Raw genomic sequence first — 72,089 nt, forward strand, 5'->3', positions numbered from 1 at the left:
GGTGATCTCCTGAGAATAAAAGACTCCATTACAAATAATTTTGGTAATATCTAGTTTGCAAGATCCCATGAAGTCAACATAGTAATCCATTATTTATGACCCCAATCATGAGTAATTCATGGCCTGAGTGTGATTATTCAACACTGACCATCCATGTAATGTTCTGTATGGTACCTCCTAGATGTAAAGTTTAACTTCTGATGTTCCCATTGAAATTTATGATGTCATGGTACCTAACAGGATTATTAAGGAATCCCCACCTTTGAAAACCCAGTAACACAAAAAGACTTTTCAACTCCCTGGGATTTCTTTTGCCTGTAAAACAGGATCTTATGTCCTCTCACAAAAGAATTGTTAGAAGGGATTGAAAGTGTATTAAATCTTTGAGACCCACAGCTAAGCCAAATCCTTTATCTTTAATAAAACAATGTTTGGCTTAGGAATGTCACTGAGGGTGATAAATGCATTAAGGTAATACATTTATTCATGGCGTGCCTTTACACAGTGCTATCTGGTTTTACAGATTTAATTTATAGATTTAATTAGGAAATATAGTTTTCCAACTGTAGGTAGTGATGGCATATTGTTAAGGGCCTGTCACACTAAGCGATATCGCTAGCAATATCACTATAACGCCACTGGTTTTTGTGACGTAGCAGCGATATCGCTATGTCTGATACATACCTCGGACCGGCTCCCCCACTGATTATCGCTGATCGCGCGAGAACGTCCTGGACCGTTTCTCGTCGTCAGCTTCCTGCTGGGCTTCCTGTGGCGCCAACGAGCGACACATGGACGCGGGCGGGAGGACGTCAGGATTGCCTCGTCTGACAGGTAAGTAGCGACCCCCGACCCCTGCTATGTCACTGGTGAGATCTGCTATGTCACTTAGCGATGCACCAGCGATCCTGACCGTGTCATATCGCTGGTCGGGATCGCGTGTGCATCGCTAAGTGTGACAGTACCTTTAGTATATACCATCTCTTACAGATCATTAGCGCTCCCAGGGTAGTGACCAGATAATCCTTAGAAATAAAAGACTGCAGTGATCATGGCTACTTCACTGGTCAGTACAATCTTCCCTGCCACCCCATGAGCGGCAAACTACTATATCACTAAATAAATTTGTATGGAGCCTGCTCAGTGTGTGGTATAAACTGAAAGAAATGAACTGGAGTATAAATTGTTATACATGCAACATGTAGGAGCATGTTCATGCCATTAAACAGAGAAAACCTAAGATAGAAACAAAATGAACATATACTCTTTACAGCACAGTATATGTTCATTTGGTTTCTAGCTTGATACTTGATTCCGAGCTTTCCTTTGCCCCCCACATTCGATCACTGGCTCGCTCTTGTCATCTGCACCTCAAAAACATTTCTAGAATTCGACCTTTTCTTACTTTTGACTCTGCAAAAACTCTTACTGTTTCTCTTATTCATTCTCGTCTCGACTATTGTAACTCTCTTCTAATCGGTCTCCCTCTTACCAAACTCTCCCCTCTCCAATCTGTCTTGAATGCTGCAGCCAGGATCATATTCCTCACCAATCGTTACACCGATGCCTCTACCTTGTGCCAGTCATTACACTGGCTACCCATCCACTCCAGAATTCAGTATAAACTTATTACCCTCACTCACAAAGCCCTCCATGGCTCAGCACCACCCTACATCTCCTCCCTTGTTTCAGTATACCACCCTACCCGCGCCCTCCGTTCTGCTGATGACCTGAGGTTAGTATCCTCAATAGTCAGAACCTCCCACTCCCGTCTCCAAGACTTTACACGTGCGGCGCCAATTCTTTGGAATGCACTTCCCAGGTCAATACGATTAGTCCCCAATCCCCACAATTTTAAGCGTGTCCTGAAAACGCATTTATTCAGACTGGCCTATCGCCTCAACACATTAACCTAACCTATCCCTGTGTGGCAGAGCCAAAAGTTTTACCATAACCAGGTTCCCAGCATCATGTTCCCACATGCTTTATGCATCTATTAGCCCTCTGTGTCTGTACTGTTACACACTTAACATTATGGCTGGTCCATACAATCAGAGCAACTGTTACCACCCACCTTTCGTGTCTCCCTCTTTCCTCATAGACTGTAAGCTTGCGAGCAGGGCCCACACTCCTCTTGTTATTTGTTATAATCTACTGTATGTGATTATTGTTATGCTGTAATGTCTATTGTCTGTACAAATCCCCTCTGAAATGTAAAGTGCTGCGGAATATGTCGGCGCTATAAAAATAAAATTTATTATTATTATTATAGCTTAGGTTTTACCTGTTTAGTGACCAGGGGAACTTAATTCTACATGTCGCATGTACACCAACTTATACTACAGTTCATTTCTTTTGGTTTCGCTTTCGTTTTTTGCACTCCGCGCCCTGGTCTTGCTCAGTACTTATTCACGTAGAGGTAATTTTTGACATATGGTAAGGTTTTAACACTGGAGGTTAGGACCATCCCATCTTAGATTTTGTTAGTGTGCGGCAAGGAGCTCTACTGTGCAGTAAATATGACAAAGTGATTGCTGTCCTTCATTCCCTGGATTTGCAAGAGTCCCGATGTAACATAGTATACTAGTATGTCCAGACTATACCTGAGGTTAAAGCGGCCTAGCTTGATTATGCTCCGGGTATATTATAGCCTAGACCAATTTATACTCTAGATCTAAGACTTATATCTTCTCATATAACTTACCTGACATACGTGTACCCCCAATAATATGCATAAATATTCTTATGTATATTACTCAACGCTGCTGATATCAAGAGGATATTATCAGGCATAAGGGGGTATGAAATGGCCCAAGCAAGTTTATACCTCAGAGTATAAATTGGCCTAGGTCATAATATACTCTGGGTATAATCAGGCCTAGACCACTTTAATCTCCTCTTTGGTCAGACCTCATCTGAAATACTGTGTCCAGTTTTGGGCGCCACATTTTAAAAAACACATCAACAAACTAAAGCAAGTTCAGAAAAGAGCGACCAGAATGGTGACCGGTCTGCAAACCCTGTCTTACTGTATGAGGAAAGGTTGCAGGATTTGGGAATGTTTAGCTTGCAAAAGAGAAGACTGAGAGGAGACTTAATAGCTGTCTACAAATATCTCAAGGGCTGCCACATTGTAGAAGGATCATCTTTATTCTCATTTGGAAAGACTAGAAGCAATGGGATGAAACTAAATGGGAGGAGACACAGATTAGATATTAGAAAAAAAATTTTGACAGTTAGAGTGATCAATGAGTGGAACAGGCTGCCACGAGAGGTGGTGAGTTTTCCTTCAATAGAAGTCTTCAAACATAGGCTGGAAAGACATCTGTCTGGGATGATTTAGTGAATTCTGCTTTTAGCAGGGGGTTGGACCAGATGGCCAAGGAAGTCCCTTCCAACTCTACAATTCTATGAAAAGTATAGTCTGGACTAAAGGTACTGTCACACTAAGCGATATCGCTAGCAATATCGCTATAACTTGTGATGTTATAGCAATATTGATAGTGACATCGCTGTGTCTGATACTTACCTACGACCCGCTCCCCCGCTGGTTATCGCTGATCGTGCGAGAACGCCCAGGACTGTTTCTCGTCATCAGCTTCCTGCGGCGCTTCCTGTGGAGAGACGAGCGACGAGCGTGGAGCCAGGGGGGAGGACGCAGGATCGCCTAGTGTGACAGGTAAGTAGCAACCCCCGTCCCCAGCGATGTCGCTGGTGAGATCTGCCTGTGTGGCAGCTCACTAGCGTCCACTTAGCGATGTACCAGCGATCCTGACCGCGTCATTTCGCTGGTCGGGATTGCTGGTACATCGCTAAGTGTGACAGTACCTTAAGGGTATACTATGGCCTGTTACACCAGTCATAGCAGTGAATATCAAATATACTTGAGCACATCAGTAAATAAAGATTTGTGTGTTTTAATTTCTAGAATCCGTCCCTTCCTCAGCCCTCAATCTACTAAAACTCTTGTACATGCCCTCATCATCTCCCGCCTTGACTACTGCAACACTCTCCTCTGTGGCCTCCCTGCTAACTCTCTTGTACCACTCCAGTCTGTCCTCAACTCTGCTGCCTGACTAATCCATCTCTCTCCTCGCTACTCCCCTGTCTCTCCCCTCTGCAAATCCCTCCACTGGCTTCCAATTCCCCAACGAATCCAGTTCAAACTACTAACACTGACCAACAAAGCCATCCACAACCTGTCCCCTCCCTATATCTCTGAACTAATCTCCCAATATCTTCCCTCACGTAATCTTCGATCCTACCAAGATCTCCTACTCTCCTCCACACTTATTCGTTCCCAACACAACCGCCTCCAAGATTTCTCCCGAATATCCCTTCCTCTGGAATTCCATGCCTCAACACGTCCGGTTATCTACCACCCTCGTATCCTTCAAACGGAACCTGAAAACCCATCTTTTCAGGAAAGCCTACATCCTGCAATAACCATTCTGCCGCCTCACCACTGCCCGAGCTGCCGCTTCATCACCACCAGAGCTGCTGCACACCCGACCTTCTGTCTCTTCTGCACTATCCCGTAGAATCTAAGGGCCCCATAACACATAGCAATCTCGCTAGCGAGATCGCTGCTGAGTCACAACTTTTGTGACACAACAGCGATCTCACCAGCGAGATCGCTGTGTGTGACAGCGATCAGCGACCGGCCCCCCTGCCGGTATCGCTGATCGCTGCAAGAAACCTCTGGACATTTTTTTCATCACTGATCTCCCGCTGGCCAGCACGCATCGCAGCGTGTGACAGGCGGGAGACCAGCGATCAGCTGTAAAATAATAAAAAAAATAAAAAATATTGTTATTCTCACCTTCCGGCGTCCCGCGCAGCATGCCCGCCTCTCTCCACGCTCCCGGTCCCAGTAATCCTTTGCAAGAATGACCGCGAGACTCTGCGATCCCGCGAGAACGGACGTTATCGCGGTAATTCTCCCAAAGGATTACTGGGACCGGAGCGTGGAGAGAGGCGGGAATGCTGCGCGGGATGTCGGAAGGTGAGAATAACAATATTTTTTATTTTAATTCTATTTTTGACATGAATATGGCATCAGCGCTAACGAACACAGCGATGCCACACGCGCGGCGTTGCTGTGCTTATCGCTGGTGAAGCTCTCTGTTGACAGCTCACCAGCGATCACATAGTGATTTACCAGCGATCCTGACACCTTGATATCGTTATCGGGATCGCTGGTAAGTCACTATGTGTGACTCCAGCTTAAGTCCGCAAGGACAGGATCCTCTCTCCTTTGCACCAGTCTGACATTGTAAATTTGCTTACTGTTAACGATATCTATAACTTTGTATGTAACCACCTTCTCATGTACAGCACCATGAAATTAATGGTGCTATATAAATAAATAATAATAATAATAATTAATCTGTGGGCTTTGGGCACAAGTTAGAAGTTGGTGAAAGCAAGATTAACTTTAGGCTAAGTTGGACAGTGCTGTTTAATAGTTACTCAATATTCATCTGTCCTGGATCCAGTGCCAGGCGCAATGTCTTTTTCCTTCCTACTGGCCTTCTCTGCTCCTCAACATGTCAGGTTACCAAATTAAGAGCAACTCTGTTGTAATAATCTTACATTTCTTGACCCTGTTCATGCGGTGGAATGCCACTTGAGTATTCAGGTAGTTCACGATCATGCATTTACTGTGGACTGCTAAATTGCTGAGCCAATGATACCAGCTCAAAATTGGACAAACATTACTGTCCCACTGCCAGCTCTGAATCAGACTCTGTAGCAAACTCGGTTCTGCTATAATGCGAAGTGAACTCAGCTCTAGCTCAGTTCTGAGTCTCCTCTGCTCCTTTGTGGATTACAACTCTGTTATATCTGTTGGTATAATCTTAACTCTTCTTCACCTCAGATTCCGTTTTCACCTCTTGTTGCCGCTCTACCACAACAAATTCCTTTGTTCCTTCTGGAGCTCCCTGCTGCCCCAACATCATCAGTCTGTGCAGCTTCACAACTGCTGATCCATTGCAAAAGCCTTGAGAATCCACTTACCAGATGAGACAAAACCTTAAAGTGGTTGTCCGGTCCAAACTGTCAAGTCTGTAGTTACTTTGTGTGATGGCAGACTTATGAGTCCTCCCAGTGCGCCGCACTGTGCATTGTGAGGATTTGCTGGATTCTGAGCCAGGACTGAAGGGTATTTAGAGTACAGACCAAAAGTTTGGACACACCTTCTCATTCAAAGAGTTTTCTTTATTTTCATGACTATGAAAATTTAGATTCACTCTGAAGGCATCAAAACTATGAATTAACACATGTGGAATTATATAATTAACAAAAAAGTGTGAAACAACTGAAAATACTGTATGTCTTATATTCTAGGTTCTTCAAAGTAGCCACCCTTTGCTTTGATTACTGCTTTGCACACTCTTGGCTTTCTCTTGATGAGCTTCAAGAGGTAGTCACCGGAAATGGTTTTCACTTCACAGGTGTGCCCTGTCAGGTTTATTAAGTGGGATTTCTTGCCTTATAAATGGGGTTGGGACCATTACTTGTGTTGTGCAGAAGTCTGGTGAATACACAGCTGATAGTCCTACTGAATAGACTGTTAGAATTTGTATTATGGCAAGAAAAAAGCAGCTAAGCAAAGATAAATGAGTGGCCATCATTACTTTAAGAAATGAAGGTCAGTCAGTCCGAAAAATTGGGAAAACTTTGACAGTGTCCCCAAGTGCAGTGGCAAAAACCATCAAGCACTACAAAGAAACTGGCTCACATGAGGACCGCCCCAGGAAAGGAAGACCAAGAGTCACCTCTGCTGCGGAGGATAAGTTCATCCGAGTCACCAGCCTCAGAAATCACAGGTTAACAGCAGCTCAGATTAGAGACCAGGTCAATGCCACACAGAGTTCTAGCAGCAGACACATCTCTACAACAACTGTTAAGAGGAGACCTTGTGCAGCAGACCTTCATGGTTAAATAGCTGCTAGGAAACCACTGCTAAGGACAGGCAACAAGCAGAAGACACTTGTTTGGGCTAAAGAACACAAGGAATGGACATTAGACCAGTGGAAGTCTGTGCTTTGGTCCGATGAGTCCAAATTTGAGATCTTTGGTTCCAACCACCGTGTCTTTGTGTGACGCAGAAAAAGTGAACGGATGGACTCTACATGCCTGGTTCCCACCGTGAAGCATGGAGGAGGAGGTGTGATGGTGTGGGGGTGCTTTGCTGGTGACACTGTTGGGGATTTATTCAAATTTGAAGGCATACTGAACCAGCATGGCTACCACAGCATCTTGCAGCTGTAACAACCCTGCTGGCATCACTGCATGGCCTCCCTTCCCCCGCACACCAACTTACTCACTGCTCCGGGTCATGCTGTGAATTCTGTTTGCTGCCAGTCCTATGCTCTGTCCTCTGTGTCTCTGTTCTCTTGCATGCTTCCTGGCTATGTGTGTATAGGGGGGCGGTGCCAGAACTCTTTGGTTCTTATGCAGTCAGGGTGCACCTGTTCAATCTGAACATGAACAATTACCTAGAGCCCTTGACTATTTAGATCCGCCCCACCCACTGAACATTGCCTGTGCAATGTCTAAAACTCAGTTATTGTTTTGCTGCTGAGGAAGCCAAGCCTTGTTCTGTGTATCTTGTATCTCCTCTGCCCTCCAGGAGGCTGTACATCCTGGTCTCTGTGTCTTGGTCCTAGCTTTGTGTTTACTTGTCCTTCCGCCTGCCAGGAGGCAGAATATCCTGGTCCTTGAGTCTTTGTCCCTGTACCTTGTCTTGTACTGTCTCCTTGTCTGTGGCTTCCTTCCCTGCTGTGTCTTTCCTTGTGTCCTCCCTGTCTGAGCCTGCAGCTCTGTCTGTGCTTCTGCAGTCTTGCAGCTCTGTCTGTGCCTCTGCAGCCTTGCAGCTCTGTCTGTGCCTCTGCAGCCTTGCAGCTCTGTCTGTGCCTCTGCAGCCTTGCAGCTCTGTCTGTGCCTCTGCAGCCTTGCAGCTCTGTCTTCTCTGCTGCTGCAGAACTTCTTGCTGCAGCTTCTCTCCACAGACCTTGTGGTTCAGCTTTGCTCCCCTCCTGCTGGCGCTGCAGAACCTCTTTCTGCAGCTTCTCTCCGCACTCCTGCGGCTCCGTCTACTCCGCACTCCTGCTGCTCCACCTACTCTGCAGTCCTGCGGCTCCGCCTACTCTGCACTCCTGTGGCTACGCCTACTCCGCCTGTATCCATACCTGCACCTCCTGTGTGAACAGATCCAAAACCTATTCCTTCATATTCCACTCCTTCCTGCCTATATTCGTACCTGCACCCGCTGTGTGAACAGGTCCAAACCTGTTCCTTCATATTCCACTCCTTCCTGCATCAGTACCCGTTCCTGCTGTGTGAACAGGTCCCTACCTGTTCTACATACACCACGCCTGCCTGTCCTGTGTCTCCAAGCCGTGCCCACCTGTCCTGTGTCTCCAAGCCGTGCCCACCTGTCCTGTGTCTCCAAGCCGCGCCCGTCTCTCCTATGTCTCCAAGTCGTGCCCGCCTGTCCTGTGTCTCCAAGCCGTGCCCACCTGCCCTGTCTCCAAGCCGTGCCTGCTTGCCCTGTGTCTCAGCCTACCTGTCACTTGCACCTGACCAGGTGTCCTGTCCCTGAGTGGGATCAGCAGCCTCAGCCAGACGCCACCCTGGATTGGCAGCTACCTGCCGCACAAGCCTGACCTCACCAGCAGAGGCTCCAGTGAAGACTGAGGTACCTGTTGTAGTCAAGCCCCTTCCAGGGTAGTCTGGTCTGTGGCACAGTGGGGCCACCACCCCCCAGCTCGCGCCCATCAGACAAGGCGTCAGCATGACAGCAGCGGCATGCTATTCCATCCGGTTTGCGTTTAGTTTGACCATCGTTTATTTTTCAACAGGACAATGACCCCAAACACACCTCCAGGCTGTGTAAGGGCTATTTAACCATGAAGGAGAGTGATGGGGTGCTACGCCAGATGACCTGGCCTCCACAGTCACCAGTCCTGAACCCAATCGAGATGGTTTGGGGTGAGCTAGACCGCAGAGTGAAGGCAAAAGGGCCAACAAGTGCTAAGCATCTCTGGGAACTCCTTCAAGACTGTTGGAAGACAATTTCCGGTGACTACCTCTTGAAGCTCATCAATAGAATGCCAAGAATGTGCAAATCAGTAATCAAAGAAAAAGGTGGCTACTTTGAAGAACCTAGAATATGACATATTTTCAGTTGTTTCACACTTTTTTGTTAATTATATAATTCCACATGTGTTAATTCCTAGTTTTAATGCCTTCAGAGTGAAACTACAATTTTCATAGCCATGAAAATAAAGAAAACTCTTTGAATGAGAAGGTGTGTCCAAACTTTTGGTCTGTACTGTATGCGTTATACATAATCACAGCCAGAACCCGTCTAGTGGGCGTGGCCTCACTCCATACACTTGTATGGAGCTATGCAGCACCCTGACTAGTGACGTGGCTGTCCAGTGAGCATGGCTGACTAGAGATCTCGGCCTCACTCCATAGAAATCTATGGAGTGAGGTCACGCCCACTGGACAGTCTCTGGCTACGAGTATGTACAACTTATCCATACCCTCCTGTCCCGGCTCAGAAATCGGTGAATCCCCGCTGTGAACAGTGTGTGCCCTGGGGAGATTCATAAGTCTGCACTCATACAGAGTGATTGCAGACTTATCGATTAGGACTGGACAACCCCTTTAATACAGTATGTTAGTAGATGTTCACCTTGGCAAGCTAGTGGATGCATAGATATAAACACATGTTCAGAACTCAGCTTCTAACCCTTCCAGGGATTGGGGCCTTATTATTGAACAAAACTGTGCCTTACTCCCTATTTGCATGATACAAATGACAGCCTTTTCATTGTTTGGCGAGTCCTGTAGACATACTGTAATTATAATCTGAAGTTGCTACTAGGGCTACCAGGCAGAAACAGGCAGCAGGGTCGAGATCCGAAAGTCATATTCTTTGTCTGTACCAGTAGGAAAAAGGAGAGCATCAAGGAAAACTAGGGAGAAAGGATCAACAGCTGCAGGAGCATCTTCCATGGAGGTTGCTGTATGCTCTTATCCATCGGTTAGCTTTCAGTTTGGGTTTTGTTGTTTTTTGCACAGTCACTTTCTGATGTGTTGAATGACAGGTTTGAAACTGGAGATTTAACTAGATCACATTACTTATTTGTGTTAGAATACCCAAACTACAGCAGGTCTCTTAGTAATGTTATTTTATGTAAGCAGAGAAGCTGAAATAGAACATACAGACCACACAAAGGCACAATCGTTGGGTTGTCATAGTCTTTTGGCTCGAAAATAAGATCTACAGTGGGAAAAAAAGTATTTAGTCAGCCACCAATTGTGCAAGTTCTCCTCGTTAAAACGATGATAGAGACCCGTAACTTACATCATAGGTAGACCACAACTATGTGAGTCAAAATGAGAAAACAAATCCAGAAAATTAACTTGTCTGATTTGGCAAGATTTATTTTTCAAATTATGGTGGAAAATAAGTATTGGTCATTAACAAATGTTCATCTCAATATTTTGCTATATATCTTTTGTTGGCAATGACAGAGGTCAAATGTTTTCTGTAAGACATCACAAGGTTGGCAGGCACACACTGTTGGTGGTATGTTGGCACATTCCTCCATGCAGATCTCCTCTAGAGCAGTGATGTTTTGGGACTTTCAAATCCCTCCAAAGGTTTTCTACGAGGTTGAGATCTGGAGACTGGCTAGGCCACTCCAGGACCTCCGTATGCTTCTTACGAAGCCACTCCTTTGTTGCCCTGTCAGTGTGCTTGGGATCATAATCATGCTGAAACATCCATCCACGCTTCATCTTCAATGCCCTTGCTGATGGAGGGAGGTTTGCACTCAAAATCTCACGATACATGGCCCCATTCATTCTTTCATGTACATGGATCAGTCGTCCTGGTCCCTTTGCAAAGAAACAGCCCCAAAGCATGATGTTGCCACCCCCATTGTTCACAGTAGGCATGGTGTTCTTTGGATGCAACTCTGCATTCTGTCTCCTCCAAAAATGACGAGTTTTGTTTCTACTAAACAGTTCTACTTTGGTTTAATCAAACCATATGACATTTTCCCAATACTCTCCTGAATAATCCTGATGTTCTCTAGCAAACTTCAGATGGGCCCGGACATGTACTGGCTTAAGCAGGGGGACACATCTGGCACTGCAGGATATGAGTTCCTTGCGGCGTAGTGTTTTACTAATGGTAGTCTTTGCTATGGTGGTCCCAGCTCTATGCAGGTCATTCACTCTGTCCCCCCCTTTGTGTTGTTCTGGGAATTTTACTCTCATTCTTGTGATCATTTTACGGGGTGAGATCTTGTGGGAAGCCCCAGATCAAGGGAGATTATCAGTGGTCTTGTATGTCTTCTATTTTCTTATTATTGCTCCCACAGTTGATTTCATCACACCAAGCTGCTTGCCTATTGCAGATTCATTCTTCCCAGCCTGGGGCAGGGCTGCAAGTTTGTTTCTGGTGACCTTCGACAGCTCTTTGGTCTTCACCATAGTGGAGTTTGGAGTGTGACTGTTTGAGGTTGTGGACAGGTGTCTTTTATACTGATAACAAGTTCAAACAGGTGCCATTATTACAGCAGGTAATGAGTGGAGGACAGAGGAGCCTCTTAAAGAAGTTGCAGGTCTGGGAGAGCCATAAATCTTGCAAGTTTTTAGGTGACCAAATAATTATTTCCCACCATAATTTTAAAACTAAATCTTGCCAAATCAGACAAGGTGATTTTCTGCATTTGTTTTCTCATTTTGACTCTCATAGTTATGGTCTACCTATAATGTCAATTACAGGCCTCTCTTATCTTTTTAAGTGGGAGAATTTGCACAATTGGTAGCTGACTAAATACTTTTCTTCCCCACTGTAAATATACTGGAATATAAAAGATATGCAAATTTAAATGTAGAAATTTTAGAATACCTAAAGTCAAGCATTTACATAGGACAAAAGGGACTTTGGAGCAAAAATCAATCCCTGTGTATGCCACCACCCACCAATCTTACAATTGAACGATTGAAAAAATCACTGATAAAAATAAAATTTTTGTACCTTTAAAGGAGAAAAAGTGATATTATGACTAAGTTGGAGCACAGCATGAGGAAAGCTGGCTCCCGAGAAGTTGTTTTGTGGAATGCAGAAGGGTAGAGTGATTGTCATGTTATACAGTACTTTAGTTTATGTGTTCTTGGCACAGAATCCTGACAAGAGGTAAGTGAAGTACCAAGCACCAAAAGCGGACAAGAGGACCTGTCTACAAAGGTAAAGCTGAACCAGTCAAAGTGCAATGTTGGACTCCTGGACTACACCTTATGCATCAGAAGTTGAGTGTTGGTCACTAGAGTTAATCTAATTAATGGAAAATTGAATTTTCTTGTAATTTCACAAAGAAATGCAGATTTGCCAGAACTTACATTTTTTTCAATTCGGTTAGCTATCCTGGCCGCCATTTCCGCGATATGCATTATGCTATACTGCTAGCGCAGATGCTCCTTCTGTGCTAGCGGTGACGGAGCCTCAGACGCTGCAGTCCACGTCTGAGGCTCCGTCACTGAATGGCAGCACATCGCGAACGTGTGCCGCTTTACAGCATGCGTCGCGATGCGCCCGACAATGGCGCTGAATGGCAGCTTTAGCGGACTGCGTTACACCGCGTTATACCGCAGTGTAACGCAGTCCGTCTAATGGACTGCTATAACGTAATGTGAACCCAGCCTTAAAAAACAAACAAACATTATATTTATTTCTTCCTTCACCTGCCCTGACACCAAAGCTTCCCAATCAGTCCTCCACTGGCTTGCATCCAGCCTCCGGCTCTGGTCTTCTCTTCCATCTTCATTCTTCATTTTACAGTTCCTAGGCCTGTAAAATCAAATCGAATTAACCAAATTTCATCAGTTTTGCTCCTTTCTATTAGTTGCAGCACCCCTGAGTCAGTCAGACTCGTGCTAAGCGTCAAGAAGGCAGAAGTTCCACAGAGCTGAGAGAATAGCCACAGAGCTATTGGACATGTGTCTGCAAGGAAGCTCGGCATCATTCAGTAGGCACCAGGGGTATTGACGCCCAGATTGAAGTGTAAGACCACTGAACCCTGCAGTTCCCAAAGCCAGTAAGTACAGTAAGTGCACTGAGTACATGCCCAGACAAACACTTTAATACATTCTGTCTATCACCCTATTATCTGATTTACTATTATATATGCAAGCTTGAATTTTTCATCAAAACGCACCTCAAACTTGAACTTTGGGAAATAAACTAGTCTCTGGCAATCCACTTTGAATGAAACTTTGCAATATGTGCACTTATTTAACACCAACGAGCCTAAGGGCCCCGTCACACATAGCGATCTCGCTAGTGAGATCGCTGCTGAGTCACAAGTTTTGTGACGTAACAGTGATCTCACCAGCGAGATCGTTGTGCGTGACAGCGATCAGCGACCGGTCCCCCTGCCGGTATCGCTGATCGCTGTAGGAAGGCCCTGGACATTTTTTTGGTTGCTGGTCTCCCGCTGGCCAGCACGCATCGCTGCGTGTGACAGGAGGGAGACCAGCGATCAGCTGATAACTAAGGTAAACGCAGGGTTTCTAAGCACTGCGCTGTGCTTAGAAACCCTCTGTGTACATTAGTTACCAGTGCGCTGATGCAGGGAGCTGGTAACTAAGGTACACATCGGGTTTCTAAGTGACACACGTCCCTTAGAAACCTGATATGTACCTCAGTTACCAGCTCGCCGGGTGCTCGGCGTTACTGGTGCTGATCGCTGGTGAAGCTGTCTGTTTGGCAGCTTACCAGCGATCATGTAACGACTCACCAGCGATCCTGACACGTTGATATCGTTGTTGGGATCGCTGGTGAGTCGCTATGTGTGACGGGGCCTTAAGACTTTAACTTTTCATCATAAGATTTAAAACTCCTTTCTAACTTGAGATTAGTTCAGTCTTTGATCCCTGGCCAACAGATAAGTAAACACTGTGTGGGATACAGCCTATATAAGATTGCTATTACAGTGCACCAAGAAGAAAGTTGCCAAGTTAAAATCTATTACGCTTAGATTTTAAACATTTTTTTCTACTATTTCTAATCCTGAGCCAAAACAAACAATAATTGATGCCATATGTGAGTGTAATGCTTTTATATTGATCTTAAAAAACTTATGAGGGATTTAATTACTGGACAAGGGAAACAAAACCCATTTTGGTTTATAAAATTGATGCAGTCATTGCCAATATGACGATTTCCTTGTGTAATCTTGTTTATGGAAATAAACGTATGTTTATACAGTATGTGGCTATTTGTATTCATAGATTTTTGTGATAAGGCTGAGGATATATTGCGAATTTTACCATGAGGCACAGCATGGGTAAGGATTGTAGTATTACAATGAATGTGAATGCGGTTGCATTTGCAGCCCATTAAGTGGCCTCTGGGCATGTCACTAGAAATCAGAACCTGATGAATTTCTAGTGAATTGATACAGTCTCCCTCATTATGGTGCAATTTACTGCAGCATTGTGATCAGGGCTGCCACTAGGAATTTAGGGGCCCCATACTGGCAAAATTTTCGGGGCCCCCTTGAAACTCCGCCCAGGCTCCACCCAGCCCCGCCTCCACCCCTCAAACTGTCCACAGTCCCACCGCTCTCTCTTGGAAAAACTCCACTTCTCACCTATCACACATTAACAGTTCCCATCACCAGATCACACATACAGCCGGCAGCTTTTGCTTTGGACAAAAGATTTTTTTAAGCCGCCACCATAACAGGGTAGACACTTTTGGCAAGGCTCTACTCTACTGTAACCTATTAAATATTTGTTAAAATATGCAATACAATTTAGGTATATTTTTATTTATTTTTCAATTTTTAAAATGACCAATAATATCACATACAAGGAACAAATACCGCTACACCATGTCCAGACCACATATTACCACCACATAGTGACCTATAATATCACATACAAGGAACAAATACCTCCACACCATGACCAGACCACATATTACTACCATAGTGACCGAATAATATCACATACAAGGAAAAAATACCACCGCACCATGACCAGACCACATATTACCACCACAAAGTGACCAACTAATAGCACATACAAGGGACAAATACCACCCCACCATGCCCAGACCACATATTACCACCACATGGTGACTGAATACTACAATACTGATCATTAATAAAAAAAATAATACTATCACCATAAGTGGCATTATGCACAGGAGATCTGTATTTAGTATGCAGTGTCTATGTACAGGTAATATATTGATCAATGACATTATACACAGGAGCTCTGTATTTAATGTACAGGTAACACAGTGATCACTGGTGACATTATACACAGAACCGCTGTATATAGTATACAATGTATAGTGTCAGTGTACAGGTAACACACTAACTCACCAGTGACGTCTCTAGGTGAAGTCCTTCATCCTTGCTTTTCATTCATCCAGCACAGATCGCCATCACGTCTTCCAGCCAGGGCTTGTCTCTGCAGGATATAACACAGTTATCTAGAGCTCCGCTTGCAGAACACATTACTTATTTTTCCCAACTTCTACACCACATGAAGAAAAGAAGGTGACATAGTGTCGCTCTGCACAGTAACAGGACCACCCTCCCATTTAAAACAGTATCCTCCAAAAATTAAATACATCACTGCAGTAATAATATCCCTTAATTAGCCCCTATGGTAATAATATCCCCATCCTGACCTCCGTGTGTCTCATTCCAGGCTTTAGCCATATGTTTTCCCATCCTGCCCTCATGAGTATCCATTCTTCCCCATATGATCTCCATCGTATCCATCCTTCCCCATGATCTTGTGCGATCTGTCAGCAACCCTGCCCCATCTGTCTCCAATCATGCCCCATATGTCCATTCTGCCCAGTGTCTCGCATTCTGCCCCCATGTCCAGCATTCTGCCCCCATGTCCAGCCTTCTGCCCCGGTCTCCAGCATTCTGCCCCAGTGCAGCATTCTGCCCCATGTTCAGTATTCTGCCCCAGTTCAGCATTCTGCCCCAGTTCAGCATTCTGCCCCATGTTCAGCATTCTGCCCCATGTTCAGCATTCTGCCCTAGTCCAGCATTCTGCCCCTGGGTCCCCCGGATCGCTGCTGTCAAAAAAATAACAACAATTTCTCCTTTCCTGGTCGCACTCCAGCGGCGGACGAAGCTCCGCCCCTCCTTTAGCCAGCGACTGACACTGACGTCAGACGCCGGTGAGGTGCGCGCTGCGGCTGATGTAAGCTGCCAGCCTCCGATTGGCTGCCAGTTGTTAACTATTGACATGCGGGACGCCGGGCCTGCATGTCAATAGCGTTTAGCTGCCGCCCGCAATGCTGAGGTCATAGCTCTATGTCTATAAGATCATTGACTTTTCCTCAAGCATGACTACCATTATAGGCAGGGTGACCAGCTTGACCTTACGTTATTCTATTTAGTCATAGTAACTACTTTTGTGCCTTGTAAATAAAAAATAAAGATCATAAAATTAATTATGAATAAATTGCAAACTTTATGGCACTTGATCCTGTGATCAGCGTCTCTTCTGTTGAGCTACAACAGATTCACATTTTTTGGGGTGTTTTAGTTCTTTTATCTTTGTTTCTTTAGGTTCTGGATAACAGGTGTTTTTCATTTACTCTGTTTTTCTGTCCTATCACCTTTCGGGCGAGCTGCCGTCGAGTAGGGGCTCCATTACTTTATCTTAGGGTACCAACTTCCGTGGTCAAGCAGGGTAAGACCAGGGTCATAGAAGGACTTTTCCTAGTCTGAACAGGGACTTATCAGATTGAACTATATTTATGTTACCAGGGGTGGATTAAGGGTAGCCAGGGCCCGGGGCAGTTCAGACTCTGTGGGCCCCCCTCGTCACGTGACGGGGGTCACGAATCGTAGAGCCACACTCTACATAGAGAATAATGGGGCCTCCAGCACCGACCTCCACCCGCAGAGCCACACTCCACATAGAGAATAATGGAGCCTCCAGCACCGACCTCCACCTGCAGAGCCCCACTCCACATAGAGAATAATGGAGCCTCCAGCACCGACCTCCACCTGCAGAGCCCCACTCCACATAGAGAATAATGGAGCCTCCAGCACCGACCTCCACCCGCAGAGCCACACTCCACATAGAGAATAATGGAGCCTCCAGCACCGACCTCCACCCGCAGAGCCGCACTCCACATAGAGAATAATGGAGCCTCCAGCACCGACCTACACCCGCAGAGCCACACTCCACATAGAGAATAATGGAGCCTCCAGCACCGACCTCCACCCGCAGAGCCACACACCACATAGAGAATAATGGCGCCTCCAGCACCGACCTCCACCCGCAGAGCCGCACTCCACATAGAGAATAATGGAGCCTCCAGCACCGACCTCCACCCGCAGAGCCGCACTCCACATAGAGAATAATGGAGCCTCCAGCACCGACCTCCACCCGCAGAGCCGCACTCCACATAGAGAATAATGGGGCCTCCAGCACCGACCTCCACCCGCAGAGCCACACTCCACATAGAGAATAATGGAGCCTCCAGCACCGACCTCCACCCGCAGAGCCGCACTCCACGTAGAGAATAATGGAGCCTCCAGCACCGACCTCCACCCGCAGAGCCACACTCCATATAGAGGATAATGGAGCCTCCAGCACCGACCTCCACCCGCAGAGCCGCACTCCACATAGAGAATAATGGAGCCTCCAGCACCGACCTCCACCCGCAGAGCCACACTCCACATAGAGGATAATGGAGCCTCCAGCACCGACCTCCACCCGCAGAGCCGCACTCCACATAGAGAATAATGGAGCCTCCAGCACCGACCTCCACCCGCAGAGCCACACTCCACATAGAGGATAATGGAGCCTCCAGCACCGACCTCCACCCGCAGAGCCGCACTCCACATAGAGAATAATGGAGCCTCCAGCACCTACCTCCACCCGCAGAGCCGCACTCCACATAGAGAATAATGGAGCCTCCAGCACCGACCTCCACCCGCAGAGCCACACTCCGCATAGAGAATAATGGAGCCTCCAGCACCGACCTCCACCCGCAGAGCCGCACTCCACATAGAGAATAATGGAGCCTCCAGCACCGACCTCCACCCGCAGAGCCACACTCCACATAGAGGATAATGGAGCCTCCAGCACCGACCTCCACCCGCAGAGCCGCACTCCACATAGAGAATAATGGAGCCTCCAGCACCGACCTTCACCCGCCAAGCCACACTCCACATAGAGAATAATGGAGCCTCCAGCACCGACCTCCACCCGCAGAGCCACACTCTACATAGAGAATAATGGAGCCTCCAGCACCGACCTCCACCCGCAGAGCCGCACTCCACATAGAGAATAATGGAGCCTCCAGCACCGACCTCCACCCGCAGAGCCGCACTCCACATACATGGCTGCTCTCAGTGCTCTGTGCTGTGCGCACAGGACCTGTGATGAGGTCACAGGAGGGGAGGAGACAGGGGTCACATGATCGGGGGCCCTGACACCTTACCTCCTGTGATCTCATCACAAGCCTTTGCACGCTACCAGCATCATCAGCGTTCACGCTACTTGTAGATGCTGCTGGTAGCAGAGCACATAATGCCGCCCCCACGGTCACTCACTTTTAGGTGGGGAGAAGATGGAGTGCCATTGCAGCAGCCAGCAGGAATGTGGTGGGGGCCCCCTTAGAAGCTCTTGTGGTGGGGGCCCCGGGGCTGAAGCCCCGCCTGCCCTGCCTATAATCCGGCCCTGCGCGGTGGCGGATTATAATGGGGCAATTTACTGGCCTGGGCTGTGGGCCCCTTAACCCCACTGGGCCCGGGGCAACTGCCCAAATTGACCTCATTATAATCCGCCACTGTATGTTACCCGTGTGAATGTACTTTGGCATTTAGAACATTATCACCAGCCCACTCCATTTGTTGTGTGCCAAGAAGACATCATGGATTCCCTGACCACGCAATTACAGTCTTTGTCTTTGGAAATGGCAGACATCAAGCAGCAACAGCTTGAATTCTCCACTGCTCTGCAGGTTCTACTCCACCCTTATCAGTCATCTGAGCCTAAGATAAAATTACTGGACTTTTTCGACGGAGACAGAAGTAAGTTTTCCATCTTTTTTGCTTCATGTAAAATGTATTTTCATCTCTGTCCTACCTCGTCAGGGGGAGAGAGTCAACGTGTGGTAATTGTTTTGTCGTAGCTTTGGGGAGATCCCCTGGCTTGGGCATTTTCTTTGCCTGAGGATTCTTCCGTGTTTGATGCTTTATTCTCTGCTCTGGAGCTCATTTATGATGACAAAAATAAAGTTGCAGTTGCTGACTCAATGATCTGTAGGTTGGTTCAGGGAAATCACAAAGTGGAGGACTGCTGCTGGCAGTTCAGATGCTAGGCAGTGTGCTGTTCCATCTAAAGTTATGATTATATGCTTATATAGATTGTGTTATGTTACCATTCTTTGTGTTCATTTTTGCATTTGGTCTGTTGCCACCCGCTGTCCTTTTTCTGTATAGCAGACTGCAGCTAATTCATTCTAGTACATGCCTTCCACTTCCAGGTCAGGTCAGTCCTCCTCTTCCTGCCGGTGGCCATTACTAGTTTCATTTTCTCCTGGGAGAGACACGCTTACCAGGCTGTGAAAGGCATCAGTTTTTTTATCACATACAAATCCGTTGCTCACCTTGCTGCATCTTGCTGTACCACCTTGGTCGTAATATCTGCATTTCTGGAGAAGTACTGCATTACCAATCATACGCTGTATGTCCAGATTTCTAAAATAAACAAGTCTGGACTTCACAATATCTGGTGTGTATCATCTCTCCGGACGCATGAACAGCAAAACAGCAACAATGGTCCTGTCTGCTCTGCATTGAGGAAAAGGAAGGCGAGAATCTCTCCCAACCCCAATCAACTACACCTCCATTCGCCTCATGTGGGGACAGAACAGGCAGTGGAAACCTCTTGGAATGACCCAGCTCTCCGCAGTAAATTCTGCCTGGGTTTCTCTAGTATAATGAAACTGGGAAACAGAAAAGCGCAATAGGGTCTTATCTGGTGGTAATAAGATAGATATGACAAAAGTCTACTCACCCTTTCCAGGAGAGATATAAGCATATAAAACTGCCATCAGCCTGCTGCACGCCCGAAGGTCCACTGCGTGACCTCCAATACGGATCCTTATGGATATAATGTTATTCTCGGGCTTACTGTGCGCTGCTTGACCAGAATGAAATCACCACAATATGAGAAATTTGACCATTTATTTCCCTACGCGTTTCAAAGTGTGAACCACTTCTTCTTCAGGGGATGACATAAACATGAAGTTTATGTCATCCCCTGAAGAAGAAGTGGTTCACACTTTGAAACGCGTAGGGAAATAAATGGTCAAATTTCTCATATTGTGGTGATTTCATTCTGGTCAAGCAGCGCACAGTAAGCCCGAGAATAACATTATATCCATATGGGTTTCTCTAGTAAAATATGTGATATGATGATTTATAGTCCCTCTCCGTTATCCCTGGTGAGGCCATGTCTCTGGTGGTGCACCTGGACCAACATCTTAGGGATAAGGACATACTTGAGACTGTTTCTGTGATTACCCCCTCTCATCCTTTTGAAGCAGGTGAACCCATACAACTTAGGGCCTGCAGGGAGTCCATGGGTGGAGTTGTACGTGAATCTCATTTTTGTTTTTCCAATTGTTTGTCTAAATCCCTGACATCTATGAGATCTCTTGTTCCAGATTTTTTTCAGGGTTTTGAGCATGTTTTTTTCTGAGACTGAATGTGAAGTTTTCCTTCCCCTCATAAGTCATATGATTGTGCCATCAAATTTATCCCAGGGGCCAAGTTGTCTATATCTCATCTGTTTAATCTAGCTCTTGCAAACAGAGATGTCTTGAAAGGGTACATTCAAAAGAGTCTCTCCAATAGTCACAAAAGGCCTTTCACTTCACCAGTCACTGGGATTTTTCTTAAGAAAAAAGATGGATGTTTGCATCCTTGTTTGGATTTGAGAGATTAATAAAATTACTGTACATAACCCATATCCAATACATCTTATTGCTGATCTGTTTAATAAACTAGCAGGGTCAAGTGGTGTTCTAAACTACATCTGAAAGGGGCATATAATCTTATACGTGTTCACCAAGGTGATGAGTGGAAGACTGCCTTCAATACTTCCGAGGGTCTCTTTGAGAATTTGGTGATGGCATTCGGTTTGATTTTTTTCTTCTTAGGGAGAGGATCGGGAGCATGTTAAACAGGTGCTTCAGGTTCTTTGTGACAATCATTTGTTTGCATAACAGAGAAATGTCTGTTTTAGGTGCAGTAGATTCAGTTTTTGGTTCATTTGGTTTCTGCTGAAGGTTTTCATATGGATCTTATTAAGATATTATCCATCCTTGATTGGGTGCAACCTAATAATCTCAAAGCTCTACAGAGGTTATTAGGTTTTGCTAATTATTGTTGTAAGTTCATTAAAAACTTCTCAGTCATAGTCAAACCTCATGTGACTAAGAAAGGTGCTGATATTACCTCTTTGTCTTCTGAGGCTGTTGATGCTTTTTAGAGATAAGTGAACCCGAACTGTGAAGTTTGGGGAGAATAATAATCTTTATTTTATTATAGCACTAACATATTCCGCAGCGCTTTACAGTTTGCACACATTACCATTGCTGTCCCTGATGGGGCTCACAACCTAAATTCCCTCTTTGAAATGTGGGAGGAAACCGGAGTGCCAGAGGAAACCCACGCAAACACGGAGAGAACATACAAACTCTTTGCAGATGTTGCCCTTGGTGGGATTTGAACCCAGGACTCCAGGGCGGCAAGGCTGCAGTGCTAACCACTGAGCCACCGTGCTGCCCTGATTGTACTGGACATCTGTGCTCCAAACTTTGACTTCTTCTGAATGTCTATTTTACAGTTCGGGAGTCCATAATTCAGGTTCCCATAGATTCCTATGGGGTTTGGATTCAGGTTCAAATTTGGGTATAGTTTTAGCACCCGAATCAAACTTTAGACCAAAGTTTGGTCGAATCTGACGAACCCAAACTTCCACTGGTCCCCTCATCCCTAATGCTTTTGCTGCTGTCAAGTTAGCATTTTCAAAAGTTCCAGTAAGCCTGATGTTGATTTGCCTTTTGTGGTTGAGGTAGGCACATCTTCTGGAAGGATGGTTGCTTTTTTTTCACAGAAGAAGGACAGATACTTTCATCCTTGTGCTTTTTTTTGCGCCAAATTTTTTGTAAGCAGAGTCCAACTATGATATAGGTGATGGGGAATTCTTGGCTGCTAAGAGAGCTTTTGAGGAATGAAGACATTGGTTGGAGGTGGCTAGACATGGAGTCTGTGTTTACTGATCATAAAAATTGACGTTGCTAACTGCCTGAATACTAGACAGCCCCGGTGGGCTCTCTTTGCCGCTCAGTTTTATGTCTTTGTAACATACAGCTCTGGAAAAAGAGACCACTTCGAAATGTTCAGTTTTTCTGATTTTTCTCTTTAAATGTATATTTTTGAGTAAAATGTAAATTGTTCTTTTAGTCTATAAACTTCTGACAACATGTCTCCGAATTTCCAAGCAATAAATTTTGTATTTTTTTCTGACAAAGAAAAATGGTCAAAATTAGAAAAAAAACAGTGCTTTCAGACCTCAAATAACGCAAAAAAAACTACTTCATAATCATTTAGAAACAACAATACTAATGTTTTAACTCAGGAAGAGTTCAGAAATCAATATTTTGTGGAATAACCATGATTTTTAATCACAGCTTTCATGCGTCTTGGCATGCTTGCCACCAGTCTTTTACACTGCTTCTGGTGCAAAAATTTAAGCAGTTTGATGGCTTGTGACTATCCATCATCCTCTTGATTACATTCCAGAGGTTTTTAATTGGGTTCAGGTCTGGAGATTGGGCTGGCCATGACAGGGATTTGACGTGGTGGTCTCTTAATTTTTGCCAGAGCTGTATGTTCCTGGTACTAAGAATGTTAAGATGGATGCTTGATAACATAATTTCATTCTTGAGTTGAGGTACAAAAATCCAGTCAAAATTCTTAGTGAATTTTCTTAAACAGAGCTTTATGGAGGCTCAGAATGATGCACTGGAGACTTTGCCACCCAGCAAATTTTTTGTGTCTTCCTTCGCATTGATCATTTTAACAAAGTACATGACTTGGTGCTAGCTGTACATCTAGGTTCCTCTGCCATCTGGAGCGTTGCTTCCAGGTCCGGGGATCCATGACGCAAGCAGGAGGGCAGCGATCATATAAGAACCCGCGACACCCATCGGACTGAACTGCCCCCTGGGTGAGTATAATAAAACTTATTTTTCTTATCTTTCAGGTTGGTTCAGGGGCTTATCTGCAGCATTATAGAATTCTGTAGATAAGCCCTGAAAGGCAGTGGTCGTATCTTATATCGGCCAAACCTAGTGACAGGTTCGCTTTAAAGATGTTTTATCTCATCTAATCAAGAGGATTGGGTGGATTTTCTTTCTCTGGCTGTGCAGCTCTACTGCTTCCAGCACCTTGCCTTTTTTGTTGTGGGGGGGTTTTCATCCAGTTTTCGGAGATTTTTCTGGTTTGCAGTCTGTGGTTCCAGAGGAGGAAAAATATTCTTGTTTGGTTAAGGCTTAACAGAGGTCTTTTGATAGCTAACCATCGGACCAAGAGAACTGACAACTGCAGACGTAGGTAGGCTCCTGTCTCTAAGCTGTGATATTTTGTATGGTTATCCTCTAAAAATCTCCTTTTTAAAGTTACATCCAGAATATGTGCTCCTATATTTGTTGGACCGTATAAGATAATTAAGATCAATAATCCGATGATGGTTAAGCTCCAACTCCCGGTTGCATGGAGGATTAATAATTTGCTCCATGTCTCTCTTCTTAAAAAGTTTGAAGGGTCGACGTGTCCTCAGGACAATATTGAAGTAGACTTGGAGGAGGACAAGGAGTATAAGTTGGAACAAGTCTTGAAATCCAGATAGGTCACACGGTGACTTCAGTTTTTCGTGGAAGTTTATCAGTTCAGAGAATGACTCCTGGGTGGATGCTAAAGACCTACTTGCCGATCGCCTTGTGAGGGGGTTGAAGGAGGAGTACTGTTATGCTTCTGGATTCTAAACCCTTGATTCTGTGTTCTGTGGTTGGCATCTATTTCCGCTGAATCACAACAAATACAACTTTTATTTGGGTGTTTCATTTCTGTTGGTTTTAGGTAACAGGTGTTTATCATTTACTCTGTTTGTCTGTCCTATCCCCTTTCAGATGCAGCTTTAAATACCTTCCCCTACTGGTGTTTACTGCTGTGATAAACTTTGTTGGATTCATTCACTTTTCTGCAATTTGTGATGGTTACAGTTATTTTGACCTCCCCTGATGAAGCCGCATGGGTTGCGGCGATACGCGTGGGGTATGATCCGGGGTGTAGCACCCACTTGGTTATAGCTGTATTTTCACTGCGACCTTATTATTGGTTGCTCTGGAGTAATTTTTGTGTGGTACAATTGAATATTGGATTGTGGGCATTGGCCATATTGCTGTTGGCTTATTATGGCCTGTGTGCCCTAACCAGTGAATATTTAGGGACACATGCATGGAATTATTTCATGCAGTGATTGTGCAATATTAGGGCCCTTGGTCTCCATGAGCAGGTTTATGGGGTGTTTGTTGTGATTAATTGCAGTGAGGTTGGACCACATGGTTGATATACAGGTTATTACAGCATAATCTATAAGTGTGATATGCCATACTTCACTGTTATATATTGTGGGATGCTTCATATGTTTTTATTATGCTTTTAATTGTATTTCTGCATCAATAAAACATTGTTTTTGTACTGGTTCAGTGTGCGCTATTTGCAGTGGTTCTTTTTCTTCTCTTCTTATGTTTATTATTCCACTGTTGCTGCACCTAAACCTTCATTTATATATTTGTGATTGGTACAGTTGGTGCGCCCCATTTTTGTTATATACAGTTATTTTGTGTGTGAATCCTTTACTCCTTAGGGAACTGCTACTCTAGCAATCCTAGGAGCTGCTAAGGACATTCAGGATAAGATGCCATGAAGTGGAGGTGCCATTGTGTTACCTTAGGGTGCCAATCTCCACCATCAAGCAGGGGCAGACTATGGTCAAAGAACAGCTTTTCTTAGTCTGAAAAGAGACCTGTAAGATTTTCTTATTTGTCTCATTGGTTTGTACGTTACCCATGTAAATGTGCTTTGGCAGTCATAATAGCAATGTTCTGAAATGATGGACCCCACCAATCAATTGTTACCAGGTCTGATTGAGGTTGCATGTAAATTGTATACAGTAGCAGCTGTTTGCTGGTAGTGTTAGGTGTTGAGTCACCACTGATGTAATATTGATGACCTATTCTAAAGATAAGTCATCAATGTAAAAGTATTAGTAGTCTCCTTTAATTTGACATAGATAATGGCTGTGTTCCTGAGATTACTTTTCTTGTGGATATTTAAAATCTGATCCCTTAACATGTCAGGTTATCAAACTATTAATTTACTTAATTTCACTTTCTTGCTGTGTCTAAATCAGATGCTTTTAACTTGACTATACTCACAAGTAGAGATGGGTGGACAACTGGATGTTCGGATCCGGTGGATTCGGCTGAACAGTTCCAAAAAGTTTGGGTTTTGGTACCAGATCAGTACCCGAATGGTGGGCCCGAACATCAAGTGTTTTCCCCGCTGACATGTGCATGACAGTGCGACAAAGATCCCTTCTGAACGGTGGTAAATCATCACCTCCAGGCAGAGAGCCGCAGCTCCTATGCTATCAAAAGACACCATGAGCACGCAGCTGTGATCGGAGGTATAAAGTTTAGCTCCAGTCACTGGTGTTAGCTGATGAGACTACTGCTACTGCCGACGCCTCCTGCTGCTAATGACAGTAAGAGCAGAAGCAGTTGATGGGAGTATTCATCAGCCCACACCTGCACTGTAAATAAATCATTTTAAAAAAAGGGCGTGGGTTTACCTGTATTTTTGATAACCAGTCAGGCATAATTTACAGCTGGGGGCTACAACCTTCAGCTGTCAGCTTCAGCAAGGCTGGTTATCAAGTATAAAGGGGTCCCCACGCTGTATTTTTTAATTATTTAAATAAATAATGTTAAAAAATGGCATGGGGTCCTGTTGTGAGTTCATTCTCTGGTTCACCAGTTAGGAGTTCTCCTTCCAGACTCCCTCTGGTGGTAACAGAAGGTAGTGAGGCGGATTTGATCGGTGGTGATCTGCCACCTGAGAATAACGATGATGATTGGACCTCAGGAGTCTCAGATTGGATTTAAGGCAGCCGGCGCCCTATTCAGTTGCTGGTGATACTTCTTGCTTGTCAGGTCTTGGTTCTCAGCTCTGTTCCAGTCAGCTCAAGCTAAGTTTCTCTGTTAGTGTTCACACTTGACTTTGTTGGTTTATTCAGTTTTTTGTGGTCAGCCAGCCCTGGCATGGGCTGTGCTGTATTTCCACTCTTATTTATCTGTGTTTGCCAATTTTCTTTTTGTCCCTTATTTGGCCTCTTTTTGCTCTGTCTCAGAATATTTCAGAGTGCTGATATAGTGGGAAAAGTCTAGTGACTTCAGGGTTATTTTTCCTATCAGAAGTGTTGGATATTATTTTTGTAGGGTTTTTTGCAGATTGCAGACAGTGTCTTTCCTTTCCTCTCCTTTTTAGTTAGTTTGGGCCCCATCGTTTGCTCAGCCTACTTTCCTACCTGTGTTTGTGTTTTCATCTTGTTTCACCGTCAATACATGTGTGGGGGCTGTCTATTCCTTTGGGGTCTGCTCTGAGGCAGTTAGTTTTCCCTTTTCTTGCTTTAGGCTTAGCTAGTCCTCCGGCCATGACAAGGCGTCTAGGTTCATCGTAGGCACGCTCCACAGCTGCTTCTAGTTGTGTGGTAAGATCAGGGATCTGCAATCTGCATAGTTACCAACCTCTCTGTTTTTTCCGGGCTTAGCATGTTTAGGTTTTTTCCTCCTCGGTGACCCATTCATAACAGAATCACAAGCCAAACTGCAGAATCTAGGGTACTCAAAAGCAGGAAAGAGTTGTTAAGAGAGAAAAAAAAAGTGTGTCAGCATTTTTTTTTTGTATATGTTTTTTCCTCTTTTTCTCTGGGGCCGTAGGAGGATTTTTTCTTTTTTTTTCCTAATGGAGATTAAGCAATTGTCTGATCGTGTGGAGCAACTTGCTGCTGAAGTGCAGGGAATTTCCACCTACCTCATTCGGTCACATGTTGCTGAACCTAAGATCCCTACTCCTGATGCGTTTTCTGGGGATCGGTCTAAATTTCTGAATTTTAAGAATAATTGTAAATTATTTCTTGCCTTGAAGCCTAACTCATCGGGGAGCTCTGCGCAGCAGGTTAAAATTGTCATCTCCTTGCTGCACGGCGATCCCCAGGATTGGGCTTTTTCTTTGACACCTGAAAATCCTATTCTGACTAATGTGGATGCATTTTTTCAAGCCTTGGGGTTGTTGTATGATGAACCTAATGCTGTTGATCAAGCTGAGAGAACCCTGTTGGCATTAAACCAGGGTCAGGATTCTGCAGAGTTATACTGTCAAAAATTCCAAAAGTGGGCGGTCCTTACTACACAGATTGATAGTGCATTGGCAGCTCTCTTTCGGAGGGGTTTATAAGAGACCGCAAAAGATGTTATGGTGGGATTTCCTGTTCCCTCTTGTCTGGATGATTCTATGTCATTAGCCATTCAAGTTGATCGGCGTTTACGTGAATGTAAAACTACACGGGAAGCGCTGCCACCTTTTGAACAAACGTCTAAACCTATGCAATGTGATGGAGTTTTGTCTAGGGTGCAAAGTCAGGAGTTTAGAAGGTGTAATAAGCTGTGTTTTTTCTGTGGAGACGCCTCTCATACTATTTCTGTCTGCCCTAAACGAGAGAAACATTTTGCACACACATTTGCTGTGGGCAGTGTACAACCTAAGTTTCTTTTGGCAATTACTCTGATCTGCTCCTTATCCACGTTTTCCACGTGGATTCAGGAGCAGCGTTGAATCTGATGGATTTGGACTTTGCTAAACATTGTGGTTTTTCCATGACGTCTCTGCGGACGCCTATTCCTTTGAGGGGTATTGATGCTACTCCTTTGGCGGAGAATAAACCTCAGTTTTGGACCCAGGTGACAATGCGAGTTGCCCCAGACCACCAAGAAAATTGCAAATTTTTGGTGCTGCATAATTTGCATGATACTATTGTTCTGGGTTTTCCTTGGTTGCAAACTCGTAATCCAGTTTTGGATTGGAAATCTGGGTCTGTGGTGAGTTGGGGTTGTTAGTGTGTTCTTAGGGACGCTCCTGTTTTCTCCACCTCTCCTCAGTCTCATGATATTCCTGATTATCTAGCCGATTTTTCTGATGTATTTAGTGAGAGTAAGTCTGCATCTTTGCCTCCTCATAGGAGTTATTGAGTTGATTCCTGGGTGTAAATTTCCCAAGGGTCGGCTTTTCAACTTATCTGTACCCGAACATGATGCTATACAATCCTATATTAAGGAGTCATTGGAGAAGGGTCATATTAGACCATCCTCGTCACCTTTAGGTGCTGGGTTTTTTTTTTTGTGGCCAAGAAAGATGGTTCATTAAGACCGTGTATTGATTATCGTTCCCTTAACAAGATGACGGTTAAATATCAGTACCCGTTACCTCTGATTTCTGATATATTCTCCAGAGTTAAGAGTGCCTGCTGGTTTACTAAGCTTGACCTCAGGGGGGCGTATAATCTTATTCGCATCAAGCACGGGGATGAATGGAAGACGGCGTTTAATACTCCTGAGGGACATTTTGAGTACCTGGTCATGCCTTTTGGGCTCACTAATGCCCCTTCTGTCTTCCAGTCGTTTATGAATGATATTTTCCGTGACTTTGTAGATAAGTTTTTGATCATCTATTTGGATGATATTTTGATCTTTTCTAGTGATTGGGATTCTCATGTGCAACACATCCGGACTGTGTTCTCGTTTTTGAGGGAGAATTCCCTTTTTGTTAAGGGATCGATTTGCCTCTTTGGTGTACAGAGGATTTCATTTTTGGGATTTATCCTATCTCCATCGATTATTGAAATGGACCCGGCCAAGGTACAGGCCATTTATGATTGGGTTCAGCCTACTTCTTTGATGGCCCTCCAGAAGTTTTTGGGTTTTGCTAATTTCTATCGTAAATTTATAGGTAATTTTTCTGGTATTGTCAGACCACTGACTGATCTGACCAAGAAAGGCGCTGATGTGCTGAATTGGTCTCCTGAGGCCATCTCAGCATTTCAGGAGCTTAAGCGGAGATTTACTTCAGCTCCAGTTTTACGGCAACCCAATGTCTCACTTCCATTTCAGGTAGAGGTAGATCCTTCTGAGATTGGTGCAGGAGCTGTTTTGTCCCAGAAAGACCCTGTGACTTCTAAGATGAATCCCTGTGCCTTCTTTTCTCGAAAGTTCTCTCCATCTGAACGCAATTATGACATGGGGAATCGGGAATTGTTGGCCATGAAGTGGGCATTTGATGAGTGGAGACATTGGTTGGAGGGAGCTAGACATCAAGTTGTGGTCCTCACTGATCACAAGAATTTGATTTATTTGGAGTCGGCCAAACGCTTGAATCCTAGACAGGCTAGATGGGCCTTGTTTTTCACGCGTTTTAATTTTGTGGTCTCTTTTCTTTCGGGCTCTAAGAGTGTTAAGGCAGACGCCCTTTCTAGGAGTTTCTTTGCTGATTTTCTTAGTGTGACCGAGCCTACTACCATCCTAGGTGAAGGGGTAGTTCTTTCTGCCATTTCGCCCGATTTGAGACGTGCTCTTGAGGAATTTCAGGAGGATAAACCTGAGCGTTGCCCTATGGGAAAATTCTATGTTCCTGACCAGTGGAGAAAGAGAGTGATGTCTGAAATTCATTGCTCCGCATAGTCTGGTCATCCAGGTATTTTTGGTACCAGAGATTTGGTGAGTCGGTCCTTTTGGTGGCCTGCCTTATCTCGTGATGTCAGGAATTTTGTACAGTCCTTTGGGACTTGTTCTCGGTCTAAACCCTGTTCTTGTTCTAGTGGGTTGCTGATGCCCTTGCCGGTGCCCAAGAGGCCATGGCCCCATATCTCAATGGATTTTATTTCTGATCTTCTTGTCTCTCAGAGAATGAATGTTATCTGGGTGATTTGTGATAGATTTTCGAAGATGGTAGATCTTGTACTACTCCCAAAGTTTCCATCTTCCACTGAGTTGGTGCCCTTGTTTTTTACAACAGGTGGTTCGGTTACATGGGATTCCAGAGAACATTGTGTCCGACAGAGGAGTCCAGTTTGTTTCCAGATTCTGGAAAGCCTTTTGTTCCAATCTGGGAATTCAGTCATCCATCTCCTCCGCGTTTCATCCCCAGACCAATGGGCAGACTGAGAGAACAAACCAGACCTTGGAGTCTTATTTGAGATGTTTTATATCTGCTGATCACGATGATTGGGTCTCATTTTTACCCTTGGCCGAATTTGCGCTGAACAATAGAGCTAGTTCTGCCACTTTGATGTCACCCTTTTTCTGTAATTTTGGGTTTCATCCTCGATTCTCTTCAGGGCAAGTGGAATCTTCGTCCTGCCCAGGTGTGGACACTGTGGTTAAGAGAATGCAGCAGATATGGGACCAAGTGGTGGATAAGTTGTCACTCTCTCAGGAAAAGGCCCAGCGATTTTCCAACCGGCATAGGACCATTGGTCCCCGGTTTAAAGTGGGTGATATGGTTTGGTTGTCGTCTAAGAATATTCCTATGAAGGTTGCATCTCCTATGTTTAAGCCAAGATTTATTGGGCCTTATAGGATTTTGGAAATTCTTAATCCTGTTTCATTTCGATTGGCTCTTCCAGTTACGTTCAAGATCCATAACGTATTTCACAAATCTCTGTTTAAGACGTTTGTTGAGCCAGTGGTTCCTGTGGCGGCACCTCCTGACCCTGTGTTGGTTGAGGGAAATGTGGAATATGAGGTAGAGAAAATATTGGATTCTCGTTTGGTTAGACGGAGACTCCAGTATTTGGTCAAATGGAAGGGTTATGGTCAGGAGGATAATTCTTGGGTCTCTGCCTCTGATATTCATGCCAATAGATTGGTTCGTGCTTTTCACCGGGCCCATCCTGACCGGCCTGGTGGTGTGGATGAAGGTACGGTGGCCCCTCCTCAAGGGGGGGTACTGTTGTGAGTTCATTCTCTGGTCCACCAGTTGGGAGTTCTCCTTCCAGACTCCCTCTGGTGGTAACAGAAAGTAGTGAGGCGGATTTGATCGGTGGTGATCTGCCACCTGAGAATGACAATGATGATTGGACCTCAGGAGTCTCAGATTGGATTTAATGCAGCCGATGCCCTATTCAGTTGCTGGTGATACTTCTTGCTTGTCAGGTCTTGGTTCTCAGCTCTGTTTCAGTCAGCTCAAGCTAAGTTTCTCTATTAATGTTCACACTTGACTTTGTTGGTTTATTCAGTTTTTTGTGGTCAACCAGCCCTGGTATGGGCTGTGCTTTATTTCCACTCTTATTTATCTATGTTTGCCAATTTTCTTTTTGTCCCTTATTTGGCCTCTTTTTGCTCTGTCTCAGAATATTTCAGAGTGCTGATATAGTGGTAGAAGTCTAGTGACTTCAGGGTTATTTTTCCTATCAGAAGTGTTGGACATTATTTTTGTAGGGTTTTCTGCAGTTTGCAGACAGTGTCTTTCCTTTCCTCTCCTTTTTAGTTAGTTTGGGCCCTATCGTTTGCTCAGCCTACTTTCCTACCTGTGTTTGTGTTTTCATCTTGTTTCACCGTCAATACATGTGTGGGGCTGTCTATTCCTTTGGGGTCTGCTCTGGGGCAGTTAGTTTTCCCTTTTCTTGCTTTAGGCTTAGCTAGTCCTCTGGCCGTGACGAGGCGTCTAGGTTCCTCGTAGGCACGCTCCACGGCTGCTTCTAGTTGTTTGGTAAGATCAGGGATCTGCAATCTGCATAGTTACCAACCTCTCTGTTTTTTCCGGGCTTAGCATGTTTAGGTTTTTTCCTCCTCGGTGACCCATTCATAACAGGACCCCCCCATTTTTTACAACCAGCCAAGCTAAAGCAGACAGCTGGGGCTGGTATTCTCAGGCTGATCAGGGGCCGTGGATATTGGCCCCCAGACTAAAAATAGCAGCCCGCAGCCACCCTGAAAAGGTGCATCTATTAGATGCGCCAATTCCAGTGTTTTGCCAGGCTTTTCCCACTTGCCCTGAAGCGGTGACAAGTGGGGTTCATATTTGTGGGGTTGATGTCAACTTCTTATCTCAGCACCTCTGTATCTCCAGTATTAAATAAGATAGACAGGGTGGATAGCAGTGTGAGCGACCTCATCTAACCTCAACAATTCTAGTATCCTCAGTGTTATATCTAAAAAACAGGGTGGACAGCAGTATATGCAGACTTTTCTAACCATAGCACCCCTAGTATTTCCAGTATTAGATTTGAAAAAGCAGGGTGGACAGCAGTGTAAATAACTTTTTTTTTTTTACCTCAGAACCCCTGGAATCTCTAGTATTTGATCATGTACAGAAATATGAGCAGCCTCTTCTTATGTAAGCACCCCTGGTATCTCTATTATTAGACCATACAGACAGAATAAACAGTTTCTTTTTACCTCAGTACCCATGGTATCTCCAGTATCAGACCAGATAGACAGGGGAGACAGCACGGTGAGCAGCCTTTTCTTACATTAATACCTCTGGTATATTCAGTATTATATCAAACAAATAGAGATGACAGCAGTATGAGAAGCATTTTCTTACTTCAGCACTCCTGGTATGTCCACCATTAGATCAGAAGGACAGGGTGGACAGCAGTGTGAGCAGCCTCTTCTTACCTCTTCACACCTGGTATCTTCATTATTAGATCACATAAATGTAGCAGAGTGTATCTTTTGAAAATGATCACAGAGACAGACGACATCAAGCACCCCTGGTGCCTGGGTGCCTACGTGGGAGAAGAGTGATCTCTACAAGCAAGATCTCCAAGAACTGATAAGCTTCATCCCCATAAGAGAATAACTGTTTGTTGTTTTGCACTTCTGTTATTTCTTCAGTCTCTGATATCACCTGTTACAGAATTTTCTCTGTTATATTATATGTTCACCAGATATTCTCCCTGTAAATAAACCTTCCCTTTTACTGTTGGTCTGCCTGCTCCATGGTGACATATATTCCTCCTGCACGTTATTACAGGTAAACATTAGATAAGAATTCAGAAGCACACAGCCTGTGCTGCTGGCATAATACAGTCAAAAGCTAAAGTAAAACTAACAACAACAAGAGAGCTTCCCTCCCCACAATACAGCAAGCATATAACTTCACACTATCGCCATCTGCTGTCAGGCTAGTGTAAAGTCCTCCTTTAAATAAACAATAAGTCCATTTCTGTTGCATATGCCAACAATAAACAAGAAGGACAATAGTGTGAACAGCTTTTTCTTACCTCAGCACCCCTGGTATCTACAGAGACACACTGCCGTATTTTTCCTCCGAGAATCGCATTGTAAAACTCACACTGGCTGTTTGCTCTCCTGACTTGAGCTTGACACTGCATAGTAATCCATCATGCTGTCATGCTCAGGTCAGGAGAGATGCCGGCCAGTCCGTTCAGTAAGATGAGATTATCGCAGGAGAAATACGCCAGTGTGTCTCTACCCTTAGACATACAATCAGAGGAAAAGCAATTTGAGCAGCCTCTACTTCTTCTCAGCACTCCTGGTATCACCAATATTAGATTAGAATATCCATAGGAAGCACATCGTCCTACACATGATGGGAGTGTGGCAAAGCTTCATACTGCACATGGTCAAAAGTAATTTATAATTACATTTCCTTTAGTTGTTTGAATATTCTATTACGGGAAGAACCTTTTAAGAGTTTTGGACAGTAATTTATGCATATTGGTTAGATTTACAAGTATGTTACCTCGAATACAAACACATGTGCCATGCACACAGTGAACAAGTCTGTAGGACAGTGATCACACCACCAGAAGACTGAAACACAGAAAAACACAGTAAAACAAAAGTATAAAAATACTCTGCTGTAATAGAGTAGCAGTAAATAGCAAGTGCTAGTAAAACGATACCAAACAGGGTATTTGGTTGATACATTTTTTTGCAAAAAATGTACACTAAGCCGCTCTAACAAACATCAAGGTGACCCCATCAGAGCAGTCCCTAACTGATGTATTTAAAAACCTGATCATGTGTATAGTAACTGTATGAGCAGGATTCAGACAGGTAATGTCCGATGTGGACACGCTTTAGAAGATGGCTTTTATGTGCATGGCCCACAAGGGAAGGGTGGAAATGTCCCTAATCTTGCAAAAACAAGAGACCAATTGAATACAAACACATGAGCCATGCACATTGTCAACAAGTCTGTAGGACAGTGATCACACCACCAAAAGTCTGAAACACAGAAAAACACAGTAAAACAAACGTATAAAAATGCTCTTCTGTAAAAAAAAAGTAACAGTAAACAGCAAGTGCTAGTAAAAAGAAAACAAAACAGGGTATTTAATTGATACATTTTTTGCACAAAATGTATACTAAGCCGCTCTACCAAATGTCAAGGTAACCCCATCAGAGCAGTAGCTAACCAATGTATTTAAAAACCTGATCATGTGTATAGAACCTATATGAGCAGGATTCAGACAAGTAAAGTCCGATGTGTACACGCGGGCATTTTTAAATACATCGGTTAGGGACTGCTCTGATGGGGTTACCTTGACATTTGGTAGAGCGGCTTAGCATGCATTTTTTGCAAAAAACGCATCAACCAAATACCCTGTTTGTTATCTTTTTACTAGCACTTGCTATTTACTGTTGCTTTTTTACAGCAGAGTATTTTTATACGTTTGCTTTACTGTGTTTTTCTGTGTTTCAGTCTTCTGTGTTATGATTGGGTCACCAAGGAGGAGAGCAGGTCCAGGCTAAGCCACAGAAAACCAGAGAAGTTGGTACATAAGCGGATTGTTGACCCCTGATCCTATCCACACAAATAGCAGTAGCTGTGGAGCGTACCTACGATGATCCTAGACGCGTCGGCACAGCCGGAGAGCTAACTAAGCTTAAAGCAAGAAAGGGGAAATCTAAACTGCCCCAGAGCAGACCCCAAAGGAATAGATAGCACCCAAACATATATTGTCGGTGAGACAAGATGAAAACACAAACACAGGCAGGAAAATAGACTGAGCAAATGATGGGGCCCACACTGACTAGACAGGACAGGAAAGGAAAGACACTGTCTGCAATCATGTAAAAAACCATGCAAAAAGTCCAGCATGTCTGATGCAAAAAACACTGAAGTCACACGACTTCGCCCCCACTATATCAGCACTCTGGTATATTCTGAAAGCAGAGCAAAAAGAGACCAATCTAACAGGGGATAAAACAAACTGGCGCAAGCAGTAACATATGGGCGGTTATTCAGCACAGCCCCAGCCGGAGCTGGCTGACCCGCACCAAGAAGAGATAGACAAAACTAGATCAAATGCAAACAGAATAGCAAATAAACCACTTAGCTGAACATGCAGGGACAGAGCTGGAGAAATCAGACCTCAGGAGGTACAGGAAGCAAAAACCAGCAGTGATAGAGGGAGTCGGCTGTCATTAGAGTTGAGCGAAACGGGTCGGTCAAATTCAAAAGTCGGCGACTTTCGCTGAAGTCGGGTTTCATGAAGCGAAACCCGACCATAGCGTGAGGTCGACCACGAGGTCGGCGACCCGAGCACCAAAGTTGCATTTCAAATGATGCTTCCAGGCCCCTTTTTCAGCCAATGATGGAGGACGCACACTGTGGGCAACGTGATGACATAGGCATCGGTCAACAACATCTTTGAGATGGGCATGCAAGTGATTGGCTGGCTTCCTGTGGCGTCACAGGGGCTATAAAAGGGCATGCACACCGACCGCCATCTTACTTCTGCCGATCTTAGCATTAGGGAGAGGTTGCTGCTGCTGATTCAGAATAAGGGAGAGCGTTAGGCAGGGAAGAAGAACCAAAAAACTGCTTCTGCTGTTAGCGATTTCCACTGTACAACACAACAGTTTGCGTGCAGTGACAGGGGAGGCTATATTTTTGTGCATCAGCTCTGTTGGTTATTAGGCTGCCTTATAAGGCTCCCTGATAGCTGCATTGCTGTTTGCACACTGCTGTGCAAACTGCTTTTTTAAAAGCAAAAATAATTTTCTTCCTCTTTTCTGCAGAGTTACCAAGCATTAATTTTTCCACCCTTTTGTGTGCAGCAGTCCCTCTTATTAGGCTGCCAGCGTCCATACTTGGACTGAGAGCATCATTGTCAGCCTCCTAAAATCTCTAGTGAGATCCAAATTCTCACCAATACTATATACACCCTCCACCTTGTCATACACCATCCAATTTCAGCCTGTTACTTTGAGGTGTAATCTCTACTGGGCCTGAGACAATAGTTCAGCGTCCTCAAATCTCTAGTGAGATTCAAATTCTCACCAATCCTATAGACACCCTCCACCTTGTCATACACCATCCAATTGCAGCCTGATACATTGAGGTGTAATCTCTACTGGGCCTGAGACAATAGTTCAGCGTCCTCAAATCTCTAGTGAGATTCAAATTCTCACCAATACTACATACACCATCCACCTAGTCATACACCATCCAATTTCAGCCTGTTACATTGAGGTGTAATCTCTACTGGGCCTGAGACAATAGTTCAGCGTCCTTAAATCTTTAGTGAGATTCAAATTCTCACCAATACTACATACACCCTCCACCTTGTCATACACCATCCAATTTCAGCCTGTTACATTTAAAGTCGGAGCTTCAGGATCAAGTTTTGGCTTACATTGCTGACACAGCCTCCAGCTCTCTCGCCTCCTCTTCTGAAGTTTCAAAAAATAAAAGCACTGAGTCGTCAGTGGAGGCTCCTGTCAGGAACAACACCTTTCCTTGTGTCCTTCACCCCTACCAAAAGTGAAGGATGCGGCAGTCCACACTACAGATTTCTCCATGGAGCTCTTTTCACATACCATGCCTGGGTTATCAAGTCAAATCGTGAATTCCCCAGTCCAAGATGAATCTGACATGGATTGCACTGATTCACAGCCACTGCTAGATTTTTCTGCTGCTACATTCATTCACTCAGAGCACTACATTGTCCTCGTAGTGTACTGAGGCAGAATCAGACCCTGATGAAACTCATGTGCCCCTTCCCGCATACTATACCACCTTACACGGTGACACAGAGGAAGGTGCACATGAAATTGAAGAGGAGGTAATGGATGACCCAGTTGTTGACCCAGATTGGCATCCATTGGGGGAAGAGGGTGCCGCTGCCAATAGCTCAGAAGAGGAGGAGGAGGATCCGCAGCAGGCAACGACATCGCAACAGCTGTTGTCTGGCAGGACCGTAGCAGTCCAAAAACGGGTTACAAAAACCAAAAGAGTTGCAGGACAGCTTGGCCAGACGGTCAAATTAGCACAGCGTGCAAGGCCTCAAAATGTCTTCCATAGTAGGAAGAGTGCAGTGTGGCACTTTTTTGAACAAAATCCTAATGATCAGGCAAAAGTTATCTGTAAGAAGTGCGCAAAGACCTTTAGCCGAGGGAAAAATCTGAGAAATTTCAATACCAGTTGTGTTGTGAGTTCATTTTTCCCTTCACCATTGAGGTCTGATGAACTCCCTCCTCTGGTGAAGGAAGGTAGTGAGGCTGATTACCAAACACATGGGCAGCTGGATGATGACTGGGTGGCTGGAATTGAGGACTGGATATAAGGCTGCCGATGCCCTTCTTCCTGGCTGGTGATTTTCCTGCTGGATTCTAGGAGACCAGTCTGATTCCTGCATCTCAAAGCTAAGTTTTTCTGCTTTTCTTTGTACTCTTCAGTTTTGTTTTTGTTTTGTCTTGTTTTTTGGGAGTTCTGCCATCCCCGGCTGGGGGTGAGCTGAACTCCATTTTTGTCTCTGATCTATTGATATTTTGCTCTGTCTTCAGAATATACCTGAGTGCTGATATAGTCTTTTGAAGCCTAGCGATTTCAGGTCCTGTTTTTCCAATCAGTCGGTTGGCTCATTTTGATAGGATTTTTGCGGATGGCAGACAGCAGCTTTCCTATCCTGTCCTATGTAGTTAGCTTGGGCCACATCATTTGGTCAACCTATCTTTCTATCTGTGTTAGTGTTTTCATCTTGCTTCACCGTCATTATATGTTGGGGGCTGCCTATTGCTTTGGGGTCTGCTCTGGGGTAGTTTAGTTTTTCCCCTTTCTGTCTTTAGGCTATATAGTTCTCCGGCTGTGATCGAGGGGTCTAGGGCACCGTAGGAACCCCCCACGGCTACTGCTAGTTGTTGTGGATAGGTTCAGGGGTCTGCAATCCGATAGCTGCCAACCTCTCTGGTTTTTCTGGACTTAGCTGGTATTTTGTTTTTTCCTCCTTCGGTGACTCATCATAACAGAATCACCAGCCATACCGCAGATCCTAGGGTACTCAATAGCAGGAGAGAATTGTAAAAAAAAAAAAAATAAAGTGTCAGAATTTTTTTTTTTTTATGTGCATATTTTTTCCTCTATATCTCTGAGGCCGTAGGGGGAATTTTTCTCTCAATGGAGATGAAGCAATTGTCTGATCGTGTGGAGCAGCTCGCTGCTGAAGTGCGGGGAATTTCCACCTATCTTGCTCATTCACATGCTGCTGAACCAAAGATTCCTACTCCTGATGTATTTTGGGGGGATCGGTCTAAATTCTTGAATTTCAAGATTAATTGTAAATTATTTTTTGCCTTGAAGCCTAACTCGTCGGGGAACTCCGCGCAGCAGGTTAAAATTATCATCTCTTTGCTGCGCGGCGATCCCCAGGATTGGGCATGTTCTTTGAAACCTGATGATCGTATTCTGAATAATGTGAACGCATTTTTTCAAGCCTTGGGGTTGTTGTATGATGAACCTAATGCTATTGATCAAGCTGAGAAAGCCCTGTTGGCATTGAGCCAGGGTCAGGATTCTGCAGAGTTATACTGTCAAAAATTCCGAAAGTGGGCGGTCCTTACTACCTGGAATGATGGTGCCTTGGCAGCCCTCTTTCGGAAGGGTTTGTCAGAAACTGTAAAAGATACTATGGTGGGATTTCCTGTTCCCTCTGGTCTTGACTAGAGTTGAGCGACTTTTGGTTTTTTAGGGTCGCGTTTCGTTTCGTGAAACCCGACTTTTCCAAAAGTCGGGTCGAGCAAGATCGTCCGATTATAGGGAAAAGTCGGGGTCGTCCCGAAACACGAAACCCAATGTAAGTCAATGGGGAATAAAAGTCGGCAGTGAGAGGACGAAAGGAATCACACCTACAGTGCCCATTTGAATGCCAAAAGCATCAATTCTTCTTACTTAAGCTTGTCAACCTTAATTAACTTCATAATACAAGTTACGCACTGAAAAATGGGGGTTATTTGGCTAAAGTTGTGGGGGGGCTGGCTCCAGGTTTTCATGTGCCCTGGGCGAAAGAGCGCCCCTTTAACACATACCAAAACTCATCATGCTCCGATACAGCAGAGAAATAGCGGTATAGTACAATGAAAAATACTTCACTTTTTACATCTCATGACGAGGCCCATCTATTTCTCCATACAGAATCATTGGTCCCATATAATGTTTGAAACAGTATATGATGAGCTCCACATAATGCTACAGTATATGTTGGTCCCCATGGATGAAGCTCCACAGTCTTATGGGCCCAAATAATGCTCCAAACATAATGGGCCCCATTTCTAATGCTCTAGTGTATAATGGGCCCTGTAAATGCTGCTCCAGTGTCTGATGTCCACCTTTGGAATGTTCCAGTGTATGGTGGGCCCCATCTATCATTCTCCAGAGTAACGTGCTCCCCAAAAATTGCTGTCCCAACATTGAAAACAATCAAATAAGTCTCCTCGCTAGGGAATCCCTGTACTAGTCTGGACTCCTCGTCGTCCCCATTTTCCATCTCACTGCACAGTATTTCAACCTAGCAAGTGCTGTGATCCTGAGCAAGCAGGGGAGGCCCACTCGTTGGCGACGGCACTGGCACAGGGCCCCTGATAGTACGGTGGTGTGTCTGATGGCGGGTGGGCCGAACCTGCACTTTCATCTGCAGCTTCCTCTTTGTCACCGTGTAAGATGGAATTGTATATGGGAAGGGTAACCTGAGTTTCATCAGGGTCAGATTCAGGCCGTGTAGCGTGCGAGGGGAATGTAGTGGTCTGGGTCAATGTACCAGCAGATTCGTCGAGCAGTGGCTGGGCATCAGTGCACTTGTGTCGCCCCCAGGAGTACGGTCGCCACAGTGGCATTACCTTCCTCCTAGGGAGTGTGATGTCATGCTTGGGAGCAACGAAGGATCTCTCTAGCAGGTTAGCTGATTGGGCGGCGTTATTCCCACGAGTCATGACCCTCCAAACAGCATTCATGAAGGCAAATTGTTTGTTTTACGTGGGCAGTATGGTTGCAAAGCTGAACCTTAAAGGAATGTCCAGAAGGGCACCACCAGGAGTGGAGCCTACGGTTAAATTCGACTCCACCTGGGAAACCTCAACCATGCCAGCTACAGAACAGATGCACACATTGCAAGCTTATTTCCGTTAACGAACGAGACTCCGTCATGCCCCGCAGTCCGAGTCCGGCTTACTAGAGGGACACGTGAGGCTCTGGAACATGAGATTGGCCAATAACTGGTGTGTCATGCCCTTACATGTCCGTGGCTGCATGTGCGCTACACTGAAAAGGCCAGCGTTTGTCGCTTACAGGTGCAGATAACCCGCTGAACAACGTTAGTGATGGGGATCACTGATTACAATTATTACCCGCGAACAATGATTTCCCAGTAAGTGCAGGTCAACTGCAGTTCCGGAATTAGGCCTAACCGTCATTCCTGAAAAAATGAAAAACTTACGTGTGCAAACCACAGGTGCTGTAGCTTGCTTAACAGCTCGCCAGCCGTTCTCACGCCTAGTATGGATTACACGTGATTGCACAAAGGTTAGAAAGGGTACCGTATCCCCAGATAACATGTATTGATAGCGTACACATTCAAAATATATGTCTCAGGAGGCAGGCTCAGACGGTGTTAGGCCCAGTATGGATTGCACGTGATTGCACAAAGGTTAGAAAGGGTACCGTATCCCCGGATAACATGTATGGATAGCGTACACATTCAAAATATATGTCTCAGGAGGCAGGCTCAGACGGTGTTAGGCCCAGTATGGATTGCACGTGATTGCACAAAGGTTAGAAAGGGTACCGTATCCCCGGATAACATGTATGGATATCGTACACATTCAAAATATATGTCTAAGGAGGCAGGCTCAGACGGTGTTAGGCCCAGTATGGATTGCACGTGATTGCACAAAGGTTAGAAAGGGTACCGTATCCCCGGATAACATGTATGGATAGCGTACACATTCAAAATATATGTCTCAGGAGGCAGGCTCAGACGGTGTTAGGCCCAGTATGGATTGCACGTGATTGCACAAAGGTTAGAAAGGGTACCGTATCCCCGGATAACATGTATGGATAGCGTACACATTCAAAATATATGTCTCAGGAGTCAGGCTCAGACGGTGTTAGGCCCAGTATGGATTGCACGTGATTGCACAAAGGTTAGAAAGGGTACCGTATCCCCGGATAACATGTATGGATAGCGTACACATTCAAAATATATGTCTCAGGAGGCAGGCTCAGACGGTGTTAGGCCCAGTATGGATTGCACGTGATTGCACAAAGGTTAGAAAGGGTACCGTATCCCCGGATAACATGTATGGATAGCGTACACATTCAAAATATATGTCTCAGGAGGCAGGCTCAGACGGTGTCAGGCACAGTATGGATTTGACGGCCCAGATTACACAGCGGAGGAGCAGGGAGAGGTAAAGATTGCAAATGCTGGGGCCCTGCCCAAGCAAGGGGGGCCCACTCATGGGCGTCGGTACTGGCACTGGGCCCCTCATAGTACAGCGGTGTGTCTGACGGCGGGTGTGCACCACCACCGTCAGAGACACTTGATTGCGCTATGAGGGACCCTGTGCCAGTGCCCGCGCCCAAGAGTCGGCCTACCCACCTGTCCAGGGCAACGGCACTCGCACGGTGTCGTGCGCTAGGTGGTGACCCCGGCCATGGGGGGGAGGCAGCACAGTTAGGGAGTTTTAGAAAGTGGCATATGTTGATGTTGGACATTCAGCTGATGCAAAAGGCGAAATAGGTCAAGTCCCAGGAAGAGGTGGACCAAAGCAAGCCATTTTTCTGTCACCCTATGTGTCATCAGGGGAAGGTGGGACAAAATCCTTGGAAACCCATGCATGGTTCATTTTAATGAAGGTTAGATCATCCACATTTTGGGTTGACAGACGGGTCCTTTTTTCTGTCAGGATTGATCCAGCTGCACTGAAGACTCTTTCCGATAGCACACTTGCAGCTGGGCAAGCGAGCTCCTGTAAGGCATATTGGGCCAATTCAGGCCAGGTGTCCAGTTTAGCGGCCCAATAGTCAAAGGGGAATGACCTGTGTGGGAGAACATCGATATGGGAGGAAAAGTAGTTTGTAACCATGGTTGACAACTGCTGTCTCCTGTCACTTTCCATCGATGCAGTATTACCAGTTATGTGAGCGGTATTTGAAAAATCAGTCCACAACATTGTCATGAAACCCCTGTCTCCAACGCCACTTCTGCTGTGTGCACCACGAACACCTCTGCCAAGCTGCCCCCGGCCCGTACGGCTCGTGTGAGAACCATCACCGCTGCTGTGTGCTGGGAATGCCTCAAGCAACCGATTTACCAGAGTTGCTTGTTTATTAGCCAATATTAGGTCAAGGTTCTCCTGTGGCATGATGTTTTGTAATTTGCCTTTATAGCGTGGATCCAGGATGCTGGCCAACCAGTAGTCGTCATCGTTCATCATTTTGGCAATGCGGGGGTCCCTTTTTAGGATCCGCAAGGCATAATCTGACATGTGGGCCAATGTTCCCGGTGTCAATGATGCACTGCGAGTGCTGGTTGGAGGAGCACTTTCTGGCAAATCCACATCCCTCCAGTCACGCACAAACCCTGTACCAGACCTTGCCACGCCAACATTTTCACTTGCCCCACGAGATGCATCCTCCTCCCCTAAGTAATCATCCCCATCATCATCCTCCTCCTCCTCTTCTTCCTCCACCTCGTCCAGGAGAGGTCCCTGAGCAGACAATGGCTGAATGTCATCAAGGATTCCCTCCTCCTCTTCCTCCTCATCAACATTGGCTGCAGACGCCTGCTCCTTAAGGTGCGTCAAAGTTTGCATGAGCAGACGCATAAGTGGGATGCTCATGCTTAGGATGGCGTCGTCTGCGCTTACCAGCCGTGTGCATTCCTCAAAACACTGAAGGACTTTACAGAGGTCTTTCAGCTTCGACCACTGCACACCTGTCAACTCCATGTCCGCTCTCAAAGTGCCTGGCCGTGTATCCTCCCACAAATGCATTATGGCCTGCCTCTGCTCGCACAGCCGCTCCACCATGTGCAGGGTGGAGTTCCACCTTGTTGCAATGTCGATAATGAGGCGGTGGTTGGGAAGGTGGAGCAATCACTGCAGCTTCTGCATACGAACGGAGTGTACAGGCGACCGGCGGATGTGCGCGCACAGTCTTCGCACCTTCTGGAGCAGGGCTGTTAACTCCGGATAATTTTTGAGGAAGCACTGCACCACCAGGTTCAAGGTGTGAGCCAAGCAAGGTATGTGGCTGAGTTTTGAAAGGGCTATGGCTGCCACAAAATTACGGCCGTTATCACTAACTACCTTGCCTGCCTCAAGATGTACACTGCCCAGCCATGACTCAGTTTGTCGCTTCAAGTACTCGGCCAGCACCTCGGCGGTATGTCTGTCGCCCAAACACATCATCTGCAACACAGCCTGCTGACGCTTTCCACTAGCTGCTCGATAGGGGGACACATCGTGTGCAACAGTGGCAGCTGCAGATGGAGTGCTCGTACGACTGCGCTCTGTGGACGAGCTTTCGCTTCTGGAGGAGGAGGAGGAGGAGGAGGAGGGTGGAACGCCTACAGCCAACTGTTTCCTATACCGTGGGCTAGGCAGCACTGTCCCACCACCGCTGTCCCCTGTGGACCCTGCATCCACCACATTAACCCAGTGCGCAGTGATGGACACGTAATGGCCCTGGCCATGCCGACTGGACCATGCATCAGTTGTGAGGTGCACCTTTCCGCTCACTGACTGCTTGAGTGCATGGACAATGCGGTCTTTCACATGATGGTGGAGGGCTGGGATGGCTTTGCGAGAGAAGAAGTGGCGACTGGGTAGGTCATAGCGTGGTACTGCATAGGCCATGAGTTTGCGGAAAGCTGTGCTTTCCACCAACCGAAAGGGCATCATCTCAAACGAGATTAGTTTGGCAATGTGGGCGTTCAAACCCAGTGTACGCGGATGAGAGACTGAGTACTTTCTTGACCTACTCATAGTGTCTGGGAGGGTGAGCTGGACTTGAGAGCTGCATATGGTGGAAGTAGCGGTGGACAGGGCGGACTGAGAGAGGGTTGATGATGGTGATGGAGTTGGTGTTCTTTCTGATGGCCTAGAATCAGTATTTCGTTGATATAACAGTGGGATTCCCTGACTGCTGTGGCCTTGCAACGACACCTCAACATTTGCTGCTGTGCTAACCGGTGGGCTTACAGTGGGGGAAACAATGTAGCGTTGCTGACTACCTTCGTTGTGATCAGTTGCACATGTGGCACTTGAGGTTTGGTGTTGTGTCCACGCTTGCAAGTGCATGCTGGTTAAATGTCTAAGCATGCAACTGGTATTCAAATTTTTCAGATTTTTCCCTCGGCTAAAGGTCTTTGCGCACTTCTTACAGATAACCTTGGCCTGATCCTGAGGATTTTGTTCAAAAAAGTGCCACACTGCACTCTTCCTACTTTGGCAGACATTTTGCGGCCTAGCACGCTGTGATCTTTTGACCCTCTGGACAAGCTGTCCAGCAACTCTTTTGATGTTTGGAACCTGTCTTTGGAGTGCTCCGGGCCTGCCAAATAACAGCTGTTGCGATGTCGATGTCTGCTGTGGATGCTCCTCATCTGAGCTATTGGAAGCAGCACCCTCTTCCCCCAATGGATGCCAATCTGGGTCAACAACTGGGTCATCCATCACCTCCTCTTCTATGTCATGTGCACCTTCCTCTGTGTCACCGTGTATGGTGGTATAGTGTGCGGGAAGGGGCACCTGAGTCTCATCAGGGTCAGAATCTGGCTCTGTACACTGCGAGGACAATGTAGTGCTCTGAGTGAATGTACCAGCAGAATCATCCATCAGTGGCTGTGCATCAGTGCACTCCATGTCAGATTCATCTTGGCCTGGGTAATTCACCATTTCACTTGATAATCCAGGCATGGTATGTGAAAACAGCTCCATGGAGTAATCAGTAGTATGGCCTGCGTCATCCTTCAATCTTGGTTGGGGTGAAGGACACAAGGAAAGGTGTGGTTCATGAACATGAGCCTCCAATGACGACTCAGTGCTTTTACTTTTTACAACTGAAGAAGAGGAGGCGATAGAGCTGGAGGCTGAGTCAGCAATGTAAGACAAAACTTTTTCCTGATGCTCTGGCTTTAAAAGCGGTTTGCCAACTCCTAGAAAACTAAGCGTTCGAGGCCTTATGTAGCCAGACGATGACGCAGGCTCAACACCTCCTGCATTCGGTCCTATTTTGCTCTTGCCACTACCATCAGATCCACCACCAACACCATCATTACCAGCTGCCAACCCCCGCCCAATTCCACGGCCTCTTCCACCAGCCTTCCTCATTTTTGGTAGAAATGTAGACAAAATCCAACAAACTATATAGTATGTAAAACAAGGTACAAGGTGTCTATAGGACAGGGGAGATTTTGAATTTCTGCACACACTTTTGGACACTGGACACTTTTGGATTGTGTGAGGCCCACTGATATCTGAGCGCTATGTGACAGGCTCGATGGCACAGCTGTGACCTAAGTGACTAGAGGATAAGTGAGATTTTGAATCTCTGCACACACTTTTGGACACTGGACACTTTTGGATTGTGTGAGGCCCACTGATATCTGAGCGCTATGTGACAGGCTCGATGGCACAGCTGTGACCTAAGTGACTAGAGGATAAGGGAGATTTTGAATCTCTGCACACACTTTTGGACACTGGACACTTTTGGATTGTGTGAGGCCCAATGAATATCTGAGCACTATGAGACAGGCTCGATGGCACAGCTGTGACCTAAGTGACTAGAGGATAAGTGAGATTTTCAATCTCTGCACACACTTTTGGACACTGGACACTTTTGGATTGTGTGAGGCCCACTGATATCTGAGCGCTATGTGACAGGCTCGATGGCACAGCTGTGACCTAAGTGACTAGAGGATAAATAAGATTTTGAATCTCTGCACACACTTTTGGACACTGGACACTTTTGGATTGTGTGAGGCCCACTGATATCTGAGCGCTATGTGACAGGCTCGATGGCACAGCTGTGACCTAAGTGACTAGAGGATAAGTGAGATTTTGAAACTCTGCACACACTTTTGGACACTGGACACTTTTGGATTGTGTGAGGCCCAATGAATATCTGAGCGCTATGTGACAGGCTCGATGGCACAGCTGTGACCTAAGTGACTAGAGGATAAGTGAGATTTTGAATCTCTGCACACACTTTTGGACACTGGACACTTTTGGATTGTGTGAGGCCCACTGATATCTGAGCGCTATGTGACAGGCTCGATGGCACAGCTGTGACCTAAGTGACTAGAGGATAAGTGAGATTTTGAATCTCTGCACACACTTTTGGACACTGGACACTTTTGGATTGTGTGAGGCCCACTGATATCTGAGTGCTATGTGACAGGCTCGATGGCACAGCTGTGACCTAAGTGACTAGAGGATAAGGGAGATTTTGAATCTCTGCACACACTTTTGGACACTGGACACTTTTGGATTGTGTGAGGCCCAATGAATATCTGAGCACTATGAGACAGGCTCGATGGCACAGCTGTGACCTAAGTGACTAGAGGATAAGTGAGATTTTGAATCTCTGCACACACTTTTGGACACTGGACACTTTTGGATTGTGTGAGGCCCACTGATATCTGAGCGCTATGTGACAGGCTCGATGGCACAGCTGTGACCTAAGTGACTAGAGGATAAGTGAGATTTTGAATCTCTGCACACACTTTTGGACACTGGACACTTTTGGATTGTGTGAGGCCCACTGATATCTGAGCGCTATGTGACAGGCTCGATGGCACAGCTGTGACCTAAGTGACTAGAGGATAAGTGAGATTTTGAATCTCTGCACACACTTTTGGACACTGGACACTTTTGGATTGTGTGAGGCCCAATGAATATCTGAGCGCTATGTGACAGGCTCGATGGCACAGCTGTGACCTAAGTGACTAGAGGATAAGTGAGATTTTGAATCTCTGCACACACTTTTGGACACTGGACACTTTTGGATTGTGTGAGGCCCACTGATATCTGAGCGCTATGTGACAGGCTCGATGGCACAGCTGTGACCTAAGTGACTAGAGGATAAGTGAAATTTTGAATCTCTGCACACACTTTTGGACACTGGACACTTTTGGATTGTGTGAGGCCCACTGATATCTGAGCGCTATGTGACAGGCTCGATGGCACAGCTGTGACCTAAGTGACTAGAGGATAAGTGAGATTTTGAATCTCTGCACACACTTTTGGACACTGGACACTTTTGGATTGTGTGGGGCCCAATGAATATCTGAGCGCTATGTGACAGGCTCGATGGCACAGCTGTGACCTAAGTGACTAGAGGATAAGGGAGATTTTGAATCTCTGCACACACTTTTGGACACTGGACACTTTTGGATTGTGTGAGGCCCAATGAATATCTGAGCACTATGAGACAGGCTCGATGGCACAGCTGTGACCTAAGTGACTAGAGGATAAGTGAGATTTTGAATCTCTGCACACGCTTTTGGACACTGGACACTTTTGGATTGTGTGAGGCCCAATGAATATCTGAGCGCTATGTGACAGGCTCGATGGCACAGCTGTGACCTAAGTGACTAGAGGATAAGTGAGATTTTGAATCTCTGCACACACTTTTGGACACTGGACACTTTTGGATTGTGTGAGGCCCAATGAATATCTGAGCACTATGAGACAGGCTCGATGGCACAGCTGTGACATAAGTGACTAGAGGATAAGTGAGATTTTGAATCTCTGCACACACTTTTGGACACTGGACACTTTTGGATTGTGTGAGGCCCAATGAATATCTGAGCGCTATGTGACAGGCTCGATGGCACAGCTGTGACCTAAGTGACTAGAGGATAAGTGAGATTTTGAATCTCTGCACACACTTTTGGACACTGGACACTTTTGGATTGTGTGAGGCCCAATGAATATCTGAGCACTATGAGACAGGCTCGATGGCACAGCTGTGACCTAAGTGACTAGAGGATAAGTGAGATTTTGAATCTCTGCACACACTTTTGGACACTGGACACTTTTGGATTGTGTGAGGCCCAATGAATATCTGAGCGCTATGTGACAGGCTCGATGGCACAGCTGTGACCAAAGTGACTAGAGGATAAGGGAGATTTTGAATCTCTGCACACACTTTTGGACACTGGACACTTTTGGATTGTGTGAGGCCCACTGATATCTGAGCGCTATGTGACAGGCTCGATGGCACAGCTGTGACCTAAGTGACTAGATGATAAGGGAGATTTTGAATATCTGCACACACTTTTGGACACTGGACACTTTTGGATTGTGTGAGGCCCAATGAATATCTGAGCACTATGAGACAGGCTCGATGGCACAGCTGTGACCTAAGTGACTAGAGGATAAGTGAGATTTTGAATCTCTGCACACACTTTTGGACACTGGACACTTTTGGATTGTGTGAGGCCCAATGAATATCTGAGCGCTATGTGACAGGCTCGATGGCACAGCTGTGACCTAAGTGACTAGAGGATAAGGGAGATTTTGAATCTCTGCACACACTTTTGGACACTGGACACTTTTGGATTGTGTGAGGCCCACTGATATCTGAGCGCTATGTGACAGGCTCGATGGCACAGCTGTGACCTAAGTGACTAGAGGATAAGGGAGATTTTGAATCTCTGCACACACTTTTGGACACTGGACACTTTTGGATTGTGTGAGGCCCACTGATATCTGAGCGCTATGTGACAGGCTCGATGGCACAGCTGTGACCTAAGTGACTAGTTGATAAGGGAGATTTTGAATCTCTGCACAAACTTTTGGACACTGGACACTTTTGGATTGTGTGAGGCCCAATGAATATCTGAGCACTATGAGACAGGCTCGATAGCACAGCTGTGACCTAAGTGACTAGAGGATAAGTGAGATTTTGAATCTCTGCACACACTTTTGGACACTGGACACTTTTGGATTGTGTGAGGCCCAATGAATATCTGAGCGCTATGTGACAGGCTCGATGGCACAGCTGTGACCTAAGTGACTAGAGGATAAGGGAGATTTTGAATCTCTGCACACACTTTTGGACACTGGACACTTTTGGATTGTGTGAGGCCCACTGATATCTGAGCGCTATGTGACAGGCTCGATGGCACAGCTGTGACCTAAGTGACTAGAGGATAAGTGAGATTTTGAATCTCTGCACACACTTTTGGACACTGGACACTTTTGGATTGTGTGAGGCCCAATGAATATCTGAGCGCTATGTGACAGGCTCGATGGCACAGCTGTGACCTAAGTGACTAGAGGATAAGTGAGATTTTGAATCTCTGCACACACTTTTGGACACTGGACACTTTTGGATTGTGTGAGGCCCACTGATATCTGAGCGCTATGTGACAGGCTCGATGGCACAGCTGTAACCTAAGTGACTAGAGGATAAGTGAGATTTTGAATCTCTGCACACACTTTTGGACACTGGACACTTTTGGATTGTGTGAGGCCCACTGATATCTGAGCGCTATGTGACAGGCTCGATGGCACAGCTGTGACCTAAGTGACTAGAGGATAAGGGAGATTTTGAATCTCTGCTCACACTTTTGGACACTGGACACTTTTGGATTGTGTGAGGCCCAATGAATATCTGAGCACTATGAGACAGGCTCGATGGTACAGCTGTGACCTAAGTGACTAGAGGATAAGTGAGATTTTGAATCTCTGCACACACTTTTGGACACTGGACACTTTTGGATTGTGTGAGGCCCACTGATATCTGAGCGCTATGTGACAGGCTCGATGGCACAGCTGTGACCTAAGTGACTAGAGGATAAGTGAGATTTTGAATCTCTGCACACACTTTTGGACACTGGACACTTTTGGATTGTGTAAGGCCCACTGATATCTGAGCGCTATGTGACAGGCTCGATGGCACAGCTGTGACCTAAGTGACTAGAGGATAAGTGAGATTTTGAATCTCTGCACACACTTTTGGACACTGGACACTTTTGGATTGTGTGATGCCCAATGAATATCTGAGCGCTATGTAGCAGGCTCGATGGCACAGCTGTGACCTAAGTGACTAGAGGATAAGGGAGATTTTGAATCTCTGCACACACTTTTGGACACTGGACACTTTTGGATTGTGTGAGGCCCAATGAATATCTGAGCGCTATGTGACAGGCTCGATGGCACAGCTGTGACCTAAGTGACTAGAGGATAAGTGAGATTTTGAATCTCTGCACACACTTTTGGACACTGGACACTTTTGGATTGTGTGAGGCCCAATGAATATCTGAGCGCTATGTGACAGGCTCGATGGCACAGCTGTGACCTAAGTGACTAGAGGATAAGGGAGATTTTGAATCTCTGCACTCACTTTTGGACACTGGACACTTTTGGATTGTGTGAGGCCCAATGAATATCTGAGCGCTATGTGACAGGCTCGATGGCACAGCTGTGACCTAAGTGACTAGAGGATAAGTGAGATTTTGAATCTCTGCACACACTTTTGGACACTGGACACTTTTGGATTGTGTGAGGCCCAATGAATATCTGAGCGCTATGTGACAGGCTCGATGGCACAGCTGTGACCTAAGTGACTAGAGGATAAGTGAGATTTTGAATCTCTGCACACACTTTTGGACACTGGACACTTTTGGATTGTGTGAGGCCCACTGATATCTGAGCGCTATGTGACAGGCTCGATGGCACAGCTGTGACCTAAGTGACTAGAGGATAAGTGAGATTTTGAATCTCTGCACACACTTTTGGACACTGGACACTTTTGGATTGTGTGAGGCCCACTGATATCTGAGCGCTATGTGACAGGCTCGATGGCACAGCTGTGACCTAAGTGACTAGAGGATAAGGGAGATTTTGAATCTCTGCTCACACTTTTGGACACTGGACACTTTTGGATTGTGTGAGGCCCAATGAATATCTGAGCACTATGAGACAGGCTCGATGGCACAGCTGTGACCTAAGTGACTAGAGGATAAGTGAGATTTTGAATCTCTGCACACACTTTTGGACACTGGACACTTTTGGATTGTGTGAGGCCCGCTGATATCTGAGCGCTATGTGACAGGCTCGATGGCACAGCTGTGACCTAAGTGACTAGAGGATAAGTGAGATTTTGAATCTCTGCACACACTTTTGGACACTGGACACTTTTGGATTGTGTAAGGCCCACTGATATCTGAGCGCTATGTGACAGGCTCGATGGCACAGCTGTGACCTAAGTGACTAGAGGATAAGTGAGATTTTGAATCTCTGCACACACTTTTGGACACTGGACACTTTTGGATTGTGTGAGGCCCAATGAATATCTGAGCGCTATGTAGCAGGCTCGATGGCACAGCTGTGACCTAAGTGACTAGAGGATAAGGGAGATTTTGAATCTCTGCACACACTTTTGGACACTGGACACTTTTGGATTGTGTGAGGCCCAATGAATATCTGAGCACTATGAGACAGGCTCGATGGCACAGCTGTGACCTAAGTGACTAGAGGATAAGTGAGATTTTGAATCTCTGCACACACTTTTGGACACTGGACACTTTTGGATTGTGTGAGGCCCAATGAATATCTGAGCGCTATGTGACAGGCTCGATGGCACAGCTGTGACCTAAGTGACTAGAGGATAAGTGAGATTTTGAATCTCTGCACACACTTTTGGACACTGGACACTTTTGGATTGTGTGAGGCCCACTGATATCTGAGCGCTATGTGACAGGCTCGATGGCACAGCTGTGACCTAAGTGACTAGAGGATAAGTGAGATTTTGAATCTCTGCACACACTTTTGGACACTGGACACTTTTGGATTGTGTGAGGCCCACTGATATCTGAGCGCTATGTGACAGGCTCGATGGCACAGCTGTGACCTAAGTGACTAGAGGATAAGTGAGATTTTGAATCTCTGCACACACTTTTGGACACTGGACACTTTTGGATTGTGTGGGGCCCAATGAATTTCTGAGCGCTATGTGACAGGCTCGATGGCACAGCTGTGACCTAAGTGACTAGAGGATAAGGGAGATTTTGAATCTCTGCACACACTTTTGGACACTGGACACTTTTGGATTGTGTGAGGCCCAATGAATATCTGAGCACTATGAGACAGGCTCGATGGCACAGCTGTGACCTAAGTGACTAGAGGATAAGTGAGATTTTGAATCTCTGCACACACTTTTGGACACTGGACACCTTTGGATTGTGTGAGGCCCAATGAATATCTGAGCGCTATGTGACAGGCTCGATGGCACAGCTGTGACCTAAGTGACTAGAGGATAGGTGAGATTTTGAATCTCTGCACACACTTTTGGACACTGGGCACTTTTGGATTGTGTGAGGCCCACTGATATCTGAGCGCTATGTGACAGGCTCGATGGCACAGCTGTGACCTAAGTGACTAGAGGATAAGTGAGATTTTGAATCTCTGCACACACTTTTGGACACTGGACACTTTTGGATTGTGTGAGGCCCAATGAATATCTGAGCGCTATGTGACAGGCTCGATGGCACAGCTGTGACCTAAGTGACTAGAGGATAAGTGAGATTTTGAATCTCTGCACACACTTTTGGACACTGGACACTTTTGGATTGTGTGAGGCCCACTGATATCTGAGCGCTATGTGACAGGCTCGATGGCACAGCTGTGACCTAAGTGACTAGAGGATAAGTGAGATTTTGAATCTCTGCACACACTTTTGGACACTGGACACTTTTGGATTGTGTGAGGCCCAATGAATATCTGAGCGCTATGTGACAGGCTCGATGGCACAGCTGTGACCTAAGTGACTAGAGGATAAGTGAGATTTTGAATCTCTGCACACGCTTTTGGACACTGGACACTTTTGGATTGTGTGAGGCCCAATGAATATCTGAGCACTATGAGACAGGCTCGATGGCACAGCTGTGACCTAAGTGACTAGAGGATAAGTGAGATTTTGAATCTCTGCACACACTTTTGGACACTGGACACTTTTGGATTGTGTGAGGCCCAATGAATATCTGAGCGCTATGTGACAGGCTCGATGGCACAGCTGTGACCTAAGTGACTAGAGGATAAGGGAGATTTTGAATCTCTGCACACACTTTTGGACACTGGACACTTTTGGATTGTGTGAGGCCCAATGAATATCTGAGCACTATGAGACAGGCTCGATGGCACAGCTGTGACCTAAGTGACTAGAGGATAAGTGAGATTTTGAATCTCTGCACACACTTTTGGACACTGGACACTTTTGGATTGTGTGAGGCCCAATGAATATCTGAGCGCTATGTGACAGGCTCGATGGCACAGCTGTGACCTAAGTGACTAGAGGATAAGGGAGATTTTGAATCTCTGCACACACTTTTGGACACTGGACACTTTTGGATTGTGTGAGGCCCACTGATATCTGAGCGCTATGTGACAGGCTCGATGGTACAGCTGTGACCTAAGTGACTAGAGGATAAGTGAGATTTTGAATCTCTGCACACACTTTTGGACACTGGACACTTTTGGATTGTGTGAGGCCCAATGAATATCTGAGCGCTATGTGACAGGCTCGATGGCACAGCTGTGACCTAAGTGACTAGAGGATAAGGGAGATTTTGAATCTCTGCACTCACTTTTGGACACTGGACACTTTTGGATTGTGTGAGGCCCAATGAATATCTGAGCGCTATGTGACAGGCTCGATGGCACAGCTGTGACCTAAGTGACTAGAGGATAAGTGAGATTTTGAATCTCTGCACACACTTTTCGACACTGGACACTTTTGGATTGTGTGAGGCCCAATGAATATCTGAGCGCTATGTGACAGGCTCGATGGCACAGCTGTGACCAAAGTGACTAGAGGATAAGGGAGATTGGATTGCTTTTAAAAAAGCAGTTTGCGGAGCAGTGGGTAAACAGCAATGCCAGCCTGTCAGGAAGCCTTAAAAGGCAGCCCAACAACCATCACTACTGATACACCACAATATAGCCTCCCCTTGCACTGCACACACAGTGACTGGTGTGTTGTGCAGGCCAAATTGCTATCAGCAGCAGAAGCAGTTTTTTTTTCTTCTCAGCAGGACAAAAAAAAAAAATTGGGATTGCTTTTAAAAAAGCAGTTTGAGGCCCAATGAATATCTGAGCGCTATGTGACAGGGTCGATGGCGCAGCTGTGACCAAAGTGACTAGAGGATAAGGGAGATTGGATTGCTTTTAAAAAAGCAGTTTGCGGAGAAGTGGGTAAACAGCAATGCCAGCCTGTCAGGAAGCCTTAGAAGGCAGCCCAACAACCAACACCACTGATACACCACTATATAGCCTCCCCTTGCACTGCACACACAGTGACTGGTGTGTTGTGCAGGCCAAATCGCTAGCAGCAGAAGCAGTTTTTTTGTCTTCTTCCCTGCCTAACGCTCTCCCTACAGAATCAGCAGCAACCTCTCCCTATGCTAAGATCGGCAGAAGTAAGATGGAGGTCGGCGTGCACGCCCTTTTATACCCCCTGTGACGCCCACCAAAGCGTGCCTATGTCATCACGTTGTCCACAGTGTCCGTGGATCCTGATTGGCTGAAAAAGAGCGCAAAACAAACTTTTGAAACGCGACTTTGGCGCGTAAGTCGCCGACCTCGTGGCCGACCTCATCCTAGGGTCGGGTTTCGTTTTATGAAATCCGACTTTGCCAAAAGTCGGCGACTTTTGAATTTTTTCGACCCGTTTCGCTCAACTCTAGTCTTGACGATTCTATGTCATTAGCCATTCAGGTGGATCGGCGTATACGTGAACGCAAAACTACACGAGAGATGTTACCACCTGTTGAACAAATGTCTGAACCTATGCAATGTTATAGAGTTTTGTCTAGGGCGCAACGTCAGGAGTTCAGAAGGCGTAATAAGCTGTGTTTTTTTTGTGGAGATGCCTCGCATATTATTTCGGTCTGCCCTAAACGAGAGAAACGTTGTGCACACAAGTTTTCTGCGGGTGGTGTTCAACCTAAGTTTCTTCTGGCAATTACTCTGATCTCCTCCCTGTCCACATTTTCCGCCAAGGCTTTTGTGGATTCAGGAGCAGCTCTGAACCTGATGGACTTGGATTTTGCTAAACGTTGTGGATTTCCTATGACACCTCTGCGGACGCCTATCCCTTTGAGGGGTATTGATGCTACTCCTTTGGCGAAGAATAAACCTCAGTTTTGGACCCAGGTGGTAATGCGGGTCGCCCCGACCATCAAGAAAATTGCAGATTTTTGGTGTTGCATAATTTGCATGATGCCATTGATCTGGGGTTTCCCTGGTTGCAAATCCATAATCCAGTTCTGGATTGGAAATCTTTGTCTGTGGTGAGTTGGGGTTGTCGGTGTGCCCTTAGTGATGCTCCTGTTTTCTCCACCTCTCCCCAGTCGCATGATGTTCCTGACTATTTGGCTGACTTTTATGATGTACAGTCATATGTTAAAGTTTGGGCACCCCTATTAATGTTAACCTTTTTTCTTTATAACAATTTTGGTTTTTGCAACAGCTATTTCAGTTTCATATATCTAATAACTGATGGACTCAGTTATATTTCTGGATTCAAATGAGGTTTATTGTACTAACAGAAAATGTGCAATCTGCAATTAAACAAAATTTGACAGGTGCAAAAGTATGGGCACGTCAAAATAAAAGTGACATTAATATTTCGTAGATCCTCCTTTTGCAAAAATAACAGCCTCTAGTCGCTTCCTGTAGCTATTAATGAGTTCCTGGATCCTGGATGAAGGTATTTGTGACCATTCCTGTTTACAAAACAATTCCAGTTAAGTTAAGTTTGATGGTCGCCGAGCATGGACAGCCCGCTTCAAATCATCCCACAGATGTTCAATGATATTCAGGTCTGGGGACTGGGATCGCCATTCCAGAACATTGTAATTGTTCCTCTGCATGAATGCCTGAGTAGATTTGGAGCGGTGTTTTGGATCATTGTCTTGCTGAAATATCCATCCCCTGCGTAACTTCAACTTCGTCACTGATTCTTGCACATTATTGTCAAGAATCTGCTGATACTGAGTTGAATCCATGCGACCCTCAACTTTAACAAGATTCCCGGTGCTGGCATTGGCCACACAGCCCCAAAGCATGATGGAACCTCCACCAAATTTTACTGTGGGTAGCAAGTGTTTTTCTTGGAATGCTGTGTTTTTTAGCCTCAATGCATAACGCCTTTTTGTATGACCAAACAACTCAATCTTTGTTTCATCAGTCCACAGGACCTTCTTCCAAAATGTAACTGGCTTGTCCAAATGTGCTTTTGCATACCTCAGGCGACTCTGTTTGTGGCATGCTTGCAGAAACGGCTTCTTTCGCCTCACTCTCCCATACAGCTTCTCCTTGTGCAAAGTGCGCTGTATTGTTGACCGATGCACAGTGACACCATCTGCAGCAAGATGATGCTGCAGGTCTTTGGAGATGGTCTGTGGATTGTCCTTGACTGTTCTCACCAGTCTTCTTCTCTGCCTTTCTGATATTTTTCTTGGCCTGCCACTTCTGGGCTTAACAAGAACTGTGCCTGTGTTCTTCCATTTCCTTACTATGTTCCTCACAGTGGAAACTGACAGGTTAAATCTCTGAGACAACTTTTTGTATTCTTCCCCTGAAAAGCTATGTTGAGTAATCTTTGTTTTCAGATCATTTGAGAGTTGTTTTGAGGAGCCCATGATGCCACTCTTCATAGGAGAATCAAATAGGAGAACTATTTGCAAGTGGCCACCTTAAATACCTTTTCTCATGATTTGATACCTGGCTATGAAGTTCAAAGCTCAATGAGGTTGCAAAACCAATTTAGAGCTCCAGGAAGTCAGTAAAAAGTAGTTAGGAGTGTTCAAATCAAGAAAATGATAAGGGTGCCCATACTTTTGCATCGGTCAAATTTTGTTTAAATGCAGATTGCACATTTTCTGTTAGTACAATAAACCTCATTTGAATCCAGAAATATAACCGAGTCCATCAGTTATTAGATATATGAAACTGAAATAGCTGTTGCAAAAACCAAAATTGTTATAAAGAAAAAAGGTTAACATTAATAGGGGTGCCCAAACTTTAACATATGACTGTATTTAGTGAGAATGAGTCTGCGTCTTTGCCTCCTCATAGGAGTTATGATTGTGCAATTGAGCTGAACCCGGGGTGTAAATTTCCCAAGGGTCGGCTTTTCAATTGATCTGTACCCGAGCACGAGGCTATGCGATCCTATATTAAGGAGGCATTGGAGAAGGGTCATATTAGACCATCCTCTTGACCCTTAGGTGCTGGGTTTTTTTTCGTGGCTAAAAAGGATGGTTCATTAAGGCCTTGTATTGACTATCGTGCCCTCAACAAAATTACTGTTAAATATCAGTATCCGTTACCCCTGATTTCTGATCTATTCTCCAGAGTTAAAGGTGCTTGCTGGTTTACCAAGCTTGACCTCAGGGGGGCGTATAATCTTATTCGCATTAAGCATGGGGATGAATGGAAGACGGCGTTTAATACTCCGGAGGGACATTTTGAGTACCTGGTGATGCCTTTTGGGCTCACTAATGCCCCTTCTGTCTTCCAGTGCTTCATGAACGATATATTCCGAGACTTTGTGGATACATTTTTGATTATCTATCTGGATGATATTTTGATCTTCTCCAAGAATTGGGACTCTCATGTGGAACATGTTCGGACTGTGTTCCGGATTTTGAAGGAGAATTCCCTGTATGTCAAGGGATTGAAATGCCTTTTTGGGGTACAGAGGATTTCATTTTTGGGATTTATTTTGTCTCCGTCAACTATTGAAATGGACCCGGCCAAGGTACAGGCCATTTATGATTGGGTTCAGCCCACTTCTTTGAAGGCCCTCCAGAAGTTTTTGGGTTTTGCTAATTTTTATCGGAAATTTATAGCTAATTTTTCTGGTATTGCCAAGCCATTGACGGATTTGACTAGGAAGGGTGCTGATGTGCTGAATTGGTCAACGGAGGCTGTTTCTTCCTTTCAGGAGCTGAAGCGAAGATTCACTTATGCTCCGGTTTTGCGGCAAACTGATGTCTCACTCCCGTTTCAGGTGGAGGTGGATGCTTCTGAGATTGGTGCAGGAGCGGTGTTGTCCCAAAAAGATCCTGTGACATCTAAAATGAATCCTTGTGCTTTCTTTTCCCGAAAGTTCTCCCCATCCGAACGTAACTATGATGTGGGGAATCGGGAACTGTTGGCCATGAAATGGACATTTGAGGAGTGGAGACATTGGTTGGAGGGAGCCAAACACCAAGTCGTGGTCCTTACTGACCACAAGAATTTAATTTATCTGGAGTCGGCCAAGCGCTTGAATCCTAGACAGGCTAGGTGGGCCTTGTTTTTCACACATTTTGATTTTGTGGTCTCTTTTTCTTCCGGGCACTAAGAATGTCAAGGCAGACGCCCTCTCTAGGAGTTTCCTTGCTGATTCTCCTGTTGTGACTAAGCCTGCTACCATCTTAGGCGAGAGGGTAGTTCTTTCTGCCATCTCGCCCGATTTGAGACGTGCTCTGGAAGAGTTTCAGGAGGACAAACCTGAGCGTTGTCCCAGTGGAAAGTTGTATGTTCCTGACCAGTGGAGGAAGAGAGTGATGTCTGAAGTTCATTGCTCTGCATTGGCTGGTCATCCAGGTATTTTTGGTACTAGAGATCTGGTGAGTCGGTCTTTTTGGTGGCCCGCCTTGTCTCATGATGTCAGGAATTTTGTGCAGTCCTGTGGGACTTGCTCCCGGTCTAAACCTTGTTCTCGCTCTAGTGGCTTGTTGATGCCTTTGCCGGTGCCCAGGAGGCCATGGACCCATATTTCAATGGATTTTATCTCTGATATGCCTGTCTCTCAGAGAATGACTGTTATTTGGGTGATTTGTGATAGATTCTCTAAGATGGTCCATCTTGCACCACTCCCTAAGTTCCCATCTTCCTCTGAGTTGGTGCCCTTGTTTTTGCAACAGGTGGTTCGCTTGCACGGGATTCCTGAGAACATTGTATCTGACAGAGGAGTTCAGTTTGTGTCTAAATTTTGGAGGACTTTCTGTTCCAAGCTGGGAATTCAGTTGTCCTTCTCCTCTGCGTTTCACCCTCAGACCAATGGGCAGACGGAGAGAACAAACCAGACTTTGGAGTCGTATTTGAGATGTTTTATTTCTGCCGATCAGGATGATTGGGTTTCATTTTTGCCCTTGGCCGAATTTGCTTTAAGTAATAGAGCTAGTTCTGCCACTTTGATGTCACCTTTTTTTTGTAACTTTGGTTTTCACCCTCGATTTTCTTCAGGGCAGGTGGAGACTTCTGCCTGCCCAGGTGTTGACACTGTGGTGGAGAGAATGCACCAGATTTGGGACCAAGTAGTGGATAAGTTGTCTCTCTCCCAGGAAAAGGCCCAGCGGTTTTCCAGCCGGCGTAGGACCGTTGGTCCCCAGTTTAAGGTGGGTGATATGGTTTGGTTGTCATCAAAAAATATCGCTATGAAGGTGGCTTCTCCTAAGTTTAAGCCTAGATTTATTGGACCTTACAAGATTTTGGAGATTATTAATCTGGTCTCTTTTCGGTTGGCTCTTCCTGTCACATTTAAAATTCATAATGTGTTTCATAAGTCCTTGTTGAAGAGGTTTGTTGAGCCAGTAGTTCCTGTGGTGGCACCTCCTGACCCTATATTGGTTGAAGGTAACATGGACTATGAGGTAGAGAAGATACTGGATTCCCGTCTGGCTAGACGGAGACTCCAGTATTTGGTTAAGTGGAAGGGTTATGGTCAGGAGGATAATTCCTGGGTCTCTGCCTCTGATATTCATGCCGAAAGATTGGTGCGTGCCTTTCATCGGGCTCACCCGGATCGCCCTGGTGGCATGGATGAGGGTTCGGTGACCCCTCCTCAAGGGGGAGGTACTGTTGTGAGTTCATTTTTCCCTTCAACATTGAGGTCTGATGAACTCCCTCCTCTGGTGAAGGAAGGTAGTGAGGCTGATTACCAAACACATGGGCAGCTAGATGATGACTGGGTGGCTGGAATTGAGGACTGGATATAAGGCTGCCGACGCCCTTCTTCCTGGCTGGTGATTTTCCTGCTGGATTCTAGGAGACCAGTCTGATTCCTGTATCTCAAAGCTAAGTTTTTCTGCTCTTCTTTGCACTCTTCAGTTTTGTTTTTGTTATGCCTTGTTTTTTGGGAGTTCTGCCATCCCCGGCTGGGGGTGAGCTGAACTCCATTTTTGTCTCTGATCTGTTGATATTTTGCTCTGTCTTCAGAATATACCTGAGTGTTGATATAGTCTTTTGAAGCCTAGCGACTTCAGGGCCTTTTTTTCCGATCAGTCGGTTGGCTCATTTTGATAGGGTTTTTGCGGATGGCAGACAGCAGCTTTCCTATCCTGTCCTATGTAGTTAGCTTGGGCCCCATCATTTGCTCAACCTATCTTTCTATCTGTGTTAGTGTTTTCATCTTGCTTCACCGTCATTATATGTTGGGGGCTGCCTATTGCTTTGGGGTCTGCTCTGGGGCAGTTTAGTTTTTCCCCTTTCTGTCTTTAGGCTATATAGTTCTCCGGCTCTGATCGAGGGGTCTAGGGCACCGTAGGAACCAACCACGGCTACTGCCAGTTGTTGTGGATAGGTTCAGGGGTCTGCAATCTGATAGCTGCCAACCTCTCTGGTTTTTCTGGACTTAGCTGGTATTTTGTTTTTTCCTCCTTCGGTGACTCATCATAACACAGTTGCATGCTTAGACATTTAACCACCATGCACTTGCAAGCGTGGACGGATTACTAAACCTCACATACCACATGTGCACCTGCTCTGAATGAAGGTAGTCAGCAACGCTACATCGCTTCCCCCACTATAAGCCCACCGGTTAGGACACCACCAGCAGCAAATATCGAGGTGTCATCGCAAGGGCAAAGCAGTCATGGAATCACAATGTTATTGCTACGAAAGACTGAATCTAGGCCATCAGCAACACCACCAACACCATCACCAACCCTCTCTCAGTCCACCATGTCCACCGCTAGTTCCACCATATGCAGCTCTCAAGTCCAGCTCACCCTACCAGAGACTCTGAGTAGGACAAGAAAGTACTCATCCTCTCATCCACGTACACTAGCTTTGCACGCCCACATTGCCAAACTAATCTCGTTAGAGATGGTGCCCTACCGGTTGGATGAAAGCAAAGCTTTCCGCGAGCTCATGGCCTACGCAGTACCACGCTATGACCTACCCAGTCTGCACTTCTTTTTGCGAAAAGCCATCCCAGCCCTCCATGTGCATCTGAAAGACCGCATTGTCCATGCACTCAAGCAATCAGTGAGTGGAAAGGTGCACTTCACAACAGATGCATGGTCCAGTAAGCATGGCCAGGGACATTGCATGTCAATCACTGCGCACAGGGTTAATGTGGTGGATGCAGGGTCCACAGGGGACAGCGGCGGTGGGACAGTGCTGCCTAGCTCACGGTATAGGAAACAGTTGGCTGTAGGCGTTCGATCCTCCTCCTCCTCCAGAAGCGAAAGCTTGTCCACAGAGCGCAGTCGCACGAGCACTCCATCCACAGCTGCCAGTGTTGCACAGGAGGTTTCCCTCTATCGAACAGGTAGTGGTAAGCGTCAGCAGGCTGTGTTGAAGATGATGTGCTTCGGCGACAACAGACACACCGCGGAGGTACTGGCCGACTACTTGCAGCGACAAACTGAGTCATGGCTGGGCAGTCTATATATTGAGGCAGGCAAGGTAGTTAGTGATAATGGCTGGAATTTTGTGGCAGCCATAGCCCTTTCAAAACTCAGACACATACCTTGCCTGGCTCACACCTTGAACCTGGTGGTGCAGTGCTTCCTCAATAATTATCTCGAGTTAACAGCCCTGCTCCATAAGGTGCAAAGACTGTGCTCGCACACCCGCCGGTCGCCCGTACACTCCAGTCGTATGCAGAAGCTGCAGCGATTGCTCCACCTTCCCAAGCACCGGCTAATTATCGATGTTGCAACAAGGTGGAACTCCACTCTGCACATGGTTCAGAGGCTGTGCGAACAGAGGCAGGCTGTAATTCATTTGTGGGAGGATACACAGTCAGGCGGTTTGCGGGCAGACATGGAGTTGTCTGGTGTGCCGTGGTCGAAGCTGAAAGACCTCTGTAAAGTCCTTCAGTGTTTGGAGGAATGCACTCGGCTGGTAAGCGCAGACAACGCCATCATAAGCATGAGCATCCCACTTATGCGTCTGCCCATGCAAATTTTGACGCACATTAAGGAGCAGGTGTCTGCAGCCGAGGAGGAAGAGGAGGAGGGAAGCCTTGATGACAGTCAGCCATTGTCTGCTCAGGGAAGTCTCGTGGACGAGGTGGAGGAAGAAGAGGAAGAGGAGGAGGAGGAGCATGTTGGGGATGATTATTTTTGGGGAGGAGGATGCTTTTCAGGGGGTAAGACAAAATGTTGGCGTGGCAAGGTCAGGTACAGGGTTTGTGCGTGACTGGAGGGATGTTGATTTGCCAGAAAGTGCTCCTCCACCCAGCACTCGCAGTGCATCATTGACACCTGGAACATTGGCCCACATGTCTGATTATGCCTTGCAAATGCTAAAAAGGGACCCCCGCATTGCCAAAATGATGAACGATGACAACTACTGGTTGGCCAGCATCCTGGATCCACGCTATAAAGGCAAATTCCAAAACATCATGCCACAGGAGAACCTAGAGCTAATATTGGCTAACAAACAAGCAACTCCGGTAAACCGTTTGTTTGAGGCATTCCCTGCACACAGCGACAGTGATGTTTCTCCCATGAGCCATAGGGGGCAACATGGAAGAGGTGTTCGTGGTGCACACAGCCGAAGTGGCATTGGACACAGGGGTTTTCATGGAATCACTGAAACTTGGTGGGACAATACACATGACTAGAATACAAGACTAGAAGGATACAACTTATTTGCAAGAAACAGACTTGATAAACGAGGAGGAGGTGTCGCATTGTATGTTAGAAACACGTATATCTGCACAGAGATTGAAGCTTCAGAGACTGGGAGTTCTGTGAAAACTGTTTGGGTAAGAATACAAGGACAGAACAATGGAAAGGACACCAATGTAGGCATTTACTACAGGCCGCCTGTGCAAGCTGAGGACATGGATGAACTCTTTATGCATCAAATGGCCAAGTTCTCCAAAAAATATTACATAGTTGTCATGGGAGATTTCAACTATCCAGACATTTGTTGGGAATCTCTCTCAGGTAAAACTAACAGGTCAAGGAAATTCTTATCCTCTCCTGCTGACAACTTTATCTTCCAAAAGGTAGGGGAGAAAACAAGGGGAACTGTTACCTTGGATCTAATCTTTATAAACAGGGAGGAAATGGTTGAGGAGGTAAAAGTGGCTGGGACCCTAGGAGGTAGCGACCATGCTATTTTAGAATTTTGGATAACTAGAGGAGGAAGACCTGTGAAGACTCAGACGTCAAGGTTAGATTTCAGAAAGGCAGATTTTAAGGGATTCAGAAAGAGAATTGGAGGGATCCAATGGCTGGATATCCTTAAAGACAAAAATGTCCAGGAAGGATGGGAAATCTTGAAAAATGAAATTCTCAAAGCACAATTGTTAACAATTCCAAAAAGAGGGAAGACTAGAAAGCATTTAAGGAAGCCAGGATGGATGAACACAGAACTTAAGCACATGCTAAAAAGGAAGAAAAAAATGTTTATAAAATGGAAAGAGGGAGGCACATCTAAAGAAGAATATAATGCTGTCTGCAGAACCTGCAGGGCACAAATCACATTAGTAAAGCTGACAATGAATTGAGGCTTGCAAGAGATGTCAAAAGCAATAATAAAGGATTTTGGGGGTATGTCAAAAGTAAAAGAAAAGTCAAAGATGCTATAGGATTTTTACAGGATGAAAATGATGAAATGGTAAGACAGGATGTTGAGAAGGCCGAACTTTTAAATTCCTATTTTGCATCTGTTTTCTCTCAGAAAGGAAATGTAACACCAACTGTTCTTCACTGTCCTATTAAGGGAATAGAAGAATCCAGGATATCTATAAACAGAAAGATAGTGAGGAAACACTTAGCTAACCTAAATGAATTCAAGTCTCCAGGTCCAGATGAATTATATCCCAGAGTACTGAAGGAGATAGCAGAAGAAATTTTTGAACCCCTCTCCATAATCTTTGAAAATTCTTGGAGAACAGGAGAAGTCCCAGAAGACTGGAGAAGAGCAAATGTTGTTCCTATCTTCAAAAAGGGGAAGAAGGTGGACCCAGGCATCTATAGGCCGGTGAGTCTGACTTCTATACCAGGAAAGATCTTTGAACAAATTATTAAACAACATGTATGTCAGTACCTGGATAAGAATGAAGTGATTAAACAGAGTCAGCATGGGTTTGTAACTAATAAGTCATGTCAGACTAACTTAATTTCCTTCTATGATGGAATCACTGATTGGGTGGATCAAGGAAATGCTGTAGATATAGTATATCTTGACTTCAGCAAAGCATTTGACAAAGTCTCTCATACAATCCTTATTGAAAAAATGGCTAAGTATGGAATGGACAAGGCAACTGTTAGGTGGATTCATAACTGGCTTAGTGATCGGACCCAGAGAGTGGTCGTAAATGGCTGCACATCCAGTTGGAAGAATGTCTCAAGTGGGGTACCACAGGGTTCTGTCCTGGGCCCTGTATTGTTCAACATCTTTATCAACGATTTAGATGAAGGAATTGAGGGTAAACTGATTAAATTTGCAGATGACACAAAGCTAGGAGGGATAGCTAATACTAGAGAAGAGAGAGAGAGGATTCAAAAAGATATATATAAACTGGAGAAGTGGGCAGCAACTAACAGAATGGTTTTTAACAGGGAAAAATGCAAAGTACTACATCTGGGCAATAAAAATTAAAAAAGCATATACAGAATGGGAGGAATAGGCCTAAGCAACAGCACATGTGAAAAAGACTTGGGTTTACTAATAGATCACAGACTGAATATGAGTCAACAGTGTGATGCAGCAGCAAAAAAGGCAAATGCAATTCTAGGATGTATTAACAGAAGCATACAGTCTAGATCACGTGAAGTCATTATTTCCCTCTACTCCTCTTTGGTCAGACCTCATCTGGAATATTGTGTCCAGTTTTGGGCACCACATTTTAAAAAAGACATCAACAATCTGGAGCAAGTTCAGAAAAGAGCAACCAGAATGGTGACCGGTCTGCAAACCCTGTCTTATGAGGAAAGGTTGCAGGATTTGGGATTGTGTCCTCTCAGAAGACTGAGAGGAGACTTAATAGCCGTCTACAAATATCTAAAGGGCTGTCACATTGTAGAAGGATCAACTTTATTCTCATTTGCACAAGGAAAGACTAGAAGCAATGGGATGAAACTGAATGGGAGGAGACACAGATTAGATATTAGAAAAAACTTTTTGACAGTTAGAGTGATCAATGAATGGAACAAGCTGCCACGAGAAGTGGTGAGTTCTCCTTCAATCGAAGTCTTCAAACAGAGGCTGGACAGACATATATATAGACATCTGACTGGGATGATTTAACGAATCCTGCTTTGAGCAAGGGGGTTGGACCAGATGGCCCAGGAGGTCACTTCCAACTCTATGATTCTATGATTCTATGATTCTATTACCATGTTGTGGACTGATTTTTCAAGTACCGCTCACACGACTGGTATTACTGCATCGATTGAAAGTGATAGGAGACAGCAGTTGTCAACTATGGTAACAAACTACTTCTCCTCCCATATTGATGTTCTCCCTCACCGGTCATTCCCCTTTGACTATTGGGCCAGTAAACTTGACACCTGGCCTGAGTTGCCACAATATGCCTTACAGGAGCTCGCTTGCCCTGCTGCTAGTGTGTTATCTGAAAAAGTCTTCAGTGCTGCAGGATCAATCCTGACAGAAAAAAGGACCCATCTGTCGACCCAAAATGTTGATGATCTAACCTTCATTAAAATGAACCATGCATGGGTTTCAAATGATTTTGCTCCACCCTCCCCTGCTGACACGTAGGTTGCCAGAAAAATGGCTCGCTTTTGTCCTCCTCTTCTGCGGACTTCTCCAATTATTTAATTTGCAGCTGCTGAATGTCCAACATCAACATATGCCATTTTTTCCACCTCCCTAACTGGGCTGCCTCCCCCCACAAGGTCGGGGTCACCACCTGGCGCACGCACCCATGCGAGTGCCGTTGCCCTGGACAGGTGGGTGGGCCCACTCTTGGGCAACGGCACTGGCACAGGGTCCCTCATAGTACAATCAAGTGTCTCTGATGGTGGGGGTGCACACCCGCCGTCAGACACACCGGCGTACTATGAGGGGCCCTGTGCCAGTGCCATCGCCAACGAGTGGTCCCCCCCTGCTTGCTCAGGATCACAGCACTTGCAAAGTTGAAATACTTACCTCTCCCTGCTCCACCGCCGAGACGTCTTCCACGTTTCCTGACTGTGACATTCTGGTCAGAGAGCGCGATGACATCATGTCTGTACGCCCTCTGTCTAAACAGTTCAAGTGTAGTGAGATGGAAGATGGGGACGACGAGGAGTCCAGACCAGTACAGGGATTCCCTAGCAAGGAGACTTATTTAATTGTTTTCAATGTTGGGACAGCAATTTTTGGGGAGCACTATACTCTGGAGAATGATATATGAGGCCCACCATACACTGGAGCATTCCAAAGGTGGACATCAGACACTGGAGCATTAGAAATGGGGCCCATTATATGTGGATTATTTGGGCCCATAAGACAGTGGAGCTTCATCCATGGGGACCAACGTATACTGTAGCATTATGTGGAGCTCATCATATACTGTATGGAACATTATATGGGACCAATAATTCTGTATGGAGAAATATAAGGGCCTCATTACTCTGTATAGCGTACTATGCGGTGGCCATAATACTGTAAGGAGTAATATACTGTCCGTTTTTGGAGCTATTGGAGAATTTAAAATGGATATCAGTCATGAGATGTAAGAAGTGAAGTATTTTTCATTGTACTATACCGCTATTTCTCTGCCGTATCAGAGCACCATGAATTGTGGCATGTGTTAAAGGAGCCCAGTGACACTCTTTGGCCCAGTGCCCACAAAAATCTGGAGCCAGCCCTACCCCCCCACTACTTTAGCCAAATAGCCCCCAGTTTTCAATGCCTAACTAGTATTATAAAGTAAATTAAGGTTGACAAGCTTAAGTAGTAAGAATTGATGTTTTGGGCATTAAAATGGGAACTGTAGGTGTGTTTCCTGTCCTCCACTCACTGCCGACCTTGGTTCCCCATTGACTTGCATTGGGTTTCGTGTTTGTCGGCCTTCGACTTTTCACGATTATCGGCCAATTGCGTTCGACCTGACTTTTGAGAAAGTTGGGTTTCATGAAACCCGACTCGACCCGAAAAAAGGCAAAGTCGCTCATCCCTAGCTGTCTTAAATCCCTATCTGAAACCCCAGATCTCCAATTGTCATCATCATTATCAGGTGGCAAGCCTCTGTCAATCAGATCAGCTCCATTACCTCCAGTAACCACCAGAGGGAGCCCAGAAAGAGAACTCGTAACCCCTCTGTCGATCTGACAAGCTCCAATACCTTCAGTAATAACCAGAGGGCGGCCAGAAAGCGAATTCACAACACTTCTGGTGGTGTGAACACTGTCCTACAGACTTGCTGACTGTGTGCATGGCCCATGTGTTTGTATTCAATTGGTTTCTTAATTTTGCAAGATTAGGGAGGTTTCCACCCCTCCCTTGTGGGCCATGCACATAAAATCCGTCTTCTGCAGCGTGTCCACATTCGTACATTACCTGTCTGAATCCAGCTCATATAGGAACTATACACATGATCAGGTTTTTAAATACATTGTATAGGGACAGCTCTGATGGGGTTACCTTGACATTTGGTAGAGCGGCTTAGTATACATTTTTTGCAAAAAAAGTATCAACCAAATACCATGTTTTGTTATCTTTTTATTAGCACTTGCTATTTACTGTTACTTTTTTGCAGCAGAGTATTTTTATACATTTGTTTTACTGTGTTTTTCTGTGTTTCATGTATGTTACTTCGGCACATGCTAACAAACATTCCTGTGCTAGTTGCTATTACAAATAAAAAACAAATCTGAACTGAGAAAAGTAAGTTAATGTGTATGCACAATGTAAGTGCATATTAATACATGACCATTAACCAGAGAAAACAAAAAGCAAAAAACACAAATATCCTGAACTAAAAGTAAAAAATATACTGCAAATAATGCATAAAGGTAATAATAATAATAATAAGGGTATTTAGTAAACATAATTTTGATCCAAATAATGTACAAGCCATCCCGCCACGTCACGGCAACCCTTGTGGGACAGTCCCTACTCTAGTATTTAAAACCTTTTCACTTGCCAAGTGGCGTGAATGTGAATAAGGGTCGAGCGGCTGAACCACTTGTAACAGCTTAGGCCAGACTGGATGGCTTTCCCAGCTCAGAAAGAGGGCGGTCACACCCATATATGCACTGAATGCACAATGAAATGAATAAAAAACAAATCTGAACTGAGAAAAGTAAGTTAATGTGTATGCACAATGTAAGTGCATATTAACACATGACCATTAACCAGAGAAAACAAAAAGCAAAAAACACAAATATCCTGAACTAAAAGTAAAAAATATACTGCAAATAATGCATAAAGGTAATAATAATAATAATAAGGGTACATTGTACATTATTTTGATCAAAATTATGTTTACTAAATACCCTTATTATTATTATTATTATTATTATTATTATTATTATTATTATTATTATCTTTATGCATTATTTGCAGTATATTTTTTACTTTTAGTTCAGGATATTTGTGTTTTTTGCTTTTTGTTTTCTCTGGTTAATGGTCATGTGTTAATATGCACTTACATTGTGCATACACATTAACTTACTTTTCTCAGTTCAGATTTGTTTTTTATTCATTTCATTGTGCATTCAGTGCATATATGGGTGTGACCGCCCTCTTTCTGAGCTGGGAAAGCCATCCAGTCTGGCCTAAGCTGTTACAAGTGGTTCAGCCGCTCGACCCATATTCACATTCACGCCACTTGGCAAGTGATAAGGTTTTAAATACTAGAGTAGGGACTGTCCCACAAGGGTTGCCGTCACGTGGCGGGATGACTTGTACATTATTTTGATCAAAATTATGTTTACTAAATACCCTTATTATTATTATTACCTTTATGCATTATTTGCAGTATATTTTTTACTTTTAGTTCAGGATATTTGTGTTTTTTGCTTTTTGTTTTCTCTAGTTGCTATTACAGTAAACTACATCGCCCTAGCATAGGCTTGCATAGAAATCAGACTTTACCATGTCTGGTTTTGTTTGTTTTTTTGGTTACGGCTTCACCCATAACAAATTCAGAACATCCTTTGTTATTTATCTTCCATGACAATGTGTTGGCTTCTCATATGACCTTGTATACAAGACACACACATAAAAACATAGATTGTTATTCACAGCCGGCGCCTTCGCCTTCCAAAAATTAATCTCACTCCAAGGATGATTGCACAAAGGGCCCCTCCAGAGGGAGTCACCTACTATATAAAATCACTGTCTGATGACTCCTCCTCTGTACTGTGTAATTTATTTCTTCGTGTATTCTTTTGTATTAAGGGTGTATTATAAACAAGTGACGCCCGCACATACAACAAATTCTTATGTTGTCTTGTAACAACAAAGCCTTACCATACTACTGTGCCAACACATACAGTGGCAATATATATATATATATATATATATATGCGCAGCCACCCTACAAAAGCGTACCTGACATGTACAGTATATTCTACGGCACTCTCTTAGAAGCCGATCTGGAATGTTCCCACACAACCTATGATTTACTCCCTTTCTGCTATGTTATATATTCACTACATACTGCTTCCCTTTGGGGAGTTTTGACTGAAGGATGAAATTCATTTCGAAACTATGCAACATTAGATCACCACATGTTCTTCCATAAAGAAGTCTATTTCATCTAAGCTCCCAGGCACAAGGGAGTGGAACATGCAGCAGTCGCGGGATTCTTCCTCTGTGTGGTAATTTATAACACTGCAACTATAAAGGGAGAAAAACAATACAATTATGATAAAACAAAAAAGTGAAATACAGACTTTAATGAATTGCGGGGTTATTACCGAAATATGTCTTCCACAGATGTGAGACATAAGGGATATGGTATTGTTTTCTTGCAGAGTTAGACAGCCGCAGTAATTTATCACTGTTATATAGATAAAAATAATAACTGAAAAATCTATGATGTCACACATATACATTTAACCGCCTCTGCCTGTTGTACAAGACCAACAGGTTGGGTAACCTATGCAGCTTGGGCATATTTTACTGCCTGATTTATGAGCACAACTGCGACTTTGGTTTGACCTTTGTCATCTGCCTGTGACCATGACCTTGTTTTATTGATTATGAATCCATAGAGCGTGCTCCATCCTTGACTCATGCTATTGTCTTTGACACTTTGCTGCCAGCTATAGCCATCATCATCTTTAGGATTGTCAGCAACTCTCCAAGGAAAATTGCCCTCCGCTCTTGGTCTTTGTACGCCAAGAACCTTAGCTATCGCCACTCAGTTACACTTTACAATTTTATTCTTAACCAACATAGGGCTGTCATTATTCAAGTAGAAGAAAAAGAGACAAAATTTCCTTCCATGGATTTCTTCTGGACTACCTCAATGAGAAAATCTACTTACCTAGCAATAGCTGACAAAACCTAAGAGAGAAACAAAATGAGCAAAACCCCTTCTGTAAGTAATAGTACATATAGAGTACTTGGTTAACACTGTTTTTGATTTAAAAAAAAACATAAAAGCCATCCCATTGGGGCAAAGTGTATCCAAATCAGGATGGTCCCAATGTGTATGGTGATGCTGGCCAACTGAAAGTTGGGAGACATGTTAATCACACATACAGCATAAAGACAGCAGACAGCACAGCAGGGACAATGGGTTGCCAGCTTAAAGTTCAAGGACCCAGTTGAACATAAAAATCCATAAAAGAGAAAAGAGAGCAGCACGCCTTCCAGGTGAAAATTGCTTGAAAAGATTCTTTATTCTGCCATCATAAAGTACAACGTTTCGGCCATATTGTGGCCTCTTTCAAGTATACCAGATAATACAAAGGGTGGCCTTATATGGTGTGGCACAGCCAATCACCATTCAGGTAACATATATTACAAATAACAATAAATTACCACATATAATTACATCCATCAGATACATGAAAAAGACACATGAGTATTTCATCATAAGAATCATGCTAACAAAAGCACCATTTTTATGAATAACAGGAGAATAGTCAATATATAAACAATATACCCCAGAACCCTCCACCAATCATCACATTGCATCCGCATATCCATGGTAACAAAACGCCAATCGGTACTGCCGATGTATATAGTCGCTGCATAATCATACCCACCAACTGGTGTTCCCTTTGAAATTGGCACCATCCCCCATAGCCAATAGCATACCGCCTCTTATCCCATGCATAAGTAGGAGATATCCCTCTCCTTACAAAACAACTTACGTAACGAGGCGTCATATGCAAGCGCC

Source organism: Dendrobates tinctorius, unplaced genomic scaffold (assembly GCF_039654945.1).
Source record: "Dendrobates tinctorius isolate UK_male_01 unplaced genomic scaffold, ASM3965494v1 ptg000083l, whole genome shotgun sequence".
Taxonomy (NCBI): domain Eukaryota; kingdom Metazoa; phylum Chordata; class Amphibia; order Anura; family Dendrobatidae; genus Dendrobates; species Dendrobates tinctorius.